The sequence below is a fragment of the Arachis hypogaea genome, chromosome 12 (assembly GCF_003086295.3).
Source record: "Arachis hypogaea cultivar Tifrunner chromosome 12, arahy.Tifrunner.gnm2.J5K5, whole genome shotgun sequence".
Classification (NCBI taxonomy): domain Eukaryota; kingdom Viridiplantae; phylum Streptophyta; class Magnoliopsida; order Fabales; family Fabaceae; genus Arachis; species Arachis hypogaea.
This window is the reverse complement of record NC_092047.1, coordinates 101345628-101409688: the sequence shown is the minus strand read 5'-3', so window position 1 is coordinate 101409688 and position 64061 is coordinate 101345628. Positions and strand designations below refer to the sequence as shown.

The 64061-nt window shown below is 33.1% G+C and overlaps 3 protein-coding genes and 1 long non-coding RNA gene across 11 annotated transcripts; 3 read left to right on the top strand and 1 right to left on the bottom strand.

Moving 5' to 3' along the window:
* Positions 1-13002: 13002 nt before the first annotated feature.
* Positions 13003-21527, top strand: LOC112727918 (disease resistance protein RPP2A). 2 transcript variants are annotated; one of them, XR_003812746.2, is made up of 9 exons: positions 13003-13640; positions 14270-15311; positions 15707-16164; positions 16470-17574; positions 17818-18096; positions 18447-19268; positions 19377-19844; positions 20319-20463; positions 20851-21527. XR_003812746.2 is itself a non-coding variant. In XM_029290802.2 (8 exons), the coding sequence occupies exons 1-8, from the start codon at positions 13186-13188 to the stop codon at positions 20361-20363; spliced, it is 4674 nt and encodes a 1557-aa protein (XP_029146635.1). In that variant the 5' UTR covers positions 13003-13185; the 3' UTR covers positions 20364-21527. The 2 variants fall into 2 exon arrangements, 1 of the variants encoding a protein (XP_029146635.1); XM_029290802.2 differs by having other exon boundaries at positions 20319-21527.
* Positions 20286-23229, bottom strand: LOC140177091 (uncharacterized). The gene is made up of 2 exons (XR_011868800.1): positions 21863-23229; positions 20286-21399 (listed from the first exon to the last, which is right to left on the bottom strand). It is a non-coding gene; the product is annotated as an uncharacterized lncRNA (long non-coding RNA).
* A 15188-nt stretch (positions 23230-38417) lies between these two features.
* Positions 38418-47275, top strand: LOC112727920 (disease resistance protein RPV1). 7 transcript variants are annotated; one of them, XR_011868797.1, is made up of 9 exons: positions 38453-39117; positions 39925-40988; positions 41388-41845; positions 42157-43261; positions 43507-43785; positions 44153-44974; positions 45082-45549; positions 46027-46171; positions 46551-47275. XR_011868797.1 is itself a non-coding variant. In XM_025777867.3 (8 exons), the coding sequence occupies exons 2-8, from the start codon at positions 40449-40451 to the stop codon at positions 46069-46071; spliced, it is 3717 nt and encodes a 1238-aa protein (XP_025633652.3). In that variant the 5' UTR covers positions 38418-39117; positions 39925-40448; the 3' UTR covers positions 46072-47275. The 7 variants fall into 7 exon arrangements, 2 of the variants coding, with proteins under 2 accessions (XP_025633652.3, XP_072065678.1); XR_011868796.1 differs by having other exon boundaries at positions 46293-47275; XR_011868795.1 differs by having other exon boundaries at positions 46290-47275.
* Positions 38660-40334, top strand: LOC140176822 (disease resistance protein RLM3-like). Its single transcript, XM_072208375.1, has 3 exons — positions 38660-39117; positions 39925-40162; positions 40263-40334. The coding sequence occupies exons 1-3, from the start codon at positions 38660-38662 to the stop codon at positions 40332-40334; spliced, it is 768 nt and encodes a 255-aa protein (XP_072064476.1).
* Positions 47276-64061: the final 16786 nt, after the last annotated feature.

Sequence of the window (64061 nt, the reverse complement as noted above, 5' to 3'; positions counted from 1 at the left end):
TCAATAACAAGACACTTTATTGTAATTCCTAGGGAGAACGACCCGAGGTCCAATACTTCGGTTTATAAATTTTAGGGGTTTGTTTTAGTGACAAACAACTTTTTGTATGAAAGGATTAGTGATTGGTTTAGAAACTATACTTGCAACGAGATTTCACTTGTGAAATTCTAAACCGTCAAAAATCCAATCGTCAACGGCGCCATTTTGATGATTGGATTTTTGACGGTTTAGAATTTCACAAATGAATTCTCGTTGCAAGTATAGTCTCTAAACCAACAATAATCCTTTCATGCAAAAATTTGTTTGTCACAAGTACAAACCCCTAAAATCTATAAACCGAAGTATTTAAACCTCGGGTCGTTCTCCCTAGGAATTACAATAGAGTGTCTTGTTATTGGTTATGAATCATTTTTGGGGTTTTGATAAGAGGCATGAAAGATAAATGGCAAGAAAGTAAACTAAGGCCTAAAAAGGTCTTGGCAAGGGTTGGTGGTCAAGGATCTCTATCCTAATCGCTAACCACAATATGAGAATTGGCAAGGATTAATCTCATTAAATCATCTTCTAACTAGTAGTAAAGGAAAGTCAAATGAGCTATATCAATCCTAGTCCATAAGTCCTAACTCTCCACTAATTCAATTAGTGAGAACTAGAGTCAATGGATCCCAATCACCAATTACTTGGACATTAATAACTCAAGAGTTCCTAAGTTACCTTTCCAAGCCAAGAACATAAAATTCTACTCTAAAATCCAACCAAGCATTTCATCAAACACTTGGAAGGCATAAAAGGAAAGTATAGTAAAATTGCAAGAAAGGTAAATCTACACTACTCAATTTGCAAGGAATTAAACAACAACAAATCAAATGAACACAATTATTATGATTTACCTTGAATTGAATTGAAAGAGAAAGGAAGGAACAAAAGTAGATCTACAACCAAATGCAAGAACAACATAAAGGAAATTACAACAAAAGGATGGAAGAAGAATGAATGTAACAACAAGGAATTGAGAAGATAGAAGTAGACGAAGATGAATTAAAATCTAGATCTAAGAACTAAACCTAATCCTAATTCTAGAGAGAAGTGAGAGCTTCTCTCTCTAGAAACTAACTCTCACTACTAGACTAAGCTAAGACTAAACTAATGATAACTAACATCTAAAGTATCAAAAGTCTCTTGATTCCCTTTCAATCCTTGGCTTAAATAGCATCAGAAATGAGTTGGATTGGGCCCACAAGGCTTCTAAAATCGCTGGCCACGTTTGCATTAAGTGGGTCATGTGCCACCATCGGCGCGTCCGCGTACCGTGCGCGTGCGCGCCCCTATGCGCGATGCAACTATGGCAAATCTTATATCGTTTCGAAGCCCCAGATGTTAGCTTTCCAACCCAACTGAAACCGCATCATTTGGACCTCTGTAGCTCAAGTTATGGCCGATTAAGTGCGAAGAGGTCGGCTTGACAACTTTCCGGTTCTTCCATTTCTTCATGAGTTCTCCAACTTTTCATGCTTTCTTTCTTCATTCCCTTGATCCAATCTTTGCCTCCTAAACCTTAAATCACTTAACAAACATATCAAGGCATCTAATAGAATCAAGGTGAATTAAATTTAGCTATTTTGAGTCCTAAAAAGCATGTTTTCACATTCAAGCACAATTAAAGGAGAATATACAAAACCATGCTATTTCTTGAATAAATATGGGTAAAAGGTGATAAAATCCCCAAAAATCAATACAAAACAAACCATCAAATTGGGGTTTGTCACTACTCCCACTAAAGAATGGAATTCAAATTCAATTAACTTGGTTTAATTACATTGGTAACATGAAAGAGAAGGTCTACATTGATTTGATTGCTTTTAATGCTTTATACGCCACTAGGCACAGGGAAATGAAAGTGGGATTTAATTTGGATTAATTGTATTTATTGCTTCCAGGGTTTCATTTTTCTCTTCTCTCTCTTCTCTCTCTATGTTTCGGTCACTTCATCTGTCAGGAAAGAAGAAGATGCAAGCTATCAGAGGAAGAAGCAGAGAAGCTAGGAAGAAGCAAGCGGCCAAGGTGATGATGGCCCTTGCAAAAAGAAGATCTACAGTATGGCATGGCTAGGATTTTTGCTACTAAAGGCAAGATGTGGAGAAGAAGCTTCAAGATCTCCATGCCTAAAGTGGTAGCAATCCAATTCGGTCAGAGAAAAAGATCCCTAAGGTGAAGCTCGTTTTTACTTTTTGTTCATCTATCACAGAAGGTAGCTATTGTAGCTACGTGGAGGAAGAAGCAAAAATAGAATAGATGTAGCTGTCAAGGATTAAGAGTTCATCAAGGGTCAGAAATCTTTCTTGGGGACAAAGTCAAGATGGAAGGCTTAGATTGATGAAGCTTGATGAGAAGGGATGAGAGAGAGGTACATGCATGTTGTTTTGATTTCGGTTTCCCTCTCTCCTCTCTCTGTCCGAACCGGTTTTGGTGTTGAAAAAGAAGAAGTTAGCTCGGTTGGACTGGTTTCAACCTTGGAAGCTTCTCCTTCTATAATAAGGGTGAACGGCCAAGGGTTGGAATTAAGGAGAGTAAGCACAGAGTTCTCATAGCTACCGAAGCTAATAGAAGTTCCTCTCCTTCAATGTTTTCTATTTTGTATTTTCTTTAGTTCTGTCTGTCTGAGTCTCATGGTGAAAAAGGCAAATAATGTGAGGTTTGTAAGAAAAAGTCAATGAGTGAAAAAAGGCAGAGTGTACAAAATTAAAGAAAAAGTCATAGATGTCTTGGAGATTCTTTGTACATCTGTGTTGTGTATCATGATTCTGTGGGAAGCCCCTTGCAAGTTGGGTTAGCACTTAGTAGTTGAAAGCTTGGTAGGTGACTAGGTCAAGTTCAATATTGGGGATAGATTCTAGACTTGTCCCGGATAGGAAGGGTAGTTCCTAGGAGAATTGGTATTTGTAATCAAGATGATTATTGTGAAATTCTATCATTGTTGTGATGGAGACTGGATGTAGGCTGCATTGCACTTAGCAGCTGAACCAGGATACTTCTTGGTGTGATTCTCTCTCTCTTCTACTCCATTTCTGTTTCTGTTGCGTAAGAGACAAAATTAAAAAATATCTCCTGACTAGTTACGAGACAAAAAGAAAATGTCTCTTGACTAGTTACGAGACAAAAAGAAGAAAAATCTCCTAAAGATATTTCAAAGGGCAGAAAGTAACACTTAGCAAAAAGGGGCTAAGATTCAACATCTCCTTCTCTTAGCCACTGATTACCATCAATTGGTATCATAGCTTGGTCTCAAAGAGATCAAGCTTTGCAGCTTGGAGAAAAGATCCTGATGGCAGATAACAGTGGCTCAAACCTGGTGACCTACACTCTGACAGAAGGGCAGTCAAGCAACAGACATCCACTCTTTAATGGAAAGAACTACACTTATTGGAAGGAAAGAATGAAGATTTTTGTTCAATCAGTAGATTATAGATTTTGGAAGATAATCATGTAAGGTCCTCAATTTCCAACCACTACAGGAGCTAATGGTGTGGTTTCCCCTCAAGAGTGAAGTCAGTTGGACAGAAGAAGACAGAAAAAAGGTGGAGCTCAACGCCAAAGCTATCAACTTGCTCAACTGTGTGATCAGCTTCGAGGAATACTGACGGGTATCAAGATATACAATGGCAAAGGAAATCTGGGACAAAATTTAAATCACTCATGAAGGCACAACCCTAGTAAAGAATACCAGAATAGACATGCTGAACAGAGAATATGAAATGTTCTCAATGAAGGAAGGAGAATCGATAGATGAACTGTTTGAAAGATTCAACATCATCATCAATGGCTTGGATGCTATGGGGATCACGTATTCTGAATCTGTGCTTGTGAGGAGAATATTGAGAAGTCTCACAAAAGAGTGGGAAACTAAGGCAATAGTGATATCTGAGAGTAGTGGCCTTGATTCTATGACTTATGATGATTTGAGAGGAAATTTACTTGCCTTTAAAAACATATATTTGAAAAAAGATAAAAAAAAAAAAAAGAAAGGAATAGCTCTCAAATCTGTTACTAACCCTCTGGATGATGAATCTAGTGATAACTCATCTGAAAATGATTTTATTTTGTTACTAACCCTCTGGATGATGAATCCAGTGATAACTCATCTGAAAATGGTAAAACTGAAGGAAAGAAGCAAAGGGAGCAGCTCAAGGAGACCAAAGAAAGATTTTAGTAAAGTGATCTGCTACAACTGAAAAAAGAGGTTGGGCACTTCAAATCTGATTGTCCTAAACTGAAGAAGGAGGAAAAGCCAAAGAAGGGAAAGAAGAAAGGACTGATGGCCTTTTGGGAAAACTTGGAAAACGATTCTGATCAAGATGAAGAATCAGAAACCAAGTTTCAAACTTGCCTCATGGCAGATCACGTAGAGCAGGTTTGCCTAGCATCCAAGCGAAAGGACAACATGTGGTAGATGGATAGTGGGTGCTCTAGGCATATGACCGGAAAGACAACCTTTTTCATCAAGCTTCATGAGTATGATGGAGGGTTTGTCACTTTCGGTGATAATGAAAAAGGAAAGATAGTGGCCATAGGTAAAGTTGGTAAGAGTTTTTCTTCCTTCATAAATGATGTTTTATTGTTGATGGGTTGAAACACAATTTACTAAGCATTAGCCAATTATGTGATCTTGGTTATGAAGTTATTTTTAGAAACTTGGATTGCTTAGTTATTTGTGAAAAATCTGGAAAAATTTTGTTTGAAGCTAAAAGGTGTAATAATGTGTATGGATTGACTCTTGAGGATTTAAAAGATCAAAAAGTAACATGATTTACATCACTTGAATCTGAAAAATGGCTTTGGCATAAGAAATTAGGTCATGCATGCATGTACCAAATTTCTAAGCTAGTTAAGAAAAACTTGGTGAGAGGAATTCCTAACATTAAATTTGATAAGGATATTACTTGTGATGCTTGTCAACTAGGCAAACAAGTAAAATCTCCTTTTAAACCAAAAGATGGAATTTCCACTAAGAGACCATTAGAAATGTTGCATATTGATCTTTTTGATCCCACTAGAATTCAAAGTTTAAGAGGTAAACATTATGGTTTGGTAGAGGTGGATGACTACTCTAGATTCGGTTGGGTACTCTTCCTAGCTCATAAGAATGATGCTTTCCATGCTTTTTCAACTCTTTGTAAAAGGATTCAAAATGAAAAAGATTTAAAAATTGCCCACTTAAGAAGTGATCATGGAAAAGAATTTGAAAATCAAGATTTTGAAAAATTCTATGATGATTTTGGAATTGTACATAACTTTTCATGTCATAGGACTCCTCCACAAAGTGGGGTAGTTGAAAGAAGGAATAGAAGCCTTCAAAAAATGACTAGGGCTATGCTTTGTGAAAATGATGTTCCAAAATTTTTGTGGGTTGAAGCTGTAAATACAGCTTGTTATATTTTGAATAGGACTATCATTCGAAAAGGATTAAAGAAAACTCCTTATGAGCTATGGAAAGGAACCCCACCTAATCTTAAGTATTTCCACATTTTTGGATGCAAATATTTTGTACTTAACAATAAAGAAAATCTTGAAAAATTTAATCCAAAATCCTATGAAGGAATGTTTGTTGGATACTCCACCACTAGCAAAGCATTTAGAATTTACCTCAAGGAACATAGAACCATAGAGGAATCCATACATGTGTCCTTTTATGATACTAATTCAATTTCCAGTACCCTTTTAGATGATGATACAGGAAGTGAAGCTGATATGAACCATCAACCAAGTCAAGAAAATCCCAAAACTGTCCCAAGTGAAGAACCTGTCCGTCCAGAAATGTCTCATCAGGATGGAGGAGACATTTCAGTTTTGTCTCCTGAACCAGTCAGAGAATCCGGAACAGACCAGACTGCTGAAGCTCATCAAGGCAGAACCTTACCTCAAAGGCCAAGAGAATGAAAGTTTTTGAAAGGTTACCCCCATGATTTTATCATTGGTGATCCTTCCCAAGGCGTAAACACTAGATCCTCAAGCAAGAAGCAATTGGAACCAAGCAATGTCGCCTTCTTGTCCCAATTGGAGCCTCTCAATGTGAACCAAGCTCTTGAAGACCCCTCTTGGATCAAAGCCATGGAAGAAGAGCTAGCTCAATTTGAAAAGAATGAGGTTTGGACACTTGTACCAAATCCAAATGGTAAGAAGGTAACCGGTACAAAGTGGATCTTTAAAAATAAATTGGGTGAGGATGGTAGTGTTGTTCGTAACAAGGCTAGATTAGTGGCCCAAGGTTACGATCAAGAGGAATGTATTGATTTTGATGAGTCTTTTGTCCCGGTAGCAAGAATGGAAGCAATTAGGTTGCTTCTTGCCTATGCTACCCACAAGGGGTCAAAATATTCCAAATGGATGTCAAATGTGCTTTTCTTAATGGTTTTATAGATAGGAAAGTATTTGTTGCTCAACCCCCCGGTTTTGAAAATCAAGAATTTCCAAATCATATTTTTAAACTCTCAAAGACTCTTTATGGCCTTAGGCAAGCTTCAAGAGCTTGGTATGAAAGGCTTAGTGCCTTCTTGTTGGAAAATAAATTTCAAAGGGGTACCACCGATACTAATTTGTTTATAAAAGAATCTAATGATGATATTTTACTTGTTCAAGTTTATGTGGATGACATAGTGTTTGGTTCGGCCAATGAAACCTTGTGTGAAAAGTTTGGAAAACTTATGACTAGTGAGTTTGAAATGAGTTTAATGGGAGAATTAACTTTCTTTCTTGGTCTCCAAATTAAACGAACTCCTAGTGGTATTTTTATTCACCAAGGTAAATATGCAAAAGAATTAATCAAGAAATTTGGCCTTGAAAATTTCAAACCAATGGGAAGACCTATGCATCCAAATACTAAACTTGAAAAGGATGAAAATGGCAAATATGTGGATGAAACTCGGTATAGAGGAATGATAGGCTCACTTATGTATCTTACTTCCTCTAGACCGGGCATTGTTCAAAGTGTGGGTGTATGTTCAAGGTTTCAATCTCACCCAAAAGAATCACATCGTTCGGCCATCAAAAGAATCATTAGATACATTAAGGGAACATGTGACTTTGGTTTATGGTATCCTAGATCTAATAATTTTTGTGCAGTGGGGTTTTGTGATGCAGATTATGCGGGAGATCGTGTGGATAGAAGAAGCACATCTGAAATGTGTTGCTTTCTTGGAAGCTCACTAAACATGTGGTCAAGCAAGAAACAAGCCACCGTTGCTCTATCCACGGCTGAAGCTGAATACATATCTGCCTCTGCTTGTTGTTCTCAATTAATTTGGTTAAAAACTCAATTAGAGAATTATAAATTGAAAATCAATAGCATACCTTTATTTTGTGATAATATGAGTGCAATAAACATTTCTTCCTGTTTGGCACTCTAGAACTAAGCACATTGAAGTTATATATCATTTTATTAGAGAACATGTGCAAAAAGGTACTATTGATATTCAATTTGTGAAATCCGAAGAACAACTTGCTGATATTTTCACTAAACCTTTGTGTGAAGATAGGTTTTGTTCATTAAGGAACAGTTTAGGAATGATAGATCTGAATGCTGTAAAAAAATTGTAATTTTGATGATTCTGTTTGTTTTTGTCTCATAGGAAGCAAGGAGACAAATCTGGCTATGCGATAAACAAGCCATGAAACAAGGGGAGACTGAACCTTGGTGCCAGTCAACTTGAGCCCATGTGACCCCTCCTTGACTCTAGCCCGTTTTGAGTTCTCCATCATATTTTTATTAAAATAATTTTTGGAGGTTATCACATCATATCTTTATAGGGAGAGTTCATGTCAAATCAAAATATTTTTTCATATTCTCTCCCTTGATTCAAGGAAAAGATCTTTCAGTTACTTTTTAATTTTAAAATTTTCTTGATGGATAACCGTTCCATTGAATGCCCATTATTCTAATAATCCTCTCTCCACTCAGTATTTAATGCGGTTGTAACCTCTCTCCACATTCCAACCCATTCGGTCATCCCTTCATCTTTTCACTTTATACTTCTTCCACCTTCATCATGAGAAAGAAGTTGGCTACAAGAAGAAGCAACCGAACCCCCTCTTCCAAAAATTCTCCATCCTCCTCTGCTCCCCAAACTCACACCCATATCCATATACACTTTGCTTCATCCTCATCCCCCTCTTCACACTCAACTGCATCTATGAGGAAGAAAGTGATTCATCAACGTACCTCTTCACGCAGGAAGATTGGAAAGGAGAAGGGGACTATGGCCGAAGAAGAAGAAGCCTCTCAATCATCTCCACCTCCTTCACCTCCACGGCGATTAACTCCCCATCCCTCTGGCCGAACCTCTCAGCGTTCGAAGGGTTACATTCTCCGCAACACTAGAGAACCACCAAACTGGGATTCTCTAGACTTCAAAAATAAGTTCAATAAGAATCACTCTCACTTTGATCCGGCTCGGTTCATATCTTGCGCTGCCTACGAGTTCCATTCTCAAGTTCTAGTTAACCGTCATCTGTGTGCCTCTCACATAATGAATCTGGAGACTCTAAGTGCAAAAAAAGAATTGACTTCACTGCTCTGTTTGACAATCTCAAGTGGACTCCACTGTTCAAGATTCAAAAGCCGGTATATCCAAATCTGGTTCGCGAGTTTTATGCGAACATGATGTATCATGATGGAACGATACATTCTTATGTCAAGAATGTGCATCTGACTTTGAACAGAGAGACTATTAGTGCTGCCTTAGGGTATACAAATGAAGGAGCCACAGCATATATGTCAGGCAAATGGGACTCTCAAGTCGGGATTTCTCTTCAGATAGCCATAACTCAGGTCTGTGAAAATTTTTCTACTCTAGATGGAACTATTCTAACTCACAAAGCTCTCGGTCCTGTGAGAGCGCTGTTTCACCGCATTATCAACCATATTTTGATGCCACAGAGTGGTTCCTATCAGAGAGTAATTGTCTGTGATACCCTAGTTCTCTTTGCTATTCTTACTTCTTCATCAATTTCCTTTGCTTATCTCATGGTGCGACACATGTGGGATTGTGTTCGCAGTGATAAGAAGGCGAATCTGCCTTATGGTATTTTTCTGACATGTATTTTTGAATATTTCAATGTTGATTTAATCAATGAGCCTGTAGAAAACAGGGTGTCTACCATAAAATGAGGCGGAGTTCCTGGAACCATGAAAGGAAAAAAGGAAAAAATCTCAATGACATCCATGTCATCTGATAGTGATCTGGAAAGTCGTCATCCTGAGCCATCTAAGCTTTCTGAATCAATCAAGGATGTTCTAAATGAACTTTCAAACATGTCCAATTTGATGGTGCGTTCTTGCAAAGAAACTCGCAAGCAAGCCTACGAAAATGAAAAGGCATGGACAAAGTGTAATGAAAGGATCAATCTGCTGCTCAAGAGCTTTGAAAAGGACATGGCTCACTCCGACAAAGATGATAATCTCTCTGACTCAGATATAAATCTGTCTGATGCCTAACTGATTAGGCTCACTGTTGCCCATTCTTTTGAACAATTTCTAGTTTTTTTTTTTGCTCCTTTGGATTTAGTACTGTTTTTTGAACTGTTTGTTGATGGATGATTGTACTCGAATACTTTGAACTTCTTTTTTTTTATGTTAATCAAATATTATGTATATCCATTATGCAGGTTTTCTAACTATTTTGCAGGTTCTCCTCCTGATGACAAAAAAGGGGAGGAAAGTAGAAAATGGGGTTGATTAGGGCTGATTAATGTTTTTCTCTGATGATGCTGATCTAATGATTTTCTGCCATTTTTTTATATGTTGGCTGAACTTTATGTTGCTGGAAATTTTTTTGATTGAAGTGTTTGGCAGGAAATGTTCATTTTGAATATGTTGATGTTAAGTATGTTGAGTCTTGGTTAATTGTTGCAATGTACTCTGAAAGTACTCAAGCATACTTTATGTTTATTTTTTTGTGAGAAGAAAGTTATCTAAAAGATAACAAATCAAGTTTTGATTATCATTATACGTCTGCTCAAAAATTAAGTTATTCAACATGTTATTAATGTTCCATATGTTGAATACATTGTAATTTTTTTTGGAACTGTAGTAAGCTTGTTCTAAGCATGTTACAGGTAATGCTTTCACTAATAAAAATGGCACATATCAAGGGGGAGCTATGTGACAAATGGAAAGGGGGAGGATCCAAAATCTTCAAGGGAAGTACTCTTAATCCTTACCCTTTTTCAATTCAATTTATAATAATGTTTGTCATCAAGGAGGAGATTGATGAGTTTGGAAAACTTCAAATTAATATGATGATCAAACATTGTTAAAAATTATTATTAGGAATTATTAATTTAATTTTGGTTTCAAAATTATTTGATTAATAATTTCTGTTTTGAGTGCAGTATTTTGATCAATGGACATATGCAACAAAAAGCCCAATAGGTTGGAAAAATATTCAGCATGTGGTACAAAAATATTCAAGTATTATGGCTGAATTATTATTTGTATTGATTGGGATATGAAAACTGATAACAAAGCCCAAGATATAATTGTCCTGGCCCAATATCATCATGGGTCCGAAATTGAAATAAGGAAGAATGAAATGGAGCATGATTGAGTTCGGTTACCTACTCCCACTAAGGAATGGAATTCAAATTCAATTAAACCAAGTTAATTACATTGATAACATGAAAGAGAAAGTCTACATTGATTTGATTGCTTTTAATGCTTTACATGCCACTGGACATAGGAAAATGAAAGTGGAATTTAATTTGGATTAATTGTATTCATTGCTTACAGAGTTTCCTTTTTCTCTTCTTTCTCTTCTCTCTCTATGTTTCTGTCACTTCATCTGTCAGTAGAAGAAGATGCAAGCTATCAGAAGAAGAAGCAAAGAAGCTAGGAAGAAGCAAGCGGCCAAAGTGATGATGGCCCTTGCAAAAAGAAGATATACAGTATCGCGTGACTAGGATTTTTGCCACTAAAGACAAGATGTGGAGAAGAAGCTTCAAGATCTCCATGTCTAAAGTGGTAGCAATCCAATTCGGTCAGAGAAGAAGATCCCTAAGGTGAAGCTCGTTTCTACTTTTTGTTCATTCATCACAGAAGGTAGCTACTGTAGCTACGTGGAGGAAGAAGCAAAAATAGAACAGATGGAGCTGTCAAGGATCAAGAGTTCGTCAAGGGTCAGAAATCTTTCTTGGGGATAAAGTCAAGATGGAAGGCTCAGATTGATGAAGCTTGATGAGAAGGGATGAGAGAGAGGTACATGCATGTTGTTTTGATTTCGGTTTCCCTCTCTCCTCTCTCTGTCCAAACCGGTTTTGGTGTTGAAGAAGAAGAAATTGGCTCGGTTGGACCGATTTTAACCTTGGAAGCTTCCCCTTCTATAATAAGGGTGAACGACCAAGGGTTGGAATCAAGGAGAGTAAGCACAGAGTTCTCATAGCTACTCAAGCTAACAGAAGTTCTTCTCCTTCAATGTTTTCTATTTTGTATTTTCTTTAGTTTTGTCTGTCTGAGTCTCATGGTGATAAAGGCAAACAGTGTGAGGTTTGTAAGAGTGAAAAAAGGCAGAGGGTACAAAATTAAAGAAAAAGCCATAGATGTCTTGGAGGTCCTTTGTACATCTGTGTTGTGTATCATGATTCTGTGGGAATCCCCTTGCAAGTTGGATTAGCACTTAGCAGTTGAAAGCTTGGTAGGTGACCAAGTCAAGTTCAGTATTGGGGATAGATTCTGGACTTGTCCCGGATAGGAAGGGTAGTTCCTAGGGATAATTGGTGTTTGTAATCAAGATGATTATAGTGAAATTCCATCATTATTGTGATGGAAACTGGATGTAGACTGCATTGCACTTAGCAGCTGAATCAGGATATTTCTTGGTGTGATTCTCTCTCTCTTCTATTCCATTTCTGTTTCTGTTGCATAGCAGACAAAATTGAAAAATATCTCCTGATTGATTACGAGACAAAAAGAAAATGTCTCTTGACTAGTTACGAGACAAAAAAAAAGAAAAATCTCTTAAAGATATTTCAAAGGGCAGAAAGTAACACTCAGCAAAAAGATGTTAAGATTCAACCCGTCCTTCTCTTAGCCATTGATTACCATCACTATATATATATGTAAATTGAGAAATTTAATTTAAATCATATCAGATACTACAAATGATTTATTAGAGGCTTAGAGCGTAGCTTGCACGGTTGAGACACACAAAAATTGGTGAACTGATTCAGTGCTTTATTACATAAATATATTAAATGAATTTTTAGTTAATTAATATTAGTTAATTTTTTAATTATCAAAATTTTTATTTAAAAATTTAAAATTTATAATTTAAAATTAGAGTTTTTCTACTAAAATTTTTTTATTTAATATCTATTTATAATTTATTTGTCATAAAATATAATTTTACATAAGTTTTTATATTATAAATATTAAATAGAGAATTAATTTGAATTAATTGATTGGTAAGCTCATTTGTCTTTAAAGAAGTATCAGAAATTTAAATTCCATTTTATATAGATAATAACTCATTAGTTTGTGATAAATCTTTAAATAGAAGTTAGATTCGTAATAAATTAGTCTTTATTTTACAAAGTTAAAAAAAATATCAAATAAAAACAAAAGTATTCACGAGTTACGGGCAAAACCTCGGTTAGCAATTGAATTTGTATTATTAGTTAAAAATAATAAATTTGAATGATTTTCTAATATTCATCGGATAGAATATATTGTTGAATTATTAGCCTAAAAGAATTGAATTAATAACTAAATAATGACAAAAAATAATAAATTTTAATGATTCTAATATTTTTTGTACATATAATATTGAATATTGATGTTGAATTTGTATTATTAGTTAAAAATAATAAATTTTAATAATTTTCTAATATTCATCGGATAGAATATATTGTTAAATTATTAGCTAAAAAAATTGAATTAATAACTAAATAATGACAAAAAAATAATAAATTTTAATGATTCTAATATTTTTTGTACATATAATATTGAATATTGATGTTTCCCAAGTCCCAACCGTGTCATTGACTTGATTTGCTTCACAAAGAAGGTATCAAGTCTGTTTACTTCTTCTCTAACTTCCTACGAACTGACAAATGATCTTCCAGCCTCCTCCATAAGCTTCCTAAGCCTCAGCTTATATATGACTTGAGTCAGAGCATCACTTTTAACCAATCGCTGTTATGCCTTCCCAAAACCAAGAATATGATGCGTACATTAGTTCCGGATTGCAGTTCCGTCATCCTTTTATTTCAGGTCTCTATGATGCACTCAAAAGTGTTGGACTGCATGTTTTAGCAGACCGCACCGAGCCCAAGACTAATAAACTTTTCTTATCTGGCGCAATCGAACGATGCAGAGTTTCTATCATAGTTTTCACAATAGATTATGCTGAATCAACCTTGTACTTGCAAGAACTCGTGAAAATAATGGAGTGTCATTGGAGGAAAGATCAGAAGGTTGTGCCCGTGTTCTATTGCTTAGATCCCTCCCAAGTATGCAATCTGAGCGGTTATTTTGGGGAGATTTTGTCGCGAACTCTGCAAGGAATCTCAAGGGATGAAAACAGGATGTTGAGTTATGAGACCGCCCTTCGACAAGCTGCTTCCATTTTACCCAGGTTTCTTCCAGATATCTGGTAATTAAATTCTCCCATGTTTTTTAATGCTTTGATCTTTATTCTTGATGAGCCATGACCTTTTGAGTATCTTTGGCTTGTTGGAGACTAGAGTGGAACGTGATTTTGTCATTCAATTCTTATCATGTTCCTCTGATAAATGTGCATATTGAACAATGTTTGTGAAGGTACCAGAGAGTGAGAGGGTTTGAAGAGAGTTGGGAGAGAAAACAAAGATAGAGAGAACGAGTAAAACCAGCAATACCACGTGACTAACAAAATTTATTATTTTTTTTGGGTTAACATTTGACTAATTATAGACTAAATTCTAAACCCTAAAATTCTAATTTACTAAAAAATTAAAAATAAAGTGTTGGCCCAAAGTATCGGCTAATATTGATAAAAAAATGTTGGCTCCTAACATTTTTCATCTGTTGTTGACAATGACTTTTGATGAAAAGTGATTGATACAAGTTGGGTAGTATTTATAGAGGTATTAGGGTGCTGCTAACTAACTTAATAATGGCATAACTACCTAACAGCATAGTGACAGCTATCAATATTTCTAACAAACTTTCTAACTTAACTAATATCCCTAATCATTTGTATTATTGGTTAATGATTATGCTTTATATTTATATTTTTTTCAGGAATAACAGAGAAGTTAAGAGCCATATAGTTGGACGTGTTACATCCTTGATAGGTTCAACGAAATTATTCATTGCAAAGCATCCGGTGGGAGTAGATTCTCGTGTGCAAGATTTGATTCAACTCTTAAACAATCAGAAAGAAGATGGTGTCCCCATAATAGCAATATGGGGAATGGCGGGAATAGGTAAAACTACAATTGCCAAAGCCCTCTACAATCAAATTAGCCACAATTTCGAGGTGAGGACATTTGTCCCAGACATCCAGGATAGCGTGGCGGATTACACAAGGAGGCGGCTTCATTTCATTTTGAGAGACCCAGATGAAACACAAGCGCAAAACTTTGACTCAACAAGAAAGTTATGGTGGGAAGGACTTCGTTGCTTAAAGGTACTTCTTATAGTTGATAATGTGAGAAGTGACCTAGAGCTGGGGTTTTTGGCAGTAAGTCGTGAAAATTTTGGTCCAGGGAGTATAATAATCATCACGACAAGAACAAAACATGATCGACTTCAAGAGATTGGAGTTAATCATATATATAGAGTGAAAGAAATGGACTACAACGAATGTGTTGAGCTTTTTAGTTGGAGCGCATTCAACAAAGCCACTCCTGAAAGAAGTTTTTCTGGTCTTATTAATTATGCAATTGAATATTCTGATGGACTGCCACTGGCTCTTGTGGGTGTTGGCTCTGCTGTATCTGAAAAAAGTATAGAAGAGTGGGAGAATGTATTGGACAGCTTCAAAAGATTCCCCTTTCAAGATGTATGGCAGGTTTTAAAAGAAAACATAGATTCTGTTGGATCTGAAGAAAAGAAAATATTTCTTGAACTAGCTTATTTGAGTCATCTCTTTATTGGAGTGGACCGAAATGATATATGTCAGATATTACAAGGAGCTGGACATCACGATGCATCGAGAGCAATTAAAGAGATTGAAGAGCATAGTCTTGTGTGGTTTGACAAGGACAAGCTTTGCATGAATCGTTTGCTACAAGACATCGGAAGAGAAATGTATATGAAGGAATCATCGATTGAGCCTCAGGTTTGTAGGATGTTATGGTTTATGAGCACATAAATTGATTTATAGTTGCCATTTGTTTTTGAAACTCTTCTTGGAACATAACAAAAAGAAAAAAAATTGCAACTCCCTTAATCCTGAAATTTCACTCCTCTCCACCCTATTTTTAATAATTATGTAATGTGCATACTGAAAATCAGCCACGAATCAGCCACCCGTTTTACCAAAATAAATTCATTAATAATAAAAATAAACTTTTTAATATAATAAATTGTTAAAAAACTTTTACTTAAGGTGAATGTATCCTACTAGGGAATAAAATACTTTTAATTCAGTTTATAGTGTATGCTGCATAGATTTAGTACTTGTCCAAAAGTTAGTTCAGTGTGTTTTATTTTAACATTTAAAAACTTATGCAGCAAAGGCCGTATGATGTATTCTTGAGCTTTCGAGGCAAAGAAACTCGCTCAAAGTTCATCTCACATCTTTATGCATCTCTTGAAAACGCTGGTATCTATGTTTTCAAGGACGAAAACGGGCTAGCAAGAGGGGAAAATCTCTCAATCTCGCTTCTGAAAGCAATTGGAGAGTCTAAAACTTATATCATTATTTTGTCACCAAATTATGCATTTTCAAGATGGTGTTTGCAAGAGTTGGAAGACATCATGATATGTTGTAAAAACAAAACTCAAAAGGTGCTGCCAGTATTCTACCATATAGATCCCTCGGAAGTGCGAAATCAGACTGGTAAGTTTGGACAAGCTTTTGATAATCTTATGAAAAGATACCCGGATAAAATAAAAGGCAAGGAGCAGAGTTGGAGGAAAGCACTCCGTGAAGTTGGATGCATTGCAGGGCTTGTCATCCGAAAATCCAAGTAAATTAATTAATATCCTTCATATTTTGCAGGAATCTCTCTATTCTATCTACAGGTGTTTAAATATATAAAGTTTGGACAAATTCAAAATTTAAGAATTGCATACTAAGATTCTTTTTCTTTAAAATTTCTTCCGATATAAAAGCATATGAAATTCTTACTGATATAATTCAACTTAATTTTGTCTAACTTGCGTGTGTTTATTTTCTTTAAGCAACATTATACTTACAATGAAACTAAAACACCTTGAGAAAGTTGTAAATCTTCTCTTACTGTGTGTATAATCTCTAGTGCCTACGGTGTAGGAATGAAAGTGGGGATATTAAGAACATTGTTGAACAAGTTACTCATATGCTGGAAATGAAGGAATTGTTCGTTGCTAATCATCCCGTAGGAATTGAATCTCGTGTTGAAGAGGTGATTCAACTATTAAAAGACCAGGAACAAGAAAATCCTCTACTACTTGGTATATGGGGCATGGGAGGGAGTGGTAAAACAACCATTGCCAAAGCGGTTTATAATAAAATTTTCCATGAGTTTGAAGGTCGGTGTTTCCTCCTAAATATAAGAGAAGTTTGGGATCAAGATAATGGAATTCTTCATTTACAACAACAACTTCTTTCTGCTATCTACAAGACAACGAAAATAAAGATTGAAAACACTGAATCTGGAAAATCAATATTAGAGAGAAGACTTGGCCAGAAAAGGATACTTCTTGTACTTGATGATGTGGACAAATTGGAGCAGCTAAATTCTTTAGCTGCAAGTCATAAATGGTTCTGTCCTGGGAGCACAATAATCATCACAACAAGAGATGAACATCTTCTTCGTTGTCTTAGAGTTGACAAGTTATATAGTATGAAAGAGTTAAATGACAAAGAATCCATGGAACTTTTTAGCTGGCATGCATTCAAAGAACCATGTCCAAAAGAAGAGTTTGCTTCACTTGCTAATGAAGTTGTTTCATATTGTGAGAGATTGCCACTGGCTCTTGAGGTAATTGGGTCACATCTGTTTAATAGGAACGTATATGAATGGAGGAGTGTTTTGAATAAACTCAAAACTATTCCAAACAATGATGTACAGAAGAAGCTTAAAATAAGTTTTGATGGTCTAAGTGATGATAGGGATAGAGAAATATTTCTTGATGTAGCATTTTTCTTTATTGGAATGCACAAAAATGATGTAATTGATATATTAAATGGCTGTGGGCATTTTGCTGAAATTGGAATAAAAGTTCTTACGGAACGATGCCTTATTACTGTGGACACTAAGAGGAAACTTGGCATGCATGGTTTGCTGCGAGACATGGGAAGAGAAATTATTCGCGAGAGTTTGCCAATGAAACCTGAGGAACGCAGTAGGTTGTGGAATCCAGATGAAGTGCTTAATGTATTATCAAAAGACATGGTAAGAATTTCAAGTATGTTTTCAAATTCATATAACAACAATGATATATTGTGAAAACTTTTGTTTCATTCTTTTCAATTATATTTTCGAACAAGGGAGTGGAACTTCAATGATATTCTATTCTCTTGAATTTTTATCATTCCACCTGATTGGAGTTTTAGTTATTTGACTATCTTTTCAAGTTTTTAGTGCTCTTTTAGCTACCCTTAATCCAATTTTACTTTTTGGTTCCTATATTTATAGGGAACAAAAGCTATTGAGGGACTTGCTTTGAACCTGCCAAAGTCATTGGATCCAACTCAGTTAAAGACAGAAGCATTTAAGGAGATGAAGAGACTGAGATTGCTTCAGTTTGCAAATGTGCAACTTGTTGGAGACTTTAAATACCTTTCAACAGATCTTCGATGGTTGTGCTGGCATGAATGTCCTTCAGAATATACAACTGCAAACTTTGATCAAGGAAATTTAGTTGCCATTGACTTCAAATATAGCAAACTCGACCTAGTATGGAAGATGGGTCAGGTATAAATTCTGAGTTTTATTTACTTTTGTGGTTGGACATAGCAAACCTCAAACAAAGAAAACTTCAAGAACAAGTGAGAAAAACAAAGTTCATGATCTTTTTAGACATGTTGAAAGATTGGAGAGCTTTGCATTTTTATAGGTGTTTGTTTTGTGTTTTGTTTTTTTATATGGGAACCCTATTCCCCCACCTTTTCTGTATTTCTGTTTTCTCATATTAATGAAATTCTTATAAAAAAAATATATACCTATTGACAAATTTCTAAAAACAATTCAAGTGAATTTTCATATATTCAAATCTTGTTTTTTTTTTTTTAGTTCTTGAATTCATCTCCTTAAAATTCTTGCAGATGATGAAGAATCTAAAATTTCTCAATCTTAGTCATTCTCAACATTTGACACAAACTCCTGACTTTTCAAATATGCCCAATCTTGAAAAGTTAATACTCAAATATTGCCCAAAGTTGACTTCGGTTTCTCATACCATTGAACATCTCAAGCAAGTTCTTCTAATCAATTTGAAAGGGTGTTCACGGCTTCGTGTACTTCCAAGAAGCATCTACAAGTTGAGATCTCTCAAAACTCTCATTCTTTCAGGATGTTCATTGATTGATAAGCTAGAGGAAGACATAGAACAGATGGAATCATTGGCAACTTTGATGGCAGATAAAACTGCCATAACACAAGTGCCTCATGCACTACTAAGATTAAAGAGCATTGTGTATATTTCTTTGTGCGACTTTGAAGGATTATCGCGCAATGTGTTTCCTTCAATCATTTGGTCATGGACCTCTCCAACAAATAATTTCTCACCCCAAGTGCAAACATTTTTGGACTTGTCAAATATTGTTTCCTTAATAGTTCCAAATAGAAAGTCTCAAGGCCTATCATCCATCATCAGAGGGCTTCCACATGTTCAGAATGTTGGGCTGGAGTGTGGCTCACAACTTCAAATAGCAGATGTAGCTTCTGATACTTTTAAGGTCACAAACTGCAATGAAATGATAGTAACATCAAGTGCATCAAATGTCTCAAAAAGGAGTACCTTATCATTAGCTGGTTGTTGCAGCAAACATGACATTATTGAAGCTGAGATTTCCTTGAATTTAATTTTAATCCAAATGGGAATGAGTTGTGCTGTCACAGAGGTACTTAGAGAGAATATTTTTCAGGTTTGTCTCTATTGTCAACCTATTCACTTGATTCAAACTTTAACTGTATGAGATTTACACCTTATATTTACATTCCAATTCTAAAGTATGTTTTTTTTTATTGTGTAGAAATTTAGTGCCAGAGTACCTGGAGATTGTTTGCTTCCTGGCAACAAGAATCCTGATTGGTTAGCATACAGTAGCAAAGATTCTTCTGTAACTTTCCATGTCCCTCAAGTGAATGGGCGTAAGTTAAAGACAGTGTTGTTGTGTATAGTCTATTCTTCTTCCCCAAACAATGTACCGTCAGAAGCCCATATTGTCAAAAATCTGTTTATCATAAATCACACAAAAACCACCCCTTATGTCTATGATGGAGATACACTGGCTTCACTTAAAGATGAGGAGTGGCAGAAGGTAACATCAAACCTTGAAGCTGGTGACAAAGTGCAGATTGTTGTTGTTGCGGGGTTAGGATTCACAGTGAAGAAGATAGCAGTTTATCTCGTATATGCAGATCAACAAGCTGAAGGTATTGTTTGTGCTGACGATATGGTAGCATATGCAAATTTCACTGTTCATGGTGGAGATAACAATGTAAGTGCTAATTGTCTAAGTATCTACGAACATTATTTTAAAGTATACAATTTATTTCGTCCATGTTATGTTGCAGGTTAAATTTGATAGTTTTTAAAGCAAAATTGCACTTTAAGGACCTGGTTATATTTGCATTTTTATTTGACTCCTATATTTTATGTTATTACTACCTTTAAGTTTATCTTGGGAGTGCTGCTACTATTTTGAACTTCAAATTAACTGCTGCTGAAATTATCAACTTGTAGAAAGTCTTTTCTGCTGTCATTAAAAATGTAAAAGTACATTTATTCATTTTGCCACCTATATAGTATGCTCACACTTGCCTATACTATAAAGAAGTATGTAATTGTTGAAACTTCATATTCAATTATACATTAGTTCTCTCCTCTTTTACTTTCTCTATGTTTTTGTACTTATTTTGTTCATTTCCTCTGCTGATTCTGTGTAAAACTAATGCTCATATCTTATTTTCAGAAAAATTTGAACTCACTTGGAAAACGAAAATTCCAGAGAGTATGATCATCAAATAGTCAAATAAGCACAACCCACATTAAGTCTTTTCTGAATTAGATTCATGAAGGCCAAGACACAAGTAACGAGCTCCATCTGGATAGAGAAGGTGATAAGACACCTGAAATCATCATTATCGTTCTCATTTTAAACTACAGCTTGTTTATTTACTTGTTGTTAGATTCATAGCGAAATCCATGATACAAGAACCGCGCTGTACGCGCAGCAGCGCTATGAGGCAAGGAGCCCAAGGAGAACCCAGGCTTGGCTAGGGGCTTGCCTAACTGGGAAGTAAAGCAGCATAGGAAGGCCATCATACCTTGAAAATTAGATCTTAACTTGTTACAATTTTGCTCTGTTGCAGTTGAAGCAATTCAATTTGTCCAACAACTTGAACTACAACAACCAAAATGATAACAATTATGCTTATATCATAAAATAGAACGTAACAAACTTACATCCATGACACTTACTTTTTTATCTGTGCTGGAAACAGGAATCTTATTATTGATTGCAGGTGTAGCATCAACAGCAGGGACACTGAAATTCTTATCTCTCATATCATCAACATTAGAAGCATCTTCTTTCTTACCAACAACCATGCTATTCACAATGACATCTTCTTGGCATTCATCAATGTTTTGGTCGATCGACTCATCATGAATGAGGTAAACTGCAGTGTTCTTCGCAATGACTCCATCCCCAAAACAACAACCACCTGAACTTTGTCACCAGCTTCAAGATTTGATATAACACTCTGCCAATCTTCATCTCTAAGTGAAAGCAAGGTATCTCCCTCATATAGATAAGGAGTGGTCTTTGTGTGATTAATGATCAACAGATTTTTAAGAATTAGGCCTTCATATATCATGATATCTGGGGAGGAATAAACAATGCACAATGTCACTGCCTTCAAATTATGCCCTTTCAGTTTAGGGACTTCGAAAATCATAGAAGAACCTTCACCATTGAAACTTAACCAATCAGTATTGTTGTCACCAGGGAGCAAACATTCTCCCACATCACTGGTACTAGCAGCCAGTTTCTGTATGATTAATGATTCACAATAACATAAGCTTGGTTAAGAATACAAATTTCACTTGTTCAAGTAATAAGTGTATAAGATATGACAGAGTATATTTTAATGATTTGCAAATCTAAGTGTTAATTTAATCATTTCTCTTTGCAGTTGTTCATATAAACAATTCATTGGTTAGTTTTCTGAAAATAATATTTGTGCCTAAGGTCTTTTGTTTGCTCTTGTTTTCTCTCTTTCTAAATACTCTCTAGATTAATTCCATTTTTACTATGTATTATAAATTTATAATTGAGTGTACTTAACTAATTCCAAGAGTTAGTTTAAGAGTTGAGAAATGCCTTATAAATATCTTGTAATACTACTTTTGCTAAAATTCTTTTTAAAAATAGGAAGAATCTATATAGTAAACGAAATAAATTAGAAGAAAATAAAATCTCCGGTTGTTTGTATTTGTGAACCGCTTTCTAACCTGATACTCTGAATATTTGGGAGCTCTCCGATAATGGATGATGTACCATGGAAGCTATTATTTGGCATAGTTAAAGAAACAAGACATGAAACATTTGCATATGTTTGCATTTGGGGTGAGAGGTTATTTGTTGGGGAGGTCCATGACCCAAATGATTGAAGGAAACACATCACGGAACAATCCTTCAAAGCCACACAAAGAAACATATACAATGCTTTTCAATCTTATCAGTGCATTTGGCACTTGTGTTATAGCAGTTTTATTGGCCATCAAAGTTGTCAAAGATTCCATCTGTTCTAAATCCTCTTCCAACTTGTTAATTTGTGAACATCCAGAAAGAATGAGAGTTTTCAGAGATTTCAACTTGTAGATGCTTCTTGGAAGTATACGAAGGCTTGTGCAACCTTTCAGATTGACTAGAAGAATTTTTTTAAGATCTCGAATGGTATGGGAAACCAAAGATAGCCTTGAACAATATTTGAGTATTAACTTTTTAAGATTAGGAATGTTTGAAAAGTCAGGAGTTTCTGTCAAATATTGAGAATGACTTATTTGGCCAGGCAGCTTCCTACTTTGCACCTACCCGTCCCCTTTTGTCTATTGTTTGCAAAGTAATTCTTAATCATTTCCACTTCCAGGCTTTCCCATTCATTCATCCCGGTGGTGCAAGGCCGGCCGAAAGGTCTTTTGGCCGACTCCTCTTCATGTTCTATTGATCAGAAGCATCCAGCAGCGCCACAAGAGCTAATTCGTTCTTAGCTGTTTTAGCTTCTTAGAAACAGACTAAAGGGAACTACCGGCTTTGTTATGGATAGAGGTTAGATAAAAGAAAGAAGAAGTAGCTTTCTGGCTTTGAGCTGGAACAAGGTATGATCCTTAGGAAGGGCAGAGCCCGTTTCCGATGTGAGATAGAATATCCGGGGATCCCTAAATAAAGCGTTCGCCTCTATCGCCTACTTACTCGGGGATGCCGTCTTAGATCTCCCGATCCGCCCCCTGCGAGTGCTGGGAGGCTTTATTCACGGGATAGGCTATCAATTCGGTCAGAAAAAAGCGGAAGAAGCGCTGTGCTAGTGAATCGAGAAGTCTTTCACAGTCTTATTTATTGAAGTGAACTTTCTGCAATAGCCGAGTTCATCCAAGGAGCAGAAGAGGGTAGAGGAGGAATCTGTCGCTACTGTAGTTACTCTATTGTCTCTATCTGTCGGTCCTTTCCGTATTCCCGTTCTCTTATAAGATTGAGAATTTCCAACTTCATTAACGTCTGCAAAAAATTCAATAAAAAGTAAATAAATAAACGAAGAAGCTACCTGCGAACTTTTTTTTTTTAATATTGGGCCAAAGGTGGTGTTACCCACCAAAATGACCATACAGCTGAGGAGAGTTTAACGTCGCTATGGGAGCCGTCAAATGCTGCAAGAAAAACATCAACACCGTTATGTGGAAAACGTCACTAACGTTTTGATCAAAATGTTACCGACATTTTGTTGTGCATGATCAACACGTGGCAGGTTCCTCTCTCTTCTCACACATTGATGAAAATGCCAACTCTCTTCTTCCTTCATTCTTTTTTCTTCAGTCCATAGTCTCATTATTCTTATCCATAGTCTTCATTCTTTCTTCTTCATTTTGTTTATCCCACATCCCCACAACAAAAAAAACGACAGCTCCACATTTCCGCAACAAGAAAAATGGCAACAGTCAAAGATTAAAAAAGGTTAGTATTTTAAACGTATTATTAGTAGTTAGTTAGGGTTAATGTTATTGTTTTGAAGTAAAAGTTAAAAAAAAAACAGTATATAATATTTTTAAAATAATTTTTTGATTACGTAGATGAATAAATTAATTATTAGTTCTTGATTAGGAGTAGTAAAAAATATATTATCTTTATTATAATTATAATAATAGTATTAATTGTTAGCGTATCGTTAGTGTATATTATATTATTCGTTGAATGTTAGTATATATTTTTTTAATTTTAATTTTGTTTAATTAATTTTTTTAAAAAACAGAATTTTTATTAATTTTAGTTTGATTTTATATAATTTATGTGAGAAAAAAGTCTCTTTAGAATTTTTGTTTAGTTTTGTTTTAATTTTTACTTTTTTGAAAAATAGACGTTTTTAGTAATTTTAGTTATATCTTAAATAATTTATTCAAAAAAAATTTATTAATTTTAGTTTTATTTAAAATAATTGATTTCAAAACAGAATTATTTATTTAATTTGGATATAATTTTTTAGTGATTTAGGTTTTTAGGTTAAATTTTAACTAAAATATATAGCCTTAATTATTATCTAATGAGCATGGGTTATTTTTTAAATTTTTTTTTATATAAAATATTAGGTGTTTCAGTTTTTATTAGTTTAAATTTTTAGTTAATTTATATATGTAGTGCGTGTAGTTTTTAATAATAAAATTGAATTATTATTATTATTATTATTATTATTATTATTATTATTATTATTATATATATATATATACCATTATGTTTTTTTATTTTATTTAATTATTAGAAAACAAAATCATTGTTATTAAATTTTAGTATGTTTAGTAATTTTAGATATTTTTGCAATATATATTGAAAAATAATGGCAACATATTTAGATCGGATAATTAGTAATTTTTAGGATATGTATTTAGTAAATAGATTAAGAGTTATTATTATTATTGTTTTTAGTAAAAAAGAAAAAAGAAAAAATATAAGTAATTTTTTTTTATATTATTTTAATGTAGCGTTAAAGACAAAAATGGAAAAACGTGACATCACACGTGCTGACGAGCATATATCAGAATATCTTCAACATCCTATATATGTAAGTAATTTTTGTGTTTACTGTTATGCTTAATAATTAATAATTCAATTAGTAATTATAAATTATTTTGATTTTTAGTAATTATTAATTATATTTGTTACTAAACCGAGTATTAGTTTGGTAATATTGACTAGTTCTGGTTATTGACGGTTAGTTATTATTTTTGTTATCAGGGTTCAAGAAATTTGCACAGTAGACACTTACACCAAATAGACTCATATGATGCTAGGGTGGAAGAACAACTCAGAGAGAGCGGATTCTATCATATATCTCAGATTGGAAGGATCATGTCTCACGGTCCAACTATAGATGCACTAGTTGAAAGGTGGCGGCTTGAGATGCACACATTTCATCTTCCACACGGCGAGTACACAACTACGTTGGAGGACGTTGCCATGATTTTTGGACTCCGAACTCACGGCTTGCCAATTACTGGATCAACTGACCACAGCACAAATGGGTTAGAGAATGAGTGCATGACCCAATTTGGTATTGCTCCTGGCCCGAACGACTATAGAGGAAGCGGAGTCAAGCTAGCATGGTTCCGCACCCTAAAGCGGCGCCAACATTTGAATGGCGCAGTAAGTAGGGAAATTTATGTAAAATGTCACATAATGTGTCTATTTGGAACAACCTTATTTAGTGACAAGTCTGGAATTAGTGTGCATTGGAAGTATTTGTCGTTGCTTCGTGACTTTTCTCAAATTCACAAGTTTAATTGGGGTTCAGCTTGCCTTGCACACATGTATCGATCCTTATGTCGGGCATCTAGGTATGATTGCAAGGACATTGATGGTCCTATGTCATTGCTCCTTGTATGGGCATAGTTACGAATGCCGTCAATAGGACCACTGCCGATGGATACTACTTTTCCATTTGCTCGCAGGTAAAATTTAGCTAAGATGTGGATTTAGTGATTTTTACTGTAGTAACTGATATTACGAATGACTTATGATTTAATTTGATGTGGTGAGTGGTTGATGGTTGAAATGATTTATGAATTGAGGGAACCCTTAAGGGTGGTTAAGTCCAGTTTTAGGGGAAGTTATGTCCAAATTTTTATAAAAATGAGTTGTTGCAATATGCCAGGTGGAATGATTATCAATCAGCTATCGAGCAATATAAAAATTGGACAACTGCTGACGTCAGGAGAAGGTTGGACGATCTTTCTCCGGACGGAGTATATGTTTCGTCATTTAGATTTGATGTTATGCTATATTAAATTCATGATTGCTCATTTATAACTTTGAGATTTAATGTGTTTTTACAGTTTGTGTGGGATGCATATAGTCCCAACCGAATTGCACCACATCTTATTCCATTTGAGACCATTTATATTACCTTTAACTGCTGCAATCACAGCTTCTTTAGAGTTAAACTCCATTCCAACAACGAATTCACCATCTACGACAACAGTAGAAACTGCACAAATGATAAAACAAAATAATAATAATAATAATAATAATAATAATAATAATAATAATTTCTATAACCTCCGTTAGATAATAATACTAATAATAATATTTATAATAATTAGTGTTAATTATAATAACAATAACGTACCAATACTAATAATAATTCAAATAATTCTTGTAAGGCATAATAATAATAATAATAATAATAATAATAATAATAACCTCCGTTTCATAAAAAGACTAATAATAATTAGTAATAATAATAATAATAACAACGTAACAATACTAATAATAATTCAAATATTCCTAACAACAACAATAATAATAAAAAATTACCTCTATTGACATATTCAGGAAATTTTGGAACATGCATGGCATCAAGATTCAAAGTATATATAAACGATGGCTCTCCCAATGGATGTTGATTCACTAGTGCATTAGCAATATCTGCTACATCTCCCTCAACTGATATATAATCTTCTTCCACATCTTCAGTTGGACCAACAACTTCATAATTACCTTCAAATTTTTTATCACTTTCGGTATTATAACCCATCCAGTCTATATTGGGTTCCGAAAAATCAATATCTTCAATTTCTTCGAACTTAACATATAACTCGATAAGTGAGGCTCGTGCTCTAGTTTGATGGTAGGTCGAAAACATTCCTTATATACTAGCTTCATCAGCCACGTGCATTACTTGAAATTGAACGAAACCACCAAATACTAACACAGGCTGCCTATATAAAATATTGGTCACTCTCTTCCGGCCTTGCTGACCTACACTCTAACAGAGTACACTCTTAAGTCCTTCATATGTTATTGAAAGAGGAACAATAATAACACATAGATTCTCACACAAAAAACTCACACCCTCATGTGTATCATACAAAATCTGATCATTGAAATATATTTTTAAACTAACATAACTCTCCATTTTATATACTTATTACATTTACCCACAACTTATTTCACTCAACAGGTGCAGAACAACTTCAACTGCTAAAGAATGAAGAACAACTTCAGCAACTAAAGAAGTAAGAACAAATTCAACTGCTAAAGAAGAAAGAGCTCTAAGCTCTCTGGAAATTTGAAGGTAAATAACTTTGTGTTGTTCACTTTCTACTCTACTCAATGTGTTTCTCGCATAACACTAGCATACCTTATATAGCTAATTTTAAATTTTTTTTATTCATACTTATACTAAACGTCACCACCATTTTGACCATTTTCAACGGTAAAATTTGTTTCAACACAAAACGGCACCGCCGTTTTCTATTTTTAAATTAAAAATTTTTTGCCTCCTAGACAAAACGGCAATGCCGTTTTCATCTATGCTTATTTTTTTAATTATTTATTTCTAACAAAACAGTAGTGCCGTTTTGGTTTTATTTATTAAAAAAATTTAAATCATGTACAAAACATCCGAGACGTTTTGTATCTTCTGACAAAAAATTCTTTCTCTCCTATAATAATATTAAACTCACCTAAAGAAAAATATTAAAGAGAAACACACATTTTCACAATATTCAAAAAACTCAGCCTACCTGCTCTATACTATATTGATGAAATTTACAATTTAAAAAATTTTAACCATTTTATGATATAATATTAAAAGCTACAATATGAGAAACCATATTTAAATTTACCCTAAATTATACTCACCCTGAAATTTGTCCGAATTACACCCACCTCAAAATTATACTTATAGTGGTGGAAAGTAGAGCGGAGTGGGAAGGCAGGATGGTGGTTTTATAAGAAAGGAAAAAAAAAAGAGAAATATTGTAGTATGTTATATCAAAATCTATTTATCTATCTATTTATCTATTTATTTAGCTATCTATTTATAATATATAAAAACTGATATCAACTCTTTTCACAATGAGTTTAAGCCATCTTTTTTTATTAATGATGTTACATCAGTAATTCTAATGACTTGGCAAAAGATGAAAATCAACCAATCATTATTTAGTAAAATAAAATGTTTTAAAAAAATTAAAACAAAAAACTCTTATCTATTATTATTCAATTGAAACATCAAGTACTAATTAAATGCAATAAACATACATTAAAAGTGGCATAATAATAATAATTGTAAAAAAATTTTCAGTTACAAATATTCAAATTTTACAACTTATAGTCTTATACATATTAAGACTCTTACTATTCTTCATTTCTTAATCTCTCATACTAATTGTAAAAAATTTCTTAAATTTAATATAATATTTTTATTTACAAACAAACAAAAAATGTAAGAAAAGACAAAGTGTAGCAATTAATGCAAAACGAAAAATAAAAAAAATGAAAATACAGTTTTATATAACTCTAATATAAATAATTTATGTCTTTTTTAAAAATAAATAAATTCAAAATCTATTTATAATATGTTCTCTAACATATTTTTAATATAACATTTATTAAAATACACTATATATTATAAATAATCTACCTCTCCGCGCATTGCGCATGTCTCACTCTAGTTAAATAAGTAAACTAAAGAAGTTTAATGCATGTTGGACAAGTACATGCAAGGCAAGTGTAAATATAATGTACAAATATCAGGTGAGGTGGCTTACCTAAAATTTATTATTTAAAAATATTACGTGCACACAAAAAATAGTCATAATATATTTGTGTATAAATATATTTATAATTAAATTTATTTTTAATATGTTTTTTGTATTTTAATGTACAGTCTGGTGAGTGATTTTGGTGAATGATTTTAAAATACACCTAGCATAATTGTTTATTGTTACATCATAAATAATCGTACCTGCCTCTTCTTCCATACTAGCTGGAGATTGCTATATCTGAAGTCAATGGCAACTAAGTTTCCTTGATCAAAACCTATAGTTGTATATTCTGAAGAACATCCATGCCAGGACAACCATCGAAGATCGGTTGAGAGGTATTTAAAGTCTCCATCGAGTTGTACACCACCAAGTTGAAGCAATCTTAGTCTCTTCATCTTCCTAAAAGCATTGGTCTTCAAATGAATTGGTTTCATCCTTGACAACTTCAAAGCAAGTCCCTGAATAGCTTTTGTTCCCTTTAAAATAAAATAAACAGAAAAACAAAATGCCATGGTTAGATAATTATTTGTAGCCTCTAGTGAGTTTAAATGATTTTTGAAACCCAATATCTTATTAGGATCCAAGAAACAATATACAACTCAAAAATCAAATAAAAATCCATGAGATTCATACCATGTCTTTTGATAAGACATCAAGCACTTCTTCTGGATTCCATAATCTACTGCGTTCTTCGGGTAAAGGTAGATTCTCACGAATGATTTCTCTTCCCATATCTCGCAACAAATAATGCATTCTAAGTTTGTTCTTAGAGTCAATTGTTACAAGAGATGGTTCCCTGAGAACACTGATCCCAATTTCAGTAGAATATCCACAGCCATTCAATATATCAATTACTTCGTCTTTGTCCATTCCGATAAAGAAAAAAGCTATATCAAGGAATATTTCCCTATCTTCATCATCGTTTAAACCATCAAAGCTTATTTTCAGCTTCTTTTGTATTTGCTCATTGGGAATGTTTTTGAGTTTCTCCAAAGCACTTATCCACTCTTGTATTCCCCTTTTAAACAAACTAGAATGAGACACGGTAAATTAATGATAGTATATAATAAATATTAAAAATTGTTATATTTTGTAGAAATAAATTAAATATGTGTAAATTGAAGTTAAATTTAGAGGGTGTTTTATTTTAAATAATTTGTAGTACAAAAGATTTGGATGTTGGAATTGTACAAAGTGACATTTTTATTTGGTGGTTTGATTTTTGCATTTGTTTTAGTTGATAGACTTAGTCATCTTATTTGGTGCTCGTCCTCCTTTTTTTTGTTGGTTGTTAGAGTTGGTGCTTTCTTCTTTTCTTACGAAGATATGTTCTTTATAAATTGTTGAGTTTGATGCACTTTCTATTGTATTATTTGGTTCCGTCTTTGTATGTATGTTCTTCTTTCGAATATGTGTCTTGAATTTGTATGGTTTTCTTTCTCCTTAATCTCTTGACGGGGTGGTACTTCAATGTCATTATTTTTCTGAAATGTCATTAGATTTGAAGCAGTTGTGCCCAATAAATTTTTTTGCGTCACCATCAAATAGTGCAAAAGTTGTTGTAACACTTTGATCTAAAACCTTTAATTGAATTCTGAACCTAAAATAAGTATTGGGCTAGCAACTAATAATTTGATAGATGAGATTATGAAAAGTATATAGAATTACTTTATTGTTGGATATTGTGGTGTTTGATTACATGTGCCACAAATGTAGTTTCTTTTTTTTATATGATTTCTTCTGACACTTTTTACATTTAACATAGTTCCATTCTAATTTGTCATCAATTTCATTTATAGTTGCTAAAATTGTGAAGATCTTTTCCTATTCCAATATTCAATTTATGTTATCATTAGGTATATGGTATTTGAGTAAGTATGAATGTATGATACATGTTGTGATTTTTTTTTTGTCATACCTGATCATCAGATTCTCATTGCATAGCCATTAGATCTTGGATAGTTATTCCATTTCTAATCGTTCTGGTCTAAAAGAATGATGCTCTATTGAGTAAGTTTGAGATGTGCAGGTCGGAAATAAATTTTTTGTGCTAAATTTGATGTTATGTGAAGGAATAGTGATAAGAGACTTATATATGTAGTTTAAATGGTACGGAATTTAAAAACTTATAACGTAAAATTTATTATGATTAATAATATTATTATGATATTTGTAATATGGATGTTTATTACGTTATTTATAAAAATTAATAAATTAATTGTTGCGGTTATAAGTTTATTATATTGTTTATAACAGTAAGATGTAATAAATATAGGAATATGAATTCAATGTATTTGGAGGTTACAAATTTATTGGATTCTATTTTTTAGTTTTTTATTTGTATATTTTTTTTGTTGATTTAAAAATAATAGTTAATTTGGCAAGAATTGAGTGGTTGATTTTAAAGTTGTGCCAAATAATAATTATTCTAAAGTTGGCAATGCAATTGACGTAGTTAATAGCCTAAACTTATGGGGTTGCGGTCAACATAATTATTGTAATAATTATATATTTAGATTTGTATCCATGCATGATGCATCTTATATGTACAAATATACGCAACAAAAACTAAAAGTTAAACATTTTTAGTTAAAAAAAAAAGAAAATAGTTAATTAGTGTTTTGAGGTAAACATGCATGCATGATGCATCTTATATACTACGAATGTATCTAATATGAAAATGTATGTCTAATATCATATATTTTTTGGTTTCGTTTTGATACTCTTTTAATAAATTTGTTTTTTTTTTAGTTTTTAAATATTCTTTTCAAAATTTATATTGGTAAAATAAAATAGAATTTGTTTTTAATAATAAGTAAAAACTACAATGATAATTCTTTGTACCTACTACCTAGTGTTACTTCTAAAAATTAAAATAATTACTTTTTTTACCAAAGATACAGAGATTCGAACTTGCGACCAATATGGGAGACTGTGTCATTTGAGGTATAATTCATTGGCAAAAATTAAAGTGATTATAATAAACATAATTATAATAATAAAATATAATTTTCAATTTTTAAATTTTTAATTTATATATTAATTGTTGCGGTTATAAATTTATTGTATTGTTTATAACGGTAAGATATAATAAATATAGGAATATGAATTCAATATATTTGGAGGTTACAAATTTATTGGATTCTATTTTTTAGTTTTTTATTTGTATATTTTATTTTTTTGTTGATTTAAAAATAATAGTTGATTTGGCAAGAATTGAGTGGTTGATTCTAAAGTTGTGCCAAATAAGCAATATTGCTGACATGGCATTAGTAAGAGGAAAGAAATGTCTCAAAAATAATGTGGTGCATGCTTATGTATCTACTTTTATATATTAAGAATAGATGTGATCCAAGAACCTCAAGTGCTAACGCCGTAAGTGTAGTAGGCTAAGAAAAGTAAAATTTAATTTGTTGCCTAGATCTAATTATAAGTTTTCCTTCTAACCTCAGATATCATTTTTTAAAAAACTTTTGCACATACTTTTTCCCGAACAATGTTTCAATGCACACTCTTAAAGGTTTTAGAAAATTTTATGCTTGTTGATTTCTATTAAATGTATATCATTAAATGGTTTTAATTTATGAAGCACCAAGTTAATAATTCATGTAAGTCATTCACTTTTTCTGGTACCCAACTTTACAAAAATTGTTTATGTAATGTGAAATTGATGACAGGAATGTAAGTATTGGCTCCAGAGAGGATGCAACAAGAGGTGCACATGACTTTTAGGATGCTATTAAGTAGTAGAATACATTTTAATGATAGAATCAAAAAATCTTATTCAAGTTATGTCTGATTAATAATCTAAACTTTTCCACCTAAGAAGATTGAGTTCTACATACTAATGAGTATAAAGGAGATTGTGCATATCTTTGTATAGCATTTTACTATTCATGTTTGATCCGAGGCTCTATAAATAATGTATATAGTTCAAAAATCCTTGCAAAAAAAAAATAAAAAAATAAAAAACTTTTCTTCTTGTTTGAAAGCTCTAATTCATTTTTTTCTAAATAAATCAAATTCAAAATGTAATCGTTTTCTTAAAAACTCAAAATCAAATCATAAAATCCTTAAACCCAAATCTTTCTAAATAACCACTTCGAATGAAGCCTCCAATTTTCATAAAAATTTCAGCAACATCTCCTCTAAAACTTGAATTTCTGTCACCCTTTAAGGGTACCAACCACCAAACCAAACATCTCTCAGTCATTCAAATCATTTTCAGTATCAAATTATTTTAAAATCAAACCAATTTCAATATTAAATCTTTTTCAAAAACCTACCAACTTCAATAACAAACCGTTTACAAAATTGAATCACACATCTCTCAACCAATCCATTCAATTCAATATTTACAAACCCACCATCAACCCTCAACACATCAACAATCATTATTTTATACTCATCAATATCACAATTCAACACATACAAATTCACTCATCCTTTGTACACACATTATATACCATATACACAATCCATCAATAATTCATTCAGTTCATTCTTATCTTAAGGTCTTTTAGCTAAGTTTTCACGTGACATTAAATATTAACGACGAAAAACCAAAACCATACCTTGGCCAATTCCTCCCTAAGCTTGAAACTCCTCAAAAACCTTTTCTTTCATATGCTCCAAGCTTCCTGATGGTTTCAGTGGCTAAGAGAAGGGGGGGTTGAATCTTAGCCCCTTTTTCGCTTGCTAGAACTTGCTGGACTTTAGATGAGACTTTTCTGTTTTATCTCGTCCCTAGTCACGAGACATTTTCATTTTGTCTCGTCACTTGGCATGAGACATTTCTGAAGTTGCATCTTAAAAACAACAGAAGTGAAGTAGGAGAGAGAGAGAGAAAATAACACCCAGATATATCCTGGTTCAGCTGCTAAGTGCAGTGCAGCCTACATCCAGTCTCCATCACAACAATGATGGAATTTCACTATAATCCTCCAGATTACAACTTGTAAAGTGCTAACCCAACTTACAAGGGAATTCCCACAGAATCATGAAACACAACACAGATGTACAAAGGAACTCTAAGACATCTATGGCTTTTTCTTTTAATTTTGCACTCTCTGCCTTTTTCCGCTCTATGGCTTTTTCTTACAAACCTCACTGTTTGCCTTTTTCCATGAGACTCAAGACATGACAAAATTAAACAGAAAAATACAAAACAGAAGACATTGAAGGAGAAGAGAACTGCTAGCTTAGGTAGCTCTGAGAACTCTGTGCCTTGCACTCTCAAATCTTACTCCTTGAATCAAACCATGACTGTTCACCTCTTTTATAGAGAAGTGAAGCCTTCACAGTTGAAACACAAACCCGAGCTCAGCTTCCTTTCCTTCAACAAAAACCGGTTCGGCCATACAGAGAGAAGAGGTAACACATGTAAAAACCAACATGCAAATACCTCTAGTTCTTCCTTGGTCATCACTCTTCATCAATCCAAGCGCTCCATCCTTGGCTTCCTCTCCAAGATGGACTTCTGGCCCTTGATGCTTTATGATGATGATGACTTCATCTGCTTCAATCTCTGCCTTCAACCATCACTTCGCCACTCTAGCTACTCCCTGTGGTGGTTGATCAGAAACGAAGACAAGTCACGCCTCCAAGATCTTTCTGCTGGCCAAATCTTCTTCTTTCTTTTTGGGTATGGAGGATCCGAGATTAACTCACCAAATCTAACCATATTTGGTAATTATCTCAGCCACTACATACCTTTTTTTTTTTGTTGTTGCCATCATTTTGATGGACTTGTAGCTTATCCTCCCTTCCTTTCGGTAGTTTGCATTTGCTTCCATGGCTACCAATATTTCCTGTGTAATAACCGAAGAGAGAAGAAGAAAGAGATGAGAGAGAACAGAGAAAGTAAAGAAAAGCAATTCAAAACAAATTAAATGAAGATAGCTTGCTTTTACTTCCCTGGGTGGCGTGCAACACTAATCATAATGATTCCCATCAAATCAAAGTCAAGTTCTCTCTCATAGTTCCAAAGCTTAGCATATTAAATTTGAAATCCATTTTTAGTAAGCAATGAAATCCGTTGGAAGCTTCATGGATTCGGTTAATGCATGGAAGCATTAATAATTTGGGCTTGGTTGCAATAAGGATTATTCTTGGCCCAAATAAAAGCATTTGCTTTCCTGATGTATATTGGATTCAGATCAAACATGGGAAGCTTACTTTTGGGCTTGTACCAATGTTAATCTAGCCCAATAAATCATTACAACAATTCAGCCATATATCATTGAATGTTTTTGAATCAATGCTGATTTGGAAAGCAAATTCACACTTGGGCTGCAGCATTTTATTTTATTTTCGGCCCAATTCAGTTCCTGCATTACAAAATTATTAATTAGCATATATTGTATTAATAATTTTGTAATTAGATATTTTAACAATGTTTGTTCATCACAAAAATTAATTTGGAGTTTTCCAAACTCATCACTTCCAAACGTCAATTCCTCAAATTTAATCACCCGAATTTCGTTCCAAACCGTCCAATTAAACTCCAAATCAACAAGAATACAATCTAATTTACACAAAATCACTATAATTATCATAGGGTTCACTGATTCAATGATTCACAAGGGTTTAACAGTTTCTTACCGTACCCATAGATCAATAGGACAAAACACAGTGATTATCCGCTGCTAGAGTTCACCTAAACCATCAAAATTATTCAATTACTCAATACCTAAACTCAAAACCCACGAAATTAAGAAGAGAAAGAACTAGACGAGAAATACAAATTTCTTACCACTTTGTTCAGATAGAATTGAAGAGAATTACGAGACGAACACGTAGCCGCTGACGACTCGTCAATCGGAGCTCCTAATTAAAAGTTATAATCGATTGAAAATTGAAAGTGGGTTACGCACGTTAACTCACTTCTTTATTTAGTGTACTTCTAGTGAAATAAGGAGGAAGAAAAGGGCTAAGTCATGTTTATATAAGCGGGCCTTGGGTTTAGTTTGGGTTCTGTTTAATTGATTCGGTCTGTTGACTTAATTTTAGATTAAAATTTTTAAAATTAGTGTCAAAATTTGTATTTTTAATATTTCTACTTTCTTAAATTATAATTTTTTGAATAATAATTAATTTATTGACTAATTATTTATTAATTTTCTAGAATTTGCAATTTGTATTGTATGTCTTGAAACATGCATCTAATCTCATTCTCATAAGTCATAATTTAGTTTACTGATTAATGCAACTAAACTCCTTCTCCTTCTCTGATCTCTTTCTTAGCAAGTTTACTGATTAATGCAACTAAACTCCTTCTCCTTCTCTGATCTCTTTCTTAGCAAGTATTATTAGTATTAGAAAAATGTAGTTTTATATTTGATTTATTATTTTTTGTTTTGTTCACAGAAAAATTATTTTAAAGAGGAAAAAGAACTTAATTAATGTTATAAAATTTGAAGATCAAATGCCAGAAAGTAAAAGTCATGAAGTTATGGACATAATAATAAACATATATGCTACTTAATTATTTCAACTTTTTTGTTATTGAATATTTTGTAAAAATGATATAGTTAAAGGTTGTTATGACTTAAATTGGTATTATGGTATTTTACAATAATGATGTAATGTATGTGAATTTTATAGAATACTTTATGAATCGAATTTGATGGTAAATGTTTTATTAGTTTTCTTTAGTAATTTGATTCAAATAGTTAAGGTTATTTATTGACATTAAATTAAAAAAAAAGTTGGAATACTAATTTCAATGCAATATGAGAAAACCATTGAAAATAAACAAATACATAACTACAAAAAATTATTGTCAAAAGTCACAAAAGATAATGATATTAAAATTATTGTCAAAAACAACTACAAAATACGAATAATATTAAAACCGTTCTTAAAAAAAAAGCATAAAAGGTAACGGTTTTTAAACAGTTGTCCAAATTAGTAATAAAGTTACAACGGCATAAAACCGTTGTGTATCTTGTTACAGTTGTAAACTGTTGTTTAAAAATTATTTTAAAAATTATGGTCTATTAGGGTAACAAGGGAAACGATTTTTTTTATTGTCGTTGCCTTAGGTAAAAAATCGTTGCCTATTAACATTGTTAACAGTCGCATATACCACAGGTTAAAAACTGTCGCCAAAATATTACTTAAAGTTTTAACGATTTTTTTTATTTACGGCAACGATTTTTGACCGTTGCAAAAATCCTTATTCGTTGTAGTGTTTTTTATGAAAAATAAACTATAATGAAACGAGTCGATAAAAATAACATGAAGAATAAATATGAAATGAATTGTTATATGTGCTACTTCTTTTTAATTTTTTTTAATTGTATTATAATTAAAAATAAAAAGATTATGAAATAAAATTAAATAAAAGATAAATATTTTATTAAAAGACTTTAAAATTAAAATAATTAATTATTTTAAATATAATAAAAAATAAACTCTTATCGAAAAATTATGCAGCAGTCCATACTAAAATAAAAACCATTAAAAATAATAAATGTCATTATAAACTAAAAGTAGTGGATTATTTTTTTAAGAGATTAAATTCTCTCAATTTTTTTTATTGTATAATAAAATATATTTTTTATTATTTAATATTTTTTGTAAATTTATTTAAAAAAATATATAATAAGAGATCATATTTAACTAAATAATTAAAAAAAATAGAAAACATCCATTAACGAATCACGACTACTTCATCCGGAAAAAAATTCCCTTTCCATTTATTAGTGATTAGACTATATATATGTAAATTGAGGAATTTAATTTAAATCGTATCAGTTACCACAAATGACTTTCTTGCACGACCGAGACACATAAAAAGTTGGGTGAACTGATTCAGTGCTTTATCACATAAATATAGAAATTGAATTTTTAATTAATTAATGTTAATTAATTTTTTAATTATCAAACTTTTTATTTAAAAATTTATAATTTATAATTTAAAATTTAAAATTAAAATATTTTTACTAAAAATTTTTATTTAATATATATTATTTATGATCTACTTATCATAAAATATAACTTTATATCAATTTTTGTATTATAAATATTAAATAAAAAATTAATTTAAATCGATTAATTGGTCAGTTCATTTGTTTTTTTAAAGAAGTATCAGAAATTTAAATTTTATTTTATATATATATAATAATTCATTAGTTTATAATAAATCTTTAAATAGAACTTAGATCCGTAATAAATTAGTCTTCACTCTTCATTCTACAGAATTAAAAAATATTATAGAAAACAAAAAAAAAATATTAAATAAAAATAAAAGTATTCGCAAATTACTGACAAAACCTCCTATTAATATCAGAATTTATATTATTAGTTAGCTGATAGTCAAAAATAATAAATTTATTTATTAAATAGAATATATTATTGAATTATTAGATTAAAAAATTTAAATTAATAATTAAATAATAACTAAAAATAATAAATTCTAATGACTTTAATATTTTTTGAAATAATAATAATAAATAATGTATACATATATAAGGCGTCCATAATCATCGCATTTCTAAGTCCCAACCGTGTTATGGAGAAAATAAATTTTTTTCATTTTTCTAATATTTAAGAGAATAAATTATGATATCTTATCTTTAATTTTATGAATGGGATCAAAATAAATATAAAAGAGAATAATAAATAATTAAAATCCTTAAAAAGAAAGTATAATTAAAATCCTTAGAGCCAATGACCTAAGCCTATAATATGTACAATGGAGATTTAGAAAGTATGTTTAGGCCAATAACTTGCTAGCACTACCCTTAAATTAAACACTACGCTATTTAAATTTTTTTTTTCACCGAAAAAGAGGCACTCCAGTGTCATAGAGAGTAGTGAACACTATCGTTGACTTGATTTGCTTTACAAAGAAGGTATCAAGTCTGTTTACTTCTTCTCTAACTTCCTACGAACTGACAAATGATCTTCCAGCCTCCTCCATAAGCCTCCTAAGCCTCAGCTTGTATATGATTTGAGTCAGAGCATCACTTTTAACCAGTCGCTGCTATGTCTTCCCAAAACCAGGAACCCCAATTCATATATGATGCGTACATTAGTTCCGGTTTGCAGTTCCTTCATCCTTTTATTTCAGGTCTCTATGATGCACTCAAAAGTGTTGGACTGCATGTTTTAGCAGACCGCACCGAGCCCAAGACTAATATATCTGACGCAATCGAACGATGCAGAGTTTCTATCATAGTTTTCACAATAGCTTATGCTGAATCAACCTTATTCTTGCAAGAACTCGTGGACATAATGGAGTGTCATCGGAGGAAAGATCAGAAGGTTGTGCCCGTGTTCTATTGCTTAGATCCCTCCCAAGTATGCAATCGGAGCGGTTATTTTGGGCAGATTTTGTCGCTAACTCTGCAAGGTATCTCAAGGGATGAAAACAGGATGCTGAGTTATGAGACCGCCCTTCGACAAGCTGCTTCCATTTTACCCAGGTTTCTTCCAGATATCTGGTAATTAAATTCTCCCATGTTTTTTAATGCTTTGATCTTTATTCTTGATGAGCCATGACCTTTTGAGTATCTTTGGCTTGTTGGAGACTAGAGTGGAACGTGATTTTCTCATTCAATTCTTATCCTGTTTCTCTGATAAATGTGCATATTGAACAATGTTTGTGAAGGTACCAGAGATTGAGAGGGTTTTAAGAGAGTTGGGAGAGAAAATAAAGATAGAGAGAACGAGTAAAACCAGCAATAGCACGTGACTAACAAAATTTATTATTATTTTTTTGTTAACATTTGACTAATTCTAGATTAAATTCTAAACCCTAAATTCTAATTGTATAAAAAATTAAAAGAGAAAATCTAGGGAGCCAATACTTTTATTAAAATCTGGCAGCACTTAACTATCAAAAGAAAAATGAATAATCCCACAACATGAGATGAAATCTCACCCCATTAAAAACACCAATGATAGTTAATTGATGGTTACAAATCACAAAATTTGCTGGTCCCATAGCACTTCTCAAATTAAAAATAAAGTGTTGGCCCAAAGTATTGGCTAATATTGATAAAAAATGTTACCTAACATTTTTCATCCATTGTTGATGATGACGATTGATGAAAAGTGATTGATACAAGTTGGGTACTTAGTATTTATAGAGGGATTAGGGTGCTGCTAACTAACTTAACAATGCCATAACTACCTAACATCATAGTGACAGCTATCAATATTTCTAACAAACTTTCTAACTTAACTAATATCCCCAATCATTTGTATTATTGGTTAATGATTATGCTTTATATTTATATTTTTTTCAGGAATAAGAGAGAAGTTATGAGCCATATAGTTGGACATGTTACATCCTTGATGGATTCAACGAAATTATTCATTGCAAAGCATCCGGTGGGAGTAGACTCTCGTGTGCAAGATTTGATTCAACTCTTAAACAATCAGAAAGCAGATGGTGTCCTCATAATAGCAATATGGGGAATGGCGGGAATAGGTAAAACTACAATTGCCAAAGCCCTCTACAACCAAATTAGCCACAATTTCGAGGTGAGAAAATTTGTCGCAGGCATCCAGGATAGGAAGGGGGATTATCCAATATGGGTGGCTTCCAAATTTATAGAAAAGAGGCTTCTTTTGTTTTTGAAAGACCAAGTTAAAACAAAAGCGCAAAACTTTGACTCAACAAGAAATATATGGTGGGAAGGAATTCGTTGCTTAAAGGTACTTCTTATACTTGATAATGTGAGAAGTGAAAGAGAACTGGAGGTTTTGCCAGTAACTCGTGAATGCTTTGGTCCAGGGAGTATAATAATCTTCACGACAAGGACTAAACATGATCGACTTCATGAGATTGGAGTTAATCATATATAGAGTGAAAGAAATGGACTACAACGAATGTGTTGAGCTTTTTAGTCGGAGCGCATTCAACAAAGCCACTCCTGAAAGAAGTTTTTCTGGTCTTATTAATTATGCAATTGAATATTCTGATGGACTGCCACTGGCTCTTGTGGGTGTTGGCTCTGCTGTATCTGAAAAAAGTATAGAAGAGTGGGAGAATGTGTTGGACAGCTTCAAAAGATTCCCCTCTCTAGATGTATGGCAGGTTTTAAAAGAAAACATAGATTCTGTTGGATATGAAGAAAAGAAAATATTTCTTGAACTAGCTTATTTGAGACATATCTTTATTGGAATGAATCGAAATGATATAAGTCAGATATTACAAGAAGCTGGACGTAATGCCGCACCAAGAGAAATTAAAGGACTTGAAGAGCATAGTCTTGTGTGGTTTGACGAGGACAAGCTTTGCATGAATCGTTTGCTACAAGACATCGGAAGAGAAATGTATATGAAGGAATCATTGATTGAGCCTCAGGTTTGTAGGATGTTATGGTTTATGAGCACATAAATTGATTTATAGTTGCCATTTGTTTTTGAAACTCATTTTGGAACATAACAAAGAAAGAAAAAAAATTGCAACTCCCTTAATCCTGAAATTTGTCACTCCTCTCCACCCTATTTTTAATAATTATGTAATGTGCGTACTGAAAATCAGCCACGAATCAGCCCCCCGTTTTACCAAAATAAATTCATTAATAAATAAAATAAATTTTTTAATATAATAAATTGTTAAAAAACTTTTAATTAAGGTGAATGTATGCTACTATGGAATAAAAAACTTTTAATTCAGTTTATAGTGTATGCTGCATAGATTTAATACTTGTCTAAAAGTTAGTTCGGTGTGTTTTATTTTCACATTTAAAAACTTATGCAGCAAAGGCCATATGATGTATTCTTGAGCTTTCGAGGCAAAGAAACTCGCTCAAAGTTCATCTCACATCTTTATGCATCTCTTGAAAATGCTGGTATCTATGTTTTCAAGGATGAAGACGGGCTAGCAAGAGGGGAAAATCTCTCAATCTCGCTTCTGAAAGCAATTGGAGAGTCTAAAACTTCTATCATTATTTTGTCACCAAATTATGCATTTTCAAGATGGTGTTTGCAAGAGTTGGAAGACATCATGATATGTTGTAGAAACAAAACTCAAAAGGTGCTGCCAGTATTCTACCATATAGATCCCTCAGAAGTGCGAAATCAAACTGGTAAGTTTGGACAAGCTTTTGATAACCTTATGAAAAGATATCCGGATAAAATAAAAGGCAAGGAGCAGAGTTGGAGGAAAGCACTCCGTGAAGTCGGGTGTATTGCGGGGTTTGTCATCCGAAAATCCAGGTAAATTAATTAATATCCTTCACATTTTGGAGAAATCTCTATTCAACAGGTGTTTAAATATGTAAAGTTTTTTTTAGCAAGTTTGTATAAATTCTAAATTTTGGAATTGCATACTAAAATTCTTTTTCTTTAACTTCTTCCAATATAAATGCCTATGAAATTCTTATTGATATAATTCAACTTAATTTTGTCCAACTTGCATGTCTTTATTTACTTTAAGCAACATTATACTTACAATGAAACTAAAACAACTTGAGAAAGTTGTAAATCTTCTCCTACTGTCTGTATAATCTCTAGTACCTATGGTGCAGGAATGAAAGTGAGGATATTAAGAACATTGTTGAACATATTACTCATATGCTGGACATGAAGGAACTGTTTGTTGCAAATCATCCGGTAGGAGTTGAATCTCGTGTTGAAGAGGTGATTGAAATGTTAAAAGACCAGCAGCAAGAAAATCCTCTACTACTTGGTATATGGGGCATGGGAGGGAGTGGTAAAACAACCATTAGCAAAGCGATTTATAATAAACTTTTCCGCGAGTTTGAAGGTCGGTGCTTCCTCCTAAATATAAGAGAAGTTTGGGATCAAGATAATGGAATTCTTTATTTACAACAGCAACTTCTTTCTTCTATTTTTAGGACAACGAAAATAAAGGTAGAAAACATTGAATCTGGAAAGTCAATATTGGAAAAAAGACTTGGCCAGAAAAAGATTCTTCTTGTACTTGATGATGTGGACAAATTGGAGCAGCTAAATTCTTTAGCTGCAAGCCGTGAATGGTTCTGTCCCGGTAGCATAATAATCATCACAACAAGAGACGAGCATCTTCTACGTTGTCTTAGAATTGACAAGTTATATAGTATGAAAGAGTTAAATGACAAAGAATCCATTGAACTTTTTAGCTGGCATGCATTCAAAGAACCGTGTCCAAAAGAAGAGTTTGCTTCACTTGCTAATGAAGTTGTTTCATATTGTGAGAGATTGCCACTGGCTCTTGAGGTAATTGGGTCACATCTGTTTAATAGGAAAGTATATGAATGGAGGAGTGTTTTGAATAAACTCAAAACTATTCCAAACAATGATGTACAGAAGAAGCTTAAAATAAGTTTTGATGGTCTAAGTGATGATAGGGATAGAGAAATATTTCTTGATGTAGCATTTTTCTTTATTGGAATGGACAAAAATGATGTGATTGATATATTAAATGGCTGCGGGCATTCAGCTGAAATTGGAACGAATGTTCTTATGGAACGATGCCTTATTACTGTGGACACCAAGGGAAAACTTGGCATGCATGGTTTGCTGCGAGACATGGGAAGAGAAGTTATTCGCGAGAGTTTGCCGATGAAACCTGAGGAACGTAGTAGGTTGCGGAATCCAGTTGAGGTGCTTAATGTATTATCAAAAGACATGGTAAGAATTTCAAGTATGTTTTCAAATTCATATAACAACAATGATATATTGTGAAAACTTTTGTTTCATCCTTTTCAATTATATTTTCAAACAAGGGAGTGGAACTTCAATTATATTCTGTTCTCTTGAATTTTTATCATTCCACCTGATTGGAGTTTTAGTTATTTGATTTTTTTTTTCAAATTTTTAGTGCTCTTTTAGCTACCATTAATCCAATTTTACTTTTTGGTTTCTATAATTTATAGGGAACAAAAGCTATTGAGGGACTTGCTTTGAACCTGTCAAAGTCACTGAATCCAACCCACTTAAAGACAGAAGCATTTAAGGAGATGAAGAGACTAAGATTGCTTCAGTTTGCGAATGTGCAACTTGTTGGAGACTTTAAATACCTTTCAACAGATCTTCGATGGTTGTGCTGGCATGAATGTCCTTCAGAATATACAACTGCAAACTTTTATCAAGGAAATTTAGTTGCCATTGACTTCAAATATAGCAAACTCGACCTAGTATGGAAGAAGGGTCAGGTATAAATTCTGAGTTTTATTTACTTTTGTAGTTGGACATAGTCACATAGCAAACCTCAAACAAAGAAAACTTCAAGAACAAGTGAGAAAAACAAAGCTCATAATCTTTTTAGACATGTTGAAAGATTGGAGAGCTTTGCATTTTTATAGGTGTTTGTTTTGTGTTTTGTTTTGTGTTTTGTTTTTTTTCATATGGGAACCCTATTCCCCCACCTTTTCTGTATTTCTGTTTTCTCATATTAATGAAATTCTTATAAAAAAAGTATATACCTATTAACAAATTTCTAAAAACAATTCAAGTGAAGTTTCATATATTCAAATCTAGTTTTTTTTAGTTCTTGAATTCATCTCCTTAAAATTCTTGCAGATGATGAAGAATCTAAAAATTCTCAATCTTAGTCATTCTCAACACTTGACACAAACTCCTGACTTTTCAAATATGCCCAATCTTGAAAAGTTAATACTCAAATATTGCCCAAAGTTGACTTCGGTTTCTCATAGCATTGAACATCTCAAGCAAGTTTTTCTAATCAATTTGAAAGGGTGTTCAGGGCTTCGTGTACTTCCAAGAAGCATCTACAAGTTGAAATCTCTCAAAACTCTCATTCTTTCAGGATGTTCATTGATTGATAAGCTAGAGGAGGACATAGAACAGATGGAATCATTGGCAACTTTGATGGCAGATAAAACTGCCATAACACAAGTGCCTCATGCACTACTAAGATTAAAGAGCATTGTGTATATTTCTTTGTGCGACTTTGAAGGATTATCGCGCAATGTGTTTCCTTCAATCATTTGGTCATGGACCTCTCCAACAAATAATTTCTCACCCCAAGTGCAAACATTTTTGGACTTGTCAAATATTGTTTCCTTAATAGTTCCAAATAGAAATTCTCAAGGCCTATCATCCATCATCAGAGGGCTTCCACTGGTTCAGAATGTTGGGCTGGAGTGTGGCTCACAACTTCAAATAGCAGATGTAGCTTCTGATACTTTTAAGGTCACAAACTGCAATGAAATGATAGTAACATCAAGTGCATCAAATGTCTCAAAAAGGAGTACCTTATTATTAGCTGGTTGTTGCAGCAAACATGACATTATTGAAGCTGAAATTTCCTTGAATTTAATTTTAATCCAAATGGGAATGAGTTGTGCTGTCACAGAGGTACTTAGAGAGAATATTTTTCAGGTTTGTCTCTATTGTCAACCTATTCACTTGATTCAAACTTTAACTGTATGAGATTTACACCTTATATTTACATTCCAATTCTAAAGTATGTTTTTTTTATTGTGCAGAAATTTAGTGCCAGAGTACCTCGAGATTGTTTGCTTCCTGGCAACAAGAATCCTGATTGGTTAGCATACAGTAGCGAAGATTCTTCTGTAACTTTCCATTTCCCTCAAGTGAATGGGCGTAAGTTAAAGACAGTGTTGTTGTGTATAGTCTATTCTTCTTCCCCAAACAATGTACCGTCAGAAGCCCATATTTTCAAAAATCTGTTTATCATAAATCACACAAAAACCACCCCTTATGTCTATGATGGAGATACACTGGCTTCACTTAAAGATGAGGAGTGGCAGAAGGTAACATCAATCCTTGAAGCCGGTGACAAAGTGCAGATTGTTGTTGTTGCGGGGTTAGGATTCACAGTGAAGAAGACAGTGGTTTATCTCGTATATGCAGATCAACAAGCTGAAGGTATTGTTTGTGCTGATGATATGGTAGCATATGCAAATTTCACTGTTCATGGTGGAGATAACAATGTAAGTGCTAATTGTCTAAGTATCTATGAACATTATTTTAAAGTATACAATTTATTTCGTCCATGTTATGTTGCAGGCTAAATTTGATAGAGTTTTTAAAGCAAAATTGCACTTTAAGGACCTGGTTATATTTGCATTTTTATTTGACTCCTATATTTTATGTTACTACTACCTTTAAGTTTATCTTGGGAGTGCTGCTACTATTTTGAACTTCAAATTAACTGCTGCTGAAATTATCAACTTGTAGAAAGTCTTTTCTGCTGTCATTAAAAATGTAAAAGTACATTTATTCATTTTGCCACCTTATATAGTATGCTCACACTCGCCTATGCTATAAAGAAGTATGTAATTGTTGAAACTTCATATTCAATTACACATTAGTTCTCTCCTCTTTTACTTTCTCTATGTTTTTGTACTTATTTTGTTCATTTCGTCTGCTGATTCTGTGTAAAACTAATGCTCATATCTTATTTTCAGAAAAATTTGAACTCGCTTGGAAAACGAAAATTCCAGAGAGTATGATCATCAAATAGTCAAATAAGCACAACCCACATTAAGTCTTTTCTGAATTAGATTCATGAAGGCCAAGACACAAGTAACGAGCTCCATCTGGATAGAGAAGGTGATAAGATACCTGAAATCATCATTATCGTTCTCATTTTAAACTACAGCTTGTTTATTTACTTGTTGTTAGATTCGTAGCGAAAATCCATGATACAAGAACCGTGCTGTATGCGCAGCAGGGCTATGAGGCAAGGAGAACCCAGGCTCGGCTAGGGGCTTGCCTAACTGGGAAGTAAAGCAGCATAGGAAGGCCATCATACCTTGAAAATTAGATCTTAACTTGTTACAATTTTGCTCTGTTGCAGTTGAAGCAATTCAATTTGTCCAACAACTTGAACTACAACAACCAAAATGATAACAATTATGCTTATATCATAAAATAGAACGTAACAAACTTACATCCATGACACTTACTTTTTTATCTGTGCCGGAAACAGGAATCTTATTACTGATTGCAGGTGTAGCATCAACAGCAGGGACACTGAAACTCTTATCTCTCATATCATCAACATTAGAAGCATCTTCTTTCTTACCAACAACCATGCTATTCACAATGACATCTTCTTGGCATTCATCAATGTTTTGGTCGATCAACTCATCATGAATGAGGTAAACTGCAGTGTTCTTCGCAATGATTCCATCCCCCAAAACAACAACCACCTGAACTTTGTCACCAGCTTCAAGATTTGATATAACACTCTGCCAATCTTCATCTCTAAGTGAAAGCAAGGTGTCTCCCTCATATAGATAAGGAGTGATCTTTGTGTGATTAATGATCGACAGATTTTTAAGAATTAGGCCTTCATATGTCATGATATCTGGGGAGGAATAAACAATGCACAATGTCACTGCCTTCAAATTATGCCCTTTCACTTTAGGGACTTCGAAAATCACAGAAGGACCTTCACCATTGAAACTTAACCAATCAGTATTGTTGTCACCAGGGAGCAAACATTCTCCCACATCACTGGTACTGGCAGCCAGTTTCTGTATGATTAATGATTCACAATAACATATGCTTGGTTAAGAATACAAATTTCAGTTGTTCAAGTAATAAGTGTATAAGATATGGCAGAGTATATTTTAATGATTTGCAAAGTTAAGTGTTAATTTCTCTTTGCAGTTGATTATATAAACAATTCATTGGTTAGTTTTCTGCAAATAATATTTGTGCCTAAGTCTTTTGTTTGCTCTTGTTTTCTCTCTTTCTAAATACTCTCTAGATTAATTCCAGTTTTACTAACCTGATTCCAAGAGTTAGTTTAAGAGTTGAGAAATGCCTTATAAATATCTTGTAATACTACTTTTGCTAAAATTCTTTTTAAAAATAGAAAGAATCTATCTATATATATAGTAAACGAAATAAATTAGAAGAAAATAAAATTTGATAGTTTGAAGACTGTTGACTATATCAAATCAAAATCAGATTCCTAATTTATTTTATGAATCTTTTCTGTAAATAGAACACCACTCCTATTCCATCATATTTAAAATCTGAGCAACGGGTACTAGTTAGTGGTGACTCCCATTCAGTTCAGATCACCACATTTCAACTCAATGGGTCAAACTACCTTAGGTGGTCTCAATCAGTTCAGATGTATATCCGTGGAAGAGGGAAGATTGGATATCTCACCGGTGAGCGAAACCAGCCTAACATCACTGACCCACAATATAATGTGTGGGATACCGAAAATTCTATGGTGATGACATGGCTGGTGAACTCAATGGAGGAGGATATCCGTAGTAACTACATGTACTATACCACTGCCAAAGAATTGTGGGATAGTGTCAAGGAGATGTACTCTGATCTTGGGAATAAATCCCAGATTTATGAACTTACTCTAAAAGCTAGAGAAATTCAACAAGGGAGTGACAATGTCACCAAATATTTCCACACATTAAAGTGGGTGTGGCAGGATCTTGACCACTTCAATAACTACAAGTGGAATTCAGCCGTTGATGCCAAACACCACCAACAAATGGTGGAAGAAGGGAGGATTTTCCAATTTCTTGCAGGCCTCAACGTGGAGCTAGATGAAGTTCGTGGCAGAATTATTGGAAGAGCAATCCTACCCTCAATTGGAGAAGTATTTGCTGAAGTTAGAAAAGAGGAAACTCGTAGAGCTGTGATGATAGGGAAAGGCTCAATTGGAGAAGTATTTGTTGAAGTTAGAAGAGAGGAAACTCGTAGAGCTATGATGATAGGGAAAGGCAAGGCTGAACAGACTTCTTTGGAGTCAAATGCACTCTTAGTGACACCTGCTGCACTTAAAAGTTCATCAAATCAGAAGCACCCTTCCAATCTTTGGTGTGACCACTGCAATAAACCCCGTCACACGCAAGAAACTTGATGGAAAAATTCATGGAAAACTAGCACATCTTAAAGGCAGCAAACCTGATCCCAAAATACACTCTATCCCAACTGCTCATGAGGCTGAAAAATCATTGAGTAAGGAACAGGTTGAGCAGCTCATAAGGCTGTTAAATTCCAGTTCTGTGTCTAGTACTCCTGGTGGTTCTTTGGCTCAAACAGGTAATTTTAGTATTCCTATGTCCCTTAACTGCACCTCAAACTTGAATGCACCATGGATTGTTGATTCAGGTGCATCTGACCATATGACCAGCCTCTCTCCTTTATTTAAAACTTTTTCTCCTTGCTTTGAAAATGAGAAAATTAGAGTTGCTGATGGTAGTTTTTCATCTATTGCTGGAAAAGGTACATTTAAACTGTCCAAAAATATTGACCTAAGAAATGTCCTACATGTACCAAAGCTTTCTTGTAATCTTCTCTCTATTAGTAAAATCTGCAAGGATTCCAATTATGCTGTGACATTCTTTGACACTCATGGTATTTTTCAGGACCGGACCTCGGGAAAGATGATTAGCAGTGCTAAGATGATGGATGGACTTTATCATTTTAAGGATATTTCGAAGGATAAAATAGCTCAAGGATTTAGTGGTATAAGTTCTATGCCTATAAAGGACCAAATAATGCTCTGGCACAATAGACTAGGACACCCTAGTTTTCCATATCTCAAATATTTATTTCCAAGTTTGTTTAAGAATATTGATTCTTCTTTGCTTAAATGTGAAAGTTGTATTCGTTCAAAAAGTCATAGAGCTCCTTATTACTCTCAACCTTATCATGCATCTAAACCTTTCCACTTGATTCATAGTGATGTATGGGTCCATCGAAAATAACAACTCAATTTGAAAAAAAATGGTTTGTAACTTTTATCGATGACCACACACGACTATGTTGGATCTATCTCATGCATGAAAAATCAGAGGTTTCAAAAATTTTTCAGTATTTTTCAACAATGGTAGAAACACAATTTGACACAAAAATTTCAATATTAAGAAGTGATAATAGCACTGAATACTTTAATAAAAATCTTGGTGAATTTCTTCAAAAGAAGGGTATTCAACATCAATCTACATGCCCCAATACACCCCAACAAAATGGCATTACTGAAAGGAAGAATAAACATCTTCTTGAAGTAGCACGTGCCATTATGTTTGAGGGTAATGTTCCAAAGTATTTATGGGGAGATGCTGTCCTAACAGCAGCCTATCTCATAAATCGAATGCCCACACGTGTGTTAAATTACTGCACACCGTTGGATACTTTTAAAAGAATTTTTCAGCATGTAGATTGCATTCTGACTTACCTTTAAAAGTATTTGGTTGCACTGTATTTTTACATACACCTTCATATCGAAGTAAACTTGATCCAAGGGCAGAAAAATGTATTTTTATTGGCTATTTCCCAAGTCAAAAGGGTTATAAATGTTTCAATCCACACACCAAAAAATTTCACGTAAGCATGGATGTTACTTTTTTGGAACATGAAACCTTTTTTCAGAAAAATTCTCTTCAGGGGGAGAGTCTAAGGGAAGAAAATTTTGTGCATGAACTTTTACCCACTCCTATCTTACATATTAAGGATACAACTTTCACTAATCAAGTAAATTCTAAAACAATTGCAAAACAAGATGTGGAAACCAATTCTAAAATTGTGCCAGAATTAGTTAGAATCCAAACAGAAAAAGAAATACCACAATCAGAAAAGGAGCTTCGGTGTTATGTTCGAAAATATCCCAAAAAGATTAGAGACCAGCCCATCATCTCTGTACCAACCCAATCTGAAAATTCGGAAGACGGCCCAACTGTAGTACTTCAGGAACTTCCAGGTAAATCTGAAATTGTCACTTCTAATAATAACTTGCCCATAGCCCTTAGGAAAGAAACCAAAACATGCACCAAAAAGGTACTCAAAACCAGCACCAACCATCCTATTTCCAATTGTGTCTCTTACCAAAATCTCTCTCAAAAATATCGAGCTTTTACTTCTAAAATTACAAATCTGTTTGAGCCTAAGAACATAGAGGAAGCACTAGATGATCCCAACTGGAAATTAGCAGTGATGAAAGAGTGGCATGCATTCAAGAAGAATGAAACTTGAGAGATTGTAGATCTGCCACAGAATACAAAATTGGTTGGCTGCAGGTGGATTTTTACCATCAAGTGCAATGCTGATGGAAGCATAGAGAGGTATAAGGCTAGGTTAGTAGTTAGGGGATATACACAAACCTATGGAGTAGATTATCGAGAGACTTTTGCTCCAGTTTCCAAACTCAGCTCTGTGCGAATTCTCTTATCTCTTGCTGTGAATTACAATTGGCTTTTACATCAATTGGATATAAAAAAATGCTTTCCTGAATGGGGAGTTAGAGGAAAAGGTGTTCATGAAACTCCCACCTAGATTTGAGGTTGAACTAGGGAGGAACAAAGTGTGCAAACTAAAGAAATCTCTCTATGGATTGAAACAATCCCCAAGAGCTTGGTTTGAACGACTTGGAATGGTGGTGAAGGGATTTAGTTATACTCAAAGCCAAGTTGACCATACCCTTTTCTATAACATTCTGCAGCTAATAAAACTGCCATCTTAATTGTATATGTGGATGACATTATTTTTAGAGGTGATAATTCTTTGAAGCTAAAAGACTTGAAGGAAAAGCTTGCCAAAGCATTTGAAATCGAAGAACTTGACTCATTAAAATACTTCTTTGGAATTGAATTTGCAAGGTCTAAGGAAGGCATTTTTATGAATCAACGAAAGTACATCCTAGATCTTTTAAAAGAGATGGGATTACTTGGTGGTAAAGCTGCTGAAACACCTATAGAGCCTAACTTAAAATTGAAGCCAGCTGAACCAGAAAATGTGATAGACAAAGAGAGATATCAGCGGTTGGTAGGGAGGCTAATCTATTTATCCCATACACGCCCGGATATAGCCGTTGCTGTGAGCATGGTAAGCCAGTTTATGCATTCACCTGGTCAAGAACACTTGGATGCTGTCTTTAGAATTTTAAGGTACTTGAAGGGGTCGCCTGGGAAAGGGTTACTCTACAAAAAGCATGGACATCTTCAAGTAGAAGCTTATACAGATGCGGATTGGGCTGGAAATGTCATGGATAGAGGGTCAACATCTGGGTATTGTACTTTTGTTGGCGGAAACCTGGTTAATTGGAGGAGTAAAAAGCAGAGTGTTGTGGCATGAAGTAGTGCACAAGCTGAGTTTAGAGCAGTGGCTCATGGAATATGTGAAGCACTATGGGTAGAGAAAATCCTACAAGAACTAAAGGTTCCCATTTCTCCACCAATAAGGTTGTATCGTGACAACAAATTTGCAATTTCTATTGCCCATAATCCAGTTTTGCATGATAGAACTAAACATGTTGAAGTTGACAAGCATTTTATAAAGGAAAAGATTGAGAGAGGACAGATTTGTATCCCATATGTTCCGACCACGGAATAATTGGCAGATGTTCTAACTAAAGGATTACCCAAGAAAATCTTTGATAGCATAATAAGCAAGCTGTCAATGAAGGATATCTTCAAGCCAGCTTGAGGGGGAGTGTTGACTAGATCAAATCAAAATCAGATTCCTAATTTATTTCATGAATCTTTTCTGTAAATAGAATTAATTATAATATCCTTTCCGATTTTAGTTTAGCTTATTTTTAGGGATTTTATGATTAGAAATATTTTTTTATTTTAGGTTAGTATTTTTTTCTATTTTTTAGTTATTTTTATTTCTGTAATTCCTCTATAAAGAGATGATTTCCTGTACATTTGAATATACATAATATTCAGACACTTCAAGTAAGACAGATATCACAAACCTGTGAAATGCTTTCTTTTAGTATTTTTGTGACCGGACATTTCGTTCCCATTTGAATTAAAATGAAACTGATGGTAGCTTTTGATCTAGGCATGTCATCTTGACTGCGACAATCAACTAAGGCTGAGGTATCCATATTTGAAACATGTGATATCACAGGTGGTGCTTCCAGTTCCTTACAATTTTTTATATTTATGGCATCCAAGGTAAAATCTCCGGTTGTTTATATTTGTGAACCGCTTTCTAACCTGACACTCTGATTATTTGGGAGCTCTCCGATAATGGATGATGTACCATGGAAGCTATTATTTGGCATAGTTAAAGAAACAAGACATGAAACATTTGCATATGTTTGCATTTGGGGTGAGAGGTTATTTGTTGGGGGGGTCCATGACCAAATGATTGAAGGAAACACTTCACGGGACAATCCTTCAAAGCCACACAAAGAAACATATACAATGCTTTTCAATCTTATCAATGCATTTGGCACTTGTGTTATAGCAGTTTTATTGGCCATCAAAGTTGTCAAAGATTCCATCTGTTCTAAATCCTCTTCCAACTTGTTAATTTCTGGACATCCAGAAAGAATGAGAGTTTTCAGAGATTTCAACTTGTAGATGCTTCTTGGAAGTATACGAAGGTTTGTGCAACCTTTCAGATTGACTAGAAGAATTTTTTTAAGATCTCCAATGGTATGGGAAACCAAAGATAGCCTTGAACAATATTTGAGTATTAACTTTTTAAGATTAGGAATGTTTGAAAAATCAGGAGTCTCTATCAAATATTGAGAATGACTCAGATTGAGAATTTCCAACTTCATTAGCATCTGCAAAAATTTCAATAAAAAATAAATAAATAAATGAAGAAGCTACCTGCTCTATACTATACTGGTGGCTGATTTTGGTGGCTGATTTTAAAATACACCTAGCCTAATTGTTTATTAATCGGACCTGCCTCTTCTTCCATACTAGCTGGAGATTGCTATATTTGAGGTGAATGGCAACTAAATTTCCTTGATGAAAACCTGTAGTTGTATATTCTGAAGAACATCCATGCCAGGACAACCATGGAAGATCGGTTGAGAGGTATTTAAAGTCGCCATCAAGTTGTACACCACCAAGTTGAAGCAATCTTAGTCTCTTCATCTTCCTAAAAGCATTGGTCTTCAAATGAATTGGTTTCATCCTTGACAACTTCAAAGCAAGTCCCTGAATAGCTTTTGTTCCCTTTAAAATAAAATAAACAGAAAAACAAAATGCCATGGTTAGATAATTATTTGTAGCCTCTAGTGAGTTTAAATGATTTTTGAAACCCAATATCTTATTAGGATCCAAGAAACAATATACAACTCAAAAATCAAATAAAAATCCATGAGATTCATACCATGTCTTTTGATAAGACATCAAGCACTTCTTCTGGATTCCACAATCTACTGCGTTCTTCGGGTAAAGGTAGATTCTCACGAATGATTTCTCTTCCCATATCTCGCAACAAATAATGCATTCTAAGTTTGTTCTTAAGAGTCAATTGTTACAAGAGATCGTTCCCTGAGAACACTGATCCCAATTTCAGTAGAATATCCACAGCCATTCAATATATCAATTACTTCGTCTTTGTCCATTCCGATAAAGAAAAAAGCTATATCAAGGAATATTTCCCTATCTTCGTCATCGTTTAAACCATCAAAGCTTATTTTCAGCTTCTTTTGTATTTGCTCATTGGGAATGTTTTTGAGTTTCTCCAAAACACTTATCCACTCTTGTATTCCCCTTTTAAACAAATGTGATCCAAGAACCTCAAGTGCTAGCGGTAATCTCCCACAATAGGAGACCACTTTACTTGTAAACCCGACAAATTCTTCAATAGGAAATGGTTCCTTAAATGCATGCCAACTAAAAAGTTCAACAGATTCTCTGTCACTCAACTTTTCCAGCCTATATACCTTGTCAATTCCAAGCCAATTAAGAAGACGTTGATCTCTTGTTGTGATGATTATTACACTCCCTGGGCAGAACCATTTACGATTTGCAGCCAAAGCATTTAGTTGCTCCAATTTGTCTACGTCATCAAGTACAACAGGTATCTTCTTTTGGCCAATTCTTTCCTCTAATATCACTTTTCTAGATTCCACGTTTTGTATCTTTAGTATCGGGTTAATAGTCAAATTCGTCCTGACAGATCACTTATTCTTTAAATTAGTCTTTAAATAATTTTTTTAGTCATATTAGTCCTTGAAAGATAAAACGTAACTCAAATTAGTCCTGCCGTTAGTTAGATGACGATGTTAAGTGCCACGTGTTACCAGATGATTGGATGACGTATCAGGTCAGTGACACCTAGTACGTCACGTGTCATTTGACATATAAAAAAGTTATTTATAATCAAAATAGTCCTAAAAGTCCAAACGTAAGTCAATTTCATTCCTAAAATTTTAAAAATTAATCAAATTAGTCCTTATATATATTTTTTTATTTTTACATAATATTAAATTTAAAATATTTTATGATAGTACTAATTTTAATATTATTTTTAGATCTTAATAAACAAAATTCTCTTCACATAAAATAATAAAAATAATTAAATTACTATAAAATTATTTTGTCATTTATATTTTAAAGTTTTACATTTTTAAATTGTAAGTTTTCTATATAGTGAAATTTTTTTATTTAAATGAGTTTATCAAATTATTGTTGATTATATATTTAAAAATTTAATATTTTAAATCTCACTAAATAATATAGTAGTTATTTTAAAATTTAAATTTTTTAAAATTTTTAAAATTATAATTTATATTATTGTTTAATTTATATGATAGAACTCAATAATTTAAAAATCGATTTGTAGGATCATTTGTTGAATAAAAGATTAAAATATTTAAAATAACTACTATTTTTATTTAGTGAAATCCAAAATATTAAAACTTTTAGTATATACTAGTTATTAAGATTCAACAATAATTTGAGTTCTATTATATAAATTTTTTATATTAAAATATTAAGATTTAAGAAGTGATTCAACAAATTAATTTTTTAATTATTGAGTTTTACCATATAAATTAAACAATAACAAAAATTATAATTTTAAAAATTAAAAAAATTTAGATTTTAAAATAACTACTATATTATTTAGTGAGATTTAAAATATTAAATTTTAAAATATATAATCAACAATAATTTGATAAATTCGTTAAATAAAACAATTTTACTATAAAAAAAATTACAATTTGAAAATATAAAATTTTAAAATATAAATGACAAAACAAATTTATAATAATTTAATTATTTTTATTATTTGATGTAAAGAGAATTTTGTTTATTAAGATCTAAAAATAATATTAAAATTAGTACTATCAAAAAATATTTTAAATTTAATATTATGAAGAAAAAATAAAAAATTATATAAGGACTAATAAAATGACTTACGTCTGAACTTTCAAGGACTGTTTTGATTATAAATAACTTTTTTATATATCAAGTGACACATGACATGCTAGGTGTCACTCACCTGACACGTCATCATCTAACTAATGGAAGGACCAATTTGACTTACGTTTTATCTTTCAAGGACTAATATGACTAAAAAAATCATTTGAGGACTAATTTAAAGAATGAGTGATCTTTCAGGGACGAATTTGACTATTAACCCCTTTAGTATCATTTATCTATTACTAGCGGCTCAATAGACACGTGCTTATTTAGCGCTTTTCTATTATTGTGAAGAGATTAATTTTTAAAATTTTATTTTTAAAATTATAAATTTAATAAAATAATCAAAACATTAAGAATAAAAAAAATTTAAAAACAAAAATAAAAATTTTATAAATTATTTAACTTTTCTTTGTGACAAATTATTTAACTTTTAGAATGTATAAAATTTATAAATTTAAATTAAATAAGATATTAAACAAATTTATTATGTTGTTATTATGTGTAATAAAATAAAAATAAAGATTTTTAAAAATATTATTTACAATTAACTATTTAAAAATGTTATTAAATTTATTTATTTATTTTTAATAGTATTTAATTTAAAGCTGAGATAAAAATTTATATTCAAAACACTCTTTATCTTTATGTATAATTTCAATTGATAAAAAATATTATTTTAATTTTATATTTAATTCTTTAAACTATGTTTAATTGCATTTTTTTTTTCAAAATTATTAATTTATATTTGTATTATATCGCCTCACTATATCAAACACTATTTTTTCTTTTACTATATATTATTCTCTATATACATACATGTCATTGTCTCACCGTCACTATTATATTATCTTGTTCTCCTTTCTCATTTTTTTCTTCTCCTTTCACATTCTCTTCTTCCTATCGATATTAATTATTACCAAGTATCATCATCGCAACTTTTACTCTTGTCTATCACTTTAATTTATAACTATTTATTGTGTTAACTTTTATGAGTTGTTGAAGTTTTGCTAAAAGAATTAAGATATAAAGTATTTAAATTATTTTAAAATTATCAAAATTTTATGTCAGTAATCCTAAAAAACAATATCAAAATATATTATTTTCAACCAAAATAATAAAAAATAGTACATAATTGTAAATTTTTTAACTAATAATTATTAATTTAAGTCGCAGTTTAATATAGTACCTTAGAACAGAAGGCAACTATTGCTATTCACATTTGACTACTATTTTATAAGTTTCATATTTATTTTATTGTGCACATCAATTAAACTATATTTTATTATTTCATTTTACATGTTTTGAAATAATGTCATCGTATTATAAGGATGGGATTATTTTTCATAATCTAATACAAAATCTTCTTATTATTTTGTTCGTCATTTGAATATTATCTATAAAAAATATTTAGTTAAAGTAAAACACTATATAAAGAGAGATAGAACACTTTTAGATTTGTCCTTCTTGTTTGCTTCTTAAACCTCACTAATAAAGGGTTAGAGATTACACTTTACACTCTCAATTTTTTTAACAATTGAGAGGATCCATTCCCCACTTAATATACTCAATTTTAATAGCTTTGATGGTAGTGATTATTGTAATTAGTTAAAAAGTTTCAAATTTTTCTTTCTCTTTCTAACTCTCCCTACGATTTTGAACAAATTTAATTTTGTTATTAAATAATTTTTTTAAGTTTAGAATATTTTTAACTTCCTATATAATAAGTATCTTTTAAATTATCTAATGCATAAAAGGTTACCTCTTTTCATGTATCTTGAAAGTTAAAAATTAAAGTTAAATGATATTAGTTTTTTTATTAAGTACAAAAATAAACATTAAGTCTAAATGATATTAGTTCTTTTATTAAGGCAGAAAAATTCCATAAAAGGGTAATATTAAGTCCCATGTTCTTATATATGAGAACATGTACCATTTATTATATTATATATAATCTTTGTACCATATAACCAAAGGTGAAAATCTATAAAGCCATTACAAAGAGTTGACTACGACTTTAGTTTTCAATTTTTTTGGACTATATTTACCCTCTAACAAATCATTTCATAAAGTAAATTATAAGGACAAAATAGTCATAAAATTTATTATGAAAAATCTAATAACCTCCCACTAAAATAAAAACAGTTTTGTTACTTCTATAACTATGATAACACATCTCCTAACAAAAAATATAGTGTCTGCAAATTGTTAATAAATCAGAAAATGGACTAAGTGAACATAAATGTCTTTACATTTTTTACCATCTTCATATTTTGTTTAATTCTATGTTAATTTTAGTTTATATATATATATATATATATATATATTATTTTATCAATAACTTTACATTCTTCACCATCTTTATGATTTGTTTAATTCTACGTTAGTTTTAATTTATATCCTTTTATTTAAATATCCCTTGTACTCTCACTAGTAGTTTGATTTCACTCTAATTATTCTATTAATTTTTTTTAATTTTTTTGAAAAATCTACCAATTTTATTCTTCAAGCACACTTTTATGTGTTTCTCTTATTATCGCCCTTCTCCTTCCTTTCAACACCCTCAATTACATCGGCTTTAGCGTCTTTCATTGCTTTCATCACTGTAGTTGCAAATTTTATTCGGTTTCACGCATAACTTTCACTTACATTTTCTCTTTTCTTTAGTTTATTTATTTAATTTATATTTTCAGTCATTCTTCTATCCTTTTAAAAAATAGTTTTATCTTTTTTTAGGTTTAATTACTCTATTAGTCCCTATAGTTTTACCAAATTTTTAATTAAGTCCTTATACTTTTTTTCTTTTTAATTGGGTCCCTACAGTGTTTTTAATTTTGTAATTACGTCATTTTCATGTTAAAAATATTAAAATTAACATAATATTTTTACCAAAATATATGCAGTCAAAGATTTAATTAAGTTTTTAATTATAAGTACCTTCAATTTACGAAAAAATATTCAGTTAACTCTAATATTTTTTATACTAGGAAGGACTTAATTATAAAATTAAAGCAGTGTAGGGACTCAATTAAAAGGAAAAAAAGTATAGGGACCTAATTAAAAATTTGGTAAAACTATAGGGACCAATAGAGTAATTAAACCTTTTTTTTTATCAATTTGATGTAAAAAAAATTTTATCTTATCAATTTGATGTAGAAAGAAATTTTTTTTATCTGATATTTGTTCTTATATTTTTTATTAATTTTTTTATAATTTTTTTATCTAATTAAACAATCTTTTTTTAACATGTCAATAATTAAACTTAACTTCTTTTATAATCAGTAGTTTTTGAATCATCTAATTTATAAAAAAAATCGCATCTTTTTATCTATTCTAAAAATTAAAAAATTAAAATTAATATTAGTACTTTTAGACTAACAGAATTAAAATAAAATACAAAAATAGTTTTTGAATAAACATAATGCAAAATTTTAAATCTCAAAAAATAAAATAATTATAAGATAAAAAATTTATTTAAGCATAATTTTTGTAAAATACTTTATGAATTGACATAAATATAAAATGAACTTTAAAATTATGATGTGAGCACTACTGACCACAAAAATAAAAGATGACATAAATACACAAATTTTTTTCTTTAAAAAGAATTCAATAAATATATACTCAATGCTTTTCATTAAGAATAGTTATTTAAATTTAAATCCAGGGCAATTTACTATAATAAATAATATGGAAACCAATTTTATCAGAATGCACAAAATGAAAAATGAATATCACGTGCAACGAGAAATAAGCATATACCGCAACAGGGGTGTCGCGGTTTACGTGTGGGCGTAAAATGTGCATAAACCGCAAGAGGGGTGTAGCGGTTTATGCGTTAGTATACAATTTATATAAACATAAAACAAAGTGTGTGGTTAACAAAAAAACATACATTACATACACCTAATTCAATGGAAATAAACTAAGTATAAACACATATAGTACAAAAGTACATGGTAAATCCGACATACATAGGTATCATCAATGAGAACATAAAATAGTAAGCTACGGCTCCTGCCTGTCCTCATCCTCGTCGTCAGAGTCATGTCCAAATGCGCCCAGAAGATGCGACCCTGTACCACATCGAGCGGCCCGTCTCACTCTGGCGGGCCTCTGGCGCTGCTGTGCTGGAGGATCGACCAGCATGCCGACGCCATATGCAGATGCAGGCGTCCCTCCCATGCCCAACCAACTGTCATATGGACTGCCAGCAGGCTCATTCAGGTCTACATGTAGCTGGGACTGGAATCCATGAGGGTCAGACGTCTGCGGCTGGAATCCATGAGGGCCAAATGTCTACTGCGAGCAGGCTCATTCAGAAAATCCATGACTGCAGTAGCTACAGGGGACCTGCCAAGTTTTTCACGTTTCTGTTGGCCACCCGACACATGCAACGATATAGCCAGGCCAACGCTGCTGACCCCTAGCTATAACTGCCCATATCATCAAGCCTCACCACAAAGGGCAACCACCGTATATGAACCCGGTTTCCACTCTTGTCACCGAACAACTGAGTGAAAAGCAGCATCATAATATAAGACCGTGCATATATGCGTACGGTCTCCTCCGTAGTATCATCTGGCAGCACCCTGAACCTCTCATGAAACTAGGTGAAGTGGACTGTATACTGCTTCACCTTATTATGTGGTGGAAGCTCGCTAAATAGTTTCTCAAACCACTCCCACGTCGGTCTGCCTACTTCCATAAACTTCTCAAAATCAGTAAGGTACCCGGATACAGGTAAACCATCCACGGGCAGCCCCAACTGGTATGCTACATCCTGCAGCGTGATAGTGCACTATCCAAAGGGCATATGAAAGGTATGCGTCTCAGGACGCCACCTCTCAATGAAAGCACTGACTAAGGGCTCGTCCAACCAGAACCACCTGGTGTTGAGCCTCGCCAGGTGGTACAAACTGACCCTCTTCGAATATGGAGAGATCCTATCATGCAGAGGCATGTTCTGCTGCCTCCGGACACTATATATATGTAAGAACCGTAACTAATCAACTGATTAATTAAGTGATTATATTGCCCAGTTTAGACTCCAAAAAGTTAGAGAGAGAATTAGAGGATTTAAAGGTGATTTTTGGACTCAGTAGGTCTTTCTGAGTCAGAAAATGTGTTTTCTGCGAAAAATCGTGAAAAACCGCGAATCAGCAGTTGAACCGGTTTAAGTCTACCCGGTACTGCACGAGAAAAAGTAAAAATTGTCAAAAACCTTAGAAAAATATTAGAAGTTGAAAACCGGGCGTTAATTTTAAAATTTTGGCCCGAAATTGGACCAAACGGACTAAAAACGCTAACAGATTGGATCGGGGCCAAGTTGGGCCCAAGTCCAACATATATAAGGTTCATTTAATGAACTCTCATCTCATAAACACACACACACTTCAGATTTGAAAGAGGGAAAGAGAGGAAGAAGAGAACACTATTCACACCTATCTTCTCTTTGCGATATCTCAAGCTACGGTGCTCCGATTTGCGTGCCGTCAGCGACTATGCGTTCCTTGTGAAGAGCTCTACAAAACTCATCTAAGAAAGTAGTAAGGTAACTACGAAATCTTCTCAGTTATTCTCTCCAAAATTTCGGGTTATTAGGGCTTTGGGTTAAGTGAGTTTTTGTGATTTTGAATGTTTAGGTTCACTTTAATCCTTGCTTAGCATTGGGTTTTGGCTTCCAAAGCTATTGGGAAAGGTAAGAGCTCTTGAACCTTTGTGATATTATGTTTATGTTGAACCCTAGGTTGATTTTTGGTGATTTATATGTATATAGCTTGATTATTGTGAGTTTGGGAGCTATTGAAACATATTGATGCTTGTTGAAGTGGAATTGAAAGCTTGGTTTGGAGTTGAGAGCTTGCTTGTGCTCATTTTGGATTTTGGTGCATATAGAGAATTGGCCAAGATATAGTTTCGGTTTTCTCTATGTAGTATATAATATTCATGGACACTTAGGCTAGTGACCCATAGGATAGGTTTGAAATAAAATGATTGTTGGTGTGTTGAATGTTGATGAATGATGGTTTATGATGAGTTGATAAATGTTGGGTTCAATTATGATGGTTTATAGTGATATTATGATGTTGAATAATTGTATGGATTAGAAAGTTGGTTTATTGTGATAGATGTGAGGTTGAGGTTGATGAAATGATAAATTTGAATGTGGTTTGATGATAAGTATTATATAATTGATGTTGAGATTGAGAATAGTGAAATGTGAAGGGAAATATGGTAATGTTGGTGTATTAGGACACAAAAGGTTAATTTTGCTGAAAAATGGAGTTTTGAATGGTTTGGTATGGGTTGGAATGTGTATGGTAAGAATTTGTGAAAATTGTGAAGTTTGGTAAAATTGGATTTTTGGTGAACTTTGTCTGATCATAACTTTTGCCTCAGTTTTCAAAATCGGTTGAAATTGGCTTAGAATTAAATTTTATTAAAAACTATTTGAAATGATATAAAGTTTGAAAGATTTGGAATTTTGTAGAGGAAGTTATGATCATTCAAAGTTGGTGTTGAAAATCTGAAATTTTGCTAAGTTGCAGAATTGTGAGATTTCTGGTATGTGCGCACGTACAGACCTGTGCGTATGCACAGGCAGGGAAGTGCTCACTAGTTACAGCGATAGCACAGCTGGTGCGTGTACACTCCAATCAAGAAATTACAACCTGTGCGTACGCACGCACCTGTGCCCAAGCACACGTTGTGGATCGGAGGCTAGTTTGTTGAGGGCGCTGGCACAGGTTGTGCGAGTGAACAGACCTTGTAAATTTTGACACCTGTGCATACGCACACCCCTGTGCATATGAACACGTTTTAAAACTCTCCAGAGCGTGCGCACGCACACCCCTGTGCGGCCGCATACGCCCTGTTTCTCAAATTTTTCTTTGATTTCAACTATTCTACCTTCCCAACAAGGTTGTAAGCTTCTCTAACACCATTTTAGGACTCTTGGGCCTAGTTTTGGATAGTTAAAACATGGGAAAGAATTTAATGGATTTAGATAATATTATTTGGAAAACTTAGAAAACGGAGGCCTAGGTTTCTGGTGTGCTAAGGATGGTTTGATGTCATGTGAAGGATGATTGATATATGAGATGAGAAATGATGAACTGTTGATGTTCGGAAACTGAAATGTGAATTGACGGTGGTTGAGATGAGTCGAGGACTCTGAATGAGATGATGGATCCATGTATATTGAAAATGTTTTCTGAAAACCACTGAAGTACTGATTTGTACTGAGATTATGAGACGCTATGCGCCCGACAGGGACGGTGGTTAATCCCACCTGTCAAGGTAGCGGCAGTGGCGTAAGGACGGTGGTTAATCCCGCTTACGTTGAGATGTGAGGTCTGAGGCAAGAGTATCCCGCTCGCATCCCTTCGGATCAATAGAGCGTGCAGGCGCAAAACCCTGGACAGTGATCCGAGCACTATATCTCGAGGGTTCCCATTGATGATTCCGAAGGGCGACATCTCCATGGAGATGTGTCGGGTTGACAGTTGAACCGACAATGTGATATCACAATCAGTAGGACAGACATGCATCATATGCATTTTCTATCTGTTTGTATGCTTTGACTACTTGGAATGGCTTGCCTATTTGAATAACATGCTTATTTGCTATTTGAATTATTTGCCTTATATGCTTCTACTTGTGTTTTACTTGCATTGTATATTATCTGTGTTTTCTACTGGGATTGAGGAGGTTCGGAAGGCGGTGACGATGGATCGCATGGAGGATCGGTTGGTGAAGGCTGTGGGACAGCGGTGTTGGTTAGAATAGAAATCCCCTAAGATAGACTACCCGGTTTATTTATGTTAAGGTCTATATTATGCTTAACTATTTTAGTATTCCTTAAGTTTGAATCTGTGATTGATATGGAGCTTAGGATTGCCTTTGGCATCCTGGGATCTTATATCCTACATCACTGGGCATTGTTACCATGCTGAGAACCTCCGGTTCTCAAACCATATTTCTGTTGTATTTTTCAGATGCAGGTCGCAACCCACCTCGGTGAGTTGTCTGGTTGGTGACAGAAGCGGAGGATCCGGATATCTTTTGAGTCTCTTTTTGGCTTATTTTGTATATGTCTCTCACTTTTGTATTTTGTTTTGCCTAAAGGCTTGTATTTGAGAGAACAAAACTTGTATAAGCTGTGTTTATTGTCTGGTTCTTTTTGGTCTGTATATGGCTAGCCGGCTTAAACTCCGCGAGCCGTGGCTAGATTCTTATGATATTATACTATTATATTTTGATATACTGTATCCATTTCTTGTGCTTTAAGCTAGTAGCTTTGCTAGTACGTTTTGCGCTTTTCAAATCCATAT

Excerpts from the sequence above, each read along its gene's own strand:
- LOC112727920 (XM_025777867.3), top strand. The coding sequence starts at position 40,449 with ATGATCGACTTCATGAGATTGGAGTTAATCATATATAGAGTGAAAGAA. Across the intron at positions 40,989-41,387 it reads AATCATTGATTGAGCCTCAG|CAAAGGCCATATGATGTATT; the intron begins GTTTGTAGGATG and ends AAACTTATGCAG. Across the intron at positions 45,550-46,026 it reads TTCATGGTGGAGATAACAAT|AAAAATTTGAACTCGCTTGG; the intron begins GTAAGTGCTAAT and ends TCTTATTTTCAG.
- LOC112727918 (XM_029290802.2), top strand. The coding sequence starts at position 13,186 with ATGCCTTCCCAAAACCAAGAATATGATGCGTACATTAGTTCCGGATTG. Across the intron at positions 13,641-14,269 it reads AGGTTTCTTCCAGATATCTG|GAATAACAGAGAAGTTAAGA; the intron begins GTAATTAAATTC and ends TATTTTTTTCAG. Across the intron at positions 19,845-20,318 it reads TTCATGGTGGAGATAACAAT|AAAAATTTGAACTCACTTGG; the intron begins GTAAGTGCTAAT and ends TCTTATTTTCAG.
- LOC140176822 (XM_072208375.1), top strand. The coding sequence starts at position 38,660 with ATGTCTTCCCAAAACCAGGAACCCCAATTCATATATGATGCGTACATT. Across the intron at positions 39,118-39,924 it reads AGGTTTCTTCCAGATATCTG|GAATAAGAGAGAAGTTATGA; the intron begins GTAATTAAATTC and ends TATTTTTTTCAG. Across the intron at positions 40,163-40,262 it reads AAATTAGCCACAATTTCGAG|ACCAAGTTAAAACAAAAGCG; the intron begins GTGAGAAAATTT and ends TGTTTTTGAAAG.